Here is a 72,089-nt window from a genome sequence, read left to right as displayed (position 1 = left end):
AGTACCATGTGTTCTATACGTTTGTACCTGGCCTTGTGCAATGCACTTGTGCGATTTGGAATAAACCCAAAAGTACTCGGCTCAACATGTTGTGCGATCCACAACATGTTGTGCGGTCCAACATATCCCGGTCCAATTATCATAACAGAATACGGCCCAACAAATAACATATAAGTCTTGTGCGATCTGGACGGTTTGTGTGACGTGATTTGGGCTGTCCGGCCCAACAGCTTAACAACTTGTGTGATCCCATACACCTTGTGCGACTAGGAACACCTTGTGCGACCAGGTCTCCTTGTGCGTATGGATCATCTTGTGCGATCAGTTTAACATCCCGGATTTCATGCTTAAACGGTTACACATTTATCAGTTTCCTATTTTGTTATCAATTAACACATCAATCAAGATCAGTTAATCGGTTACCAATTTACAAATCAATTAACAGTTTACCAATCAATCCATATCCGATCAAGGCAAGATTTGTAACATCTAAATCATATGAACCGTAATCGAATCATAATCAAAACATGAACATCGACACAATCATTAACATACATCATGTCACAGCCGATTACTAGGGGTTCGGTTCTAACTCTAGGTCATGCAATCCAAATCGTAAACATCAACCTAATCCTCATGTAAATCAAACGAATCAACTGATCCTTCAATCTAGTAACCCGTGAACCAATTTCATAAACACTTCATCCTATTATTTACCATTATAATCAATCTCATGAATCCATATCATCAACGATTTCGTAAACAAAACCTTAGACTATTGTACAAGGTTATAGCATCACAACATCAATTATCATACAAATAAATAATTGACAATACACTAACCAGTTAGAATGTAGAACAAAGATCTGTGACATCTGTGCCTCCAAGACCATCGAACAAATACCAAAGCAATGAAATATTGTATTTCATACTTGGAATTTGTATAAATATGTGTATCGTTTGCACATATCAATTCTCGTTCGATTTCAAGCTCTAAATCACTTTCTGGAAAGTTATACGCAAACGGGTGCGTAAACGCAGTCGGTTTAACGCGACAAACACTCCGGGATAGTGAAATAGGCTTAACATACCTTAAATAACCTAAACATAACTTAGAAATAAGTTTTGGAAGGTTTGGTGTGTCGAAAGCAAGTTTGTTCAATCGTAGGGACTATTTGTGTCAAATTGTGAAACTATATCGATTCGTATGGTGTCGAACAGTTCAGAACTTGATCATAAGTTAAGCATACCATAAATAACCTAAACATACTTTAGAAATAAGCTTTGAGTGGTTCGGTGTGCGAAAACATGCTTATTTGATCTTTCAGGGACTAAAAGTGTCAAAAATGGCGTAAGATTGCATTTTCGCGCATATCTTACGTTCTGACCACACCTGGACATCCAAAATTTTTGTACACACTAAAATATTTTTATTTTATTGATCGGCATGCAAAAATTCCATTCGTCGCTTAATTTGGATCATTTTCGCGTCCGTTTGAGTTTCGTCGTAATTTAACGAACAACACGACCGTACGACCAAACGAGCCGACATCCGAAAGTGTTCCAAGCATATTTTGAGTCCTCTAAACTTTATTTACCTTGTAGAGCCTTGAAAATGGCTTAACGGGGGTCAAAAGGGGCTGAAATGGGCTTAAAACACATGCAGGGACCTGAACTGCAATTTTTTAAACTTTGGCTGATCTGGGAAGGTCAGGCGGCCCGCGTGAGCCCCCTCCCATATCCCAGGCGGGCCGCATCAGGGTGCCAGTAACCAGAAAGTGTGTTTTTGGCTGCTGTTTGCAAATTCAGGGGCTGTTTTGGTAAATTCTTTGTGTGGTGACCAAGTTAACACTTCTCCAAGGCATGCTAGCTGTCCCTAAACACATGTATGGTTGTGATTTAATGCTTTGTCACACCCCCAAAATCCACCCGCGGAGTACCACCGCTTGGGAGCGTGACTGACCAGGATCAAGCCATCAATCATATCAAACATAGCATTTAATAATAATAAAAGTAATTAACGTAAGTCACCATGACATGATTGATGTTTCAAAACCAAATACTGTTTTAAGTAGCGGAAGCATAGTAAAGTAAATTCAAAACGAGTTATGAGTTCGACATCATTAACGATCCATCTGCCCACAACGACCTGCTCCTTCCCTGTGCAAGCTCCCAAGTATACCTAAGGTCCTGCAAGGCATGCAGCAAATAATCAACAAACTAGTTGAGCGAGTTCACAGAAAGTAAGTTCATAACGTAATGCATAAGTATAGCTAGTGGGGGCTTCCCATACTAGTGTGTACTAAAGGTGGGGGCTTCCCATGTTCACCCTAGTTAATGAGGGCTTCTCATTAACGGTACTTACTAGACTAACTTCCGACCATGTGTTCTTCTTTACCGAGAACAGGAAAACGTACAGGGTCACGTAGGCTTTACGTGACGTGCCCTTCCCCGAGGACAGTGGTACGCGTGGGGGCTACGTAGGCTTTACGCAGCGTGGCCTTCCGACCTGGAAGCCAGTAGATGGTATTGGGTTACGTAGGCTTTACGTAACGTGTCCTCCCGACCCGGGAGACATAAGGCAAGTATACTGGGTTACGTAGGCTTTACGTAACGTGTCCTGACTAATCTGAGGACGATGGTCTATAGTCTGGTATATGCGTAAGTACGAGTAATCATTCCATATCCATCATATCCAACCCAATTCCCAACCCGGGAATCCCATGCCTTGGCTGTGTGAACTCACCTTGGTTTGCTCGGCAGATACACAAGGAATATAAGTAGCAAGTAAATGGTCACTCACGTCCTATCATGGTTATTATACGAGTCAGGTTCGAATATAGCACGTATATGGTAATCACGTATAGTCATGACAAACATGTACACACGTAAACAGATAAGACATAGCATGTGAGGATCCAATTGTTCTAAGTCCAATCATACCCGGCCCAATGACATAAGCAGCCCAATAACAAAGCAGTCCAGATTCTCAATCGGCCCAGATAGAAATCACATACAAGTCCATTAATAAACAGTCCACAATTCAAATCGTTGGGCTCAATAGATTGGGCCCGTGACAATGAAGGCCCAACAGTGTGCACGTAACGGTGGTCTCGAGTCGTAACAAGCGGTCTCGGCTCATCATGGTTTGGTTACGAGTGGTCATGTGCTGGTTGCGAGTCGCAACGGGACTCGCAACCGTGGTTGCGGTTCGTGCGGTTTGGTCTCGAGTGGGGTTCCGACTCGCAATCCGAGTCGCAACCGCGAGTGTAACGACTTCCCTGATTTCATGCAATTCATTTAGGCAATTCAATCATCGTTGACAGTTTCCAAAATCAATTATCAACTAACAGTTTGTCATTCAAGAATTCATCGATCAAACAGGGGAATAAATCATCAATTCTTATGAACCCTAATAATCCCACTTATGAACAATAACAATATTCATAACACTAAATCACATTATGATCCGATTTCATGAACGTTAACTCGAATTGCATAGCCAATCAACAAGACATTAACATTAACATCATCAACAATAAATCAGATTAACAAACATCACTATTATAAGTACTCGCATCCAACATCAACAACCAATCAATTTTACTAACATACACCCTAGTTACATCGCATAACCGAATGATAGCAATCATGGCATCACATATGATCTAACATGAATTCAAACAAACACACTAAATCATACAATCCGATTTATCATGGCATCACCTAAGCATAAAACACATAATCATAGATAATATACTAACCGATTACAAGTAACGAGATGTGATCCGAACAAGAGGGTGGTCGGATGGCCTTGTGCCGTCGGTTCCTCAACAAGCCGAGAGAGAGAGAGAGAGAGCAAAGCTTCTAGGGTTTGTGTGTGTTTGTGATTTGCAAAAGTGGTAAAACAAAACCCCTAACTCGGTTTTGTGTTGCGAGTGGGGAGTGGGCCGAGCCCACTTGGTTGTCTAATGGTCCGCGTGCACAAGGGGTGGCCCAAAGGGCTTTGTGTGGCCGGTTTGTGTAGTTTGGGCTCGTGCAACACATAACATTCATACATACACAACACACGTAAACAATTATTCATTTAAAATCATATAATTCAGTTCTCATGAGCACGTAACGTTACATCAAAGCATGTCTAAAGTTCGAGTTGTCACATTATCCCCAACTAATTGGAAATTTCGTCCCGAAATTTGGTATGCACTCACTGAGGAAGCTAGGTAAACTGTACTGTTCACTGATTTTCCTGGGGTGTCACATCCTCCCCCCGTTGATCTGGAATTTCGTCCCGAAATTCCGAAGTAGTAGCTTCAGCCTCAGTAGTGGTTGCCTTGTTCCCGAATAACTGGGGGTACTTTTCTGTCATCCTGTCTTCGCGTTCCCAGGTGTACTCTGGGCCACGTTTGGAGTTCCAACGAACTCGGACAAGAGGGATTCTCTTGTGTTTGAGGACCTTCACATCCCGGTCCGTGATTTCTACTGGTTCCTCAACGAACTGCAACCGCTCGTCGATAGTGAGTTCCTTGAAAGGAATGATAAGATTTTCATCTGATAGGCACTTCTTTAAGTTCGATACATGAAAGACATTGTGAACTGCCCCGAGTTCAGCTGGTAGGTTCAACTTGTAGGCTACCTTGCCAATCTTTTCTATGATTTCAAATGGTCCGACGTACCGCGGATTCAATTTACCCCGTTTGCCAAAACGAACCACACCCTTCCAGGGTGAAACTATCAATAAAACCCGGTCCCCGACCTCAAATTCCAATGGCTTTCTACGCTTATCCGCGTAGGCTTTCTGACGGTCTCGCGCTGCCGCCATGCGTTGTCGTATCTGTGCAATCTTTTCTGTGGCGTCCACTACAATCTCTGGACCCGTGATCTGACTATCCCCCACCTCTGCCCAACAGAGAGGTGACCGGCATTTACGCCCGTACAATGCCTCGAATGGAGCGGCTTGAATGCTGGTATGATAACTGTTATTGTACGAGAACTCCACCAGAGGGAGATGCTTTTCCCAGCCGTTGCCGAAATCGATAACGCATGCCCGAAGCATGTCTTCAAGTGTTTGGATCGTACGCTCAGACTGCCCATCCGTCTGAGGATGATATGCTGTGCTCATGTCTAATCGTGAGCCAAAGGATTTATGCATTGCTTGCCAAAGTTCTGACGTGAATCGTGCATCACGATCCGAAATGATGGACGTGGGCACCCCGTGCCTCGAGACAACTTCTTTGAGGTAAACGTCTGCGAGTGTGGAGAACTTGTCCGTTTCCTTAATCGGCAGGAAGTGTGCAGACTTAGTGAGTCGATCAACTATGACCCATATCGTATCGTTCCCACGCTGGGATCTAGGTAGGCCTGTAACGAAATCCATGGAAATTTCTTCCCATTTCCATTGAGGTATCTTAGGCTGCTGAAGTAGGCCAGCTGGTTTCTGATATTCGACCTTGACTCTCGCACAGGTCAAGCATTTTCCAACGTACGTAGCAATGTGGGCCTTCATACTAGGCCACCAATAAGTAGTGCTGATATCGTGGTACATTTTATCCGACCCTGGATGTACCGAGTAGCGAGACTTGTGAGCTTCATCCATTACAAGTTCGCGTAAACCGCCATAAAGAGGGACCCAAATCCGGCCCGTTACATAATAGGCGCCGTCTGCCTTCTGTTCCATCTGTTGTCGTGAGCCGCGTAAGGCTTCAGCCTTGACGTTTTCGGGCTTCAATGCTTCTACCTGAGCATTTCGTATCTGTGCTGGAAGGCTAGACTGAATCGTAAGCTGTAGCGCTCGCACGCGCCGTGGTAAAGTGTCTTTTCGACTAAGGGCATCAGCCACAACATTGGCTTTGCCTGGATGATGCTTGATAGCGCATTCGTAATCGTTCAGTAACTCGACCCATCGTCGTTGACGCATATTCAATTCCTTCTGCTTAAGGATATGCTCGAGACTCCTGTGATCGGTGTAAATCGTGCACCTGGTACCGTACAGGTAGTGTCGCCATATCTTAAGCGCAAAAACAACAGCTCCCAGCTCTAAATCGTGCGTCGTGTAGTTCCGTTCGTGAACCTTGAGTTGACGAGAGGCGTAAGCAATAACCTTGTCGCGCTGCATTAACACACATCCAAGCCCCCGAATGGATGCATCACAATAAACCACGAAGTCATCTGTGCCCTCTGGCAAAGAGAGGATAGGTGCACTGCAAAGTCTATCCTTTAGGTGCTGAAAAGCAGTCTCCTGGGGTTCTCCCCAGCGATAGGTAACACCCTTCTGTGTCAGTAACGTAAGCGGCTGAGCAATCTTCGAGAAATCCCTGATAAACCGTCTGTAGTAACCTGCCAGACCCAAGAATTGGCGTATTTCTGTCGGTGTACGCGGTGCAGGCCAGTTCCTGATCGAATCTACCTTGGATGGATCAACATGGATCCCATCCTTGTTCACTACGTGGCCTAAGAAGTGGACTTCACGAAGCCAGAAATCGCATTTAGAAAGCTTGGCGTACAACTGTTCCTTCCGAAGGAGTTCCAAAATAAGACGAAGGTGCTGCTCGTGTTCCCCCTGACTCTTGGAGTAAATCAGAATGTCGTCGATAAAAACAATGACGAACTTGTCGAGATAGGGTTTGCACACCCTGTTCATAAGATCCATAAATACAGCAGGCGCGTTCGTTAACCCGAATGGCATGACAAGAAACTCGTAGTGACCGTAACGAGTTCTGAAAGCTGTCTTGGAGATGTCCTCATCCCGGACACTCAGCTGATGATACCCAGACCTCAAGTCTATCTTCGAGTAGTAACACGACCCTTGCAATTGGTCGAATAAGTCGTCGATGCGCGGAAGAGGATAACGGTTCTTCACCGTCACCTTGTTGAGTTCACGGTAGTCTATACACATTCTGAACGTACCGTCTTTCTTCTTCACGAAAAGCACTGGAGCTCCCCAAGGCGAAGAGCTTGGTCGTATGAAACCCTTTTCCAAGAGTTCTTGCAGTTGCTTCGACAATTCCTCCAATTCCGATGGAGCTAGACGATATGGTGCGCGAGCTATGGGTGCTGCTCCTGGAGCGAGCTCGATCTGAAATTCGACCTGACGATGAGGCGGTAAGCCAGGTAAGTCTTCAGGAAACACCTGAGGGTAATCACGTACAATTGGGATATCCTCCAATTTCTTTTCCTTCGTCGATGCATCTGAAACTAGTGCCAGAATGGCAGTGTGCCCCTTACGTAAGCATTTCTGAGCCTTCAAGAAAGAGATGATGCCAACCACAGCACCACTCTTGTCGCCTTGAACTTCTAGAGGTTCCTGACCCGAACGAGGAATGCGAATAACCTTTTCGCTGCATAAGATTTCTGCCTGGTGTTGGGAAAGCCAATCCATCCCAATCACGACGTCGAAGCTACCCAAAACTATGGGAATGAGATCAATGGAGAAGGCTTGACCAGCTAGGATAAGATTACAACCCTGAACTACGTGCGTGGCTTCTAGACTTTTACCGTTAGCTAACTCTACTACATGTTTGGTGGGTAAAAGTGTTGGTGCACGGTTTAGCAGTTGACACATTTTCACAGACATATAGCTTGTATCCGCACCCGAATCAAATAAAACAGTAACGTAAATATTGTCGAGGAGAAACTTACCCATGACAACGTTGGGATCGTTCACTGCGTCGCCTCGACCTAGCACAAAAGCACGACCACGAGCTTCATTGCCGTTGTTGTTGTTTCCACCGTTGTTGTTCCCGTTGCCCTGGTTATTGTTGTTGCGATTCTGGTTCAACTGAGGGCAATCGCGTTTGAAGTGACCTTCAGCCCCACACTGGAAACATCCCCGGTTTCCACGCTGTGGCTGCTGCTGCTGCTGCTGGTTCTGTGGAGCTGGTTGCTGTGGCTGCTGATTCTGATTCGCAGGACGAGGGCTCCTGCAGTCTTTGGCCTCGTGACCCATCTTAAGACACCTTTGACAACGACCCTTGTTACACGGGCCGTGGTGATGCCTGTTGCAGTTGTGGCACCTGGGTTGACTACCCTGATATCTCCTCTGTCTGTGACCACTAGAGGATTGCTGACTGGGACTCTGATAGTGATCGATCTTCTGCTGCTGAGCTTGTGGCTGAACAGATGCTGAACCTTTGCTAGAATCTCCATCCCATTTTCTTTTACTGTCACCAGATGTAGCAGGAGTAACTGAGGTGGTGACGTTAGCAGTAGCATTAACACGCTTGGGCAGTCTATTCTGATCCACTGCCTGATCAGTGATGCGATGAGCTAGGCGTTGGATTTCCTGGATGTTTTCGAGATTAGCCGACGTCACGTGGCTCTGAATTTCTGGCGCCAATCCCTTGAGATACAACTCAATGCGCTTGTATGGAGGGTCCACCATAGTAGGACACAGAACGGCCATCTCGTTAGACCGTTTAGTATACGCCTCGATTTCCGATCCAACCATTTTCAGGTTATACAGTTCGTCTTCCAGCTTGTGAATATCTTCCCGCGTGCAATACTCACGCTTGATGAGTTCCTTGAAATCGTTCCATGGGGTGGCGTTAGCAGCTGCCAACCCTAAGATCTGAACTTGGGCGTTCCACCAAGTTAACGCTATTCCTTCCAAAGTGCCAGTAGCAAACTTGACCTTGCGAGCCTCAGGGCACTCGCACATTTCGAATACTGATTCTAGCTTCTCGAACCAGTGGAGGAGTCCAACCGCTCCTTCTGTGCCGCTGAAAGAGTTTGGACGACAGTCCATGAAATTCTTGAACGTGCAGACAGGCTGCTGCGCGTGTTGACCTATTGTGTACGAATAGGACGAGGTTAAATACGAGAGTTAATGTAGGATCTAGGGATCCTAGTGTGTGCCTATACTGCAGGATATACTACCTGCTTGAGCTGCTGCAACTGCCGCAGCAACTTGAGCTTGAACAAGAGCCTCTAGCTGGGCTTGTGTCATGTTGATTCGTCCAGACATGATCTTCATAGTAACAAGTAGCATACGTAAGAATGGTTCGCGAGTAGGGCGATGACAGAAAAGCGTAGGCATATAGGTGTTCTCATGTAATCAAAGCATGTGTATCTAAGCGTCATGCGAGCAAAGTTCTAAACAGTTCTAGCAAACAGGCAATAAACATAAGCCTTATTACCTAGGATGTCGAGTCTTGCACGTGGAGCGAAGCGTCGTTGTGGATCGTTGAGAGCACTGTTCTGGTTATAGTCCGGTTTTAATAAAAACGTTTTCCCATATTAAAACCAAGTTCTCTATAACCAATGGCTCTGATACCAATCTGTCACACCCCCAAAATCCACCCGCGGAGTACCACCGCTTGGGAGCGTGACTGACCAGGATCAAGCCATCAATCATATCAAACATAGCATTTAATAATAATAAAAGTAATTAACGTAAGTCACCATGACATGATTGATGTTTCAAAACCAAATACTGTTTTAAGTAGCGGAAGCATAGTAAAGTAAATTCAAAACGAGTTATGAGTTCGACATCATTAACGATCCATCTGCCCACAACGACCTGCTCCTTCCCTGTGCAAGCTCCCAAGTATACCTAAGGTCCTGCAAGGCATGCAGCAAATAATCAACAAACTAGTTGAGCGAGTTCACAGAAAGTAAGTTCATAACGTAATGCATAAGTATAGCTAGTGGGGGCTTCCCATACTAGTGTGTACTAAAGGTGGGGGCTTCCCATGTTCACCCTAGTTAATGAGGGCTTCTCATTAACGGTACTTACTAGACTAACTTCCGACCATGTGTTCTTCTTTACCGAGAACAGGAAAACGTACAGGGTCACGTAGGCTTTACGTGACGTGCCCTTCCCCGAGGACAGTGGTACGCGTGGGGGCTACGTAGGCTTTACGCAGCGTGGCCTTCCGACCTGGAAGCCAGTAGATGGTATTGGGTTACGTAGGCTTTACGTAACGTGTCCTCCCGACCCGGGAGACATAAGGCAAGTATACTGGGTTACGTAGGCTTTACGTAACGTGTCCTGACTAATCTGAGGACGATGGTCTATAGTCTGGTATATGCGTAAGTACGAGTAATCATTCCATATCCATCATATCCAACCCAATTCCCAACCCGGGAATCCCATGCCTTGGCTGTGTGAACTCACCTTGGTTTGCTCGGCAGATACACAAGGAATATAAGTAGCAAGTAAATGGTCACTCACGTCCTATCATGGTTATTATACGAGTCAGGTTCGAATATAGCACGTATATGGTAATCACGTATAGTCATGACAAACATGTACACACGTAAACAGATAAGACATAGCATGTGAGGATCCAATTGTTCTAAGTCCAATCATACCCGGCCCAATGACATAAGCAGCCCAATAACAAAGCAGTCCAGATTCTCAATCGGCCCAGATAGAAATCACATACAAGTCCATTAATAAACAGTCCACAATTCAAATCGTTGGGCTCAATAGATTGGGCCCGTGACAATGAAGGCCCAACAGTGTGCACGTAACGGTGGTCTCGAGTCGTAACAAGCGGTCTCGGCTCATCATGGTTTGGTTACGAGTGGTCATGTGCTGGTTGCGAGTCGCAACGGGACTCGCAACCGTGGTTGCGGTTCGTGCGGTTTGGTCTCGAGTGGGGTTCCGACTCGCAATCCGAGTCGCAACCGCGAGTGTAACGACTTCCCTGATTTCATGCAATTCATTTAGGCAATTCAATCATCGTTGACAGTTTCCAAAATCAATTATCAACTAACAGTTTGTCATTCAAGAATTCATCGATCAAACAGGGGAATAAATCATCAATTCTTATGAACCCTAATAATCCCACTTATGAACAATAACAATATTCATAACACTAAATCACATTATGATCCGATTTCATGAACGTTAACTCGAATTGCATAGCCAATCAACAAGACATTAACATTAACATCATCAACAATAAATCAGATTAACAAACATCACTATTATAAGTACTCGCATCCAACATCAACAACCAATCAATTTTACTAACATACACCCTAGTTACATCGCATAACCGAATGATAGCAATCATGGCATCACATATGATCTAACATGAATTCAAACAAACACACTAAATCATACAATCCGATTTATCATGGCATCACCTAAGCATAAAACACATAATCATAGATAATATACTAACCGATTACAAGTAACGAGATGTGATCCGAACAAGAGGGTGGTCGGATGGCCTTGTGCCGTCGGTTCCTCAACAAGCCGAGAGAGAGAGAGAGAGAGCAAAGCTTCTAGGGTTTGTGTGTGTTTGTGATTTGCAAAAGTGGTAAAACAAAACCCCTAACTCGGTTTTGTGTTGCGAGTGGGGAGTGGGCCGAGCCCACTTGGTTGTCTAATGGTCCGCGTGCACAAGGGGTGGCCCAAAGGGCTTTGTGTGGCCGGTTTGTGTAGTTTGGGCTCGTGCAACACATAACATTCATACATACACAACACACGTAAACAATTATTCATTTAAAATCATATAATTCAGTTCTCATGAGCACGTAACGTTACATCAAAGCATGTCTAAAGTTCGAGTTGTCACATGCTTAATGACCAAGAAAACCACTTGTAATGATCCTAGAGCATCACCACAACTATAAATAGCAAGGCCTTTCAGTCCATTCTTTGCTCATTCTCATTTCTTCTCCTCTACATCTGCTTGGAAGCTTTCTAAGCTGAATTGGGACTTTGTCTTCTTTGTAGAAAAGATAGCAAGGACCCTAAGTGAGCTTCTTTCATTCTTTTTATGGCTTTTTCCTTATGTAGTGCAGAAAGTCAAACGTTTGGCCAACAGTTTGACTTTCGGTTTTGACCATCAATTGGTCAAGTCAAAGTTCAATTGAACTTTGAAACGTGATTGTAATCACGATAGTTATAATCCTTCATGATTATAGCCGCTGATTACCACGTTAGCTAGTTATAGTGTCGAGTCAAAGTTTCGGTCAAAATGCGTTTTAGCACGCATTTTGCCTCGGAACTACTTTAGGGTATCAAAACACTTTGTTTTGATACCAAATCAGTAGGTTAGACATGTTTTGACATGTCTAACTCGACACTATTAGCTTAGTGCTTGTTTAGGGTCGTAAGTTAAGCGGTCTAAACAACCGCTTACACTTTCGAACCCGACCCATCTGGTCGATCTTTAGGATCCGACCAAGCATGTTTAGTGACCATAGTTGCATAGGGAATAACCTTCCGAGGTTATACCTTATGGTCACCGAGTTTAAGTAGTTGTATGATAGGCGAATTATGTGCCTTAGGTAAATTACCAAAATGCCCTTTTTATGCATAATTGGACTTTAAGCATATGTAACCTAACTTTTGTCACCTAAACTGATTATGCAACTTATTTAAACATGTTTAGGCATATAATACTTGTCATAGGACTAGTTAGACGTCTCGAACGCGCGTTTGCGCGCACGACGCGTTAAAATAGCGTAAGCTACCTTAATGGGTCGCGATGGGTCGAAAGCACTTAGGTTAGGTTCCGATTTAGAATGTGGGCTTTGTTAAACCATATCACGTGAGTTCCTACACTCATTTGGTTTACAAGACCTCATTCTTTCCGATCTTCCGATTTAGGCGTCTGTTGTTTGACTAGCGATCCGATACTAGGTACCACTTGATTCCTTGATTGCCCGAGCATTGATAGTTCACAAAATCAGGGATACCCTACAATCTCAAGTGAGTACATAATTCCCCTATTTTATTGTTTTCAAATGTTTTGGGGTGATTCATATGTACAAAACGAATTTCAAGGTTTAAACGAGGGTTTCAAAAACGATGGTTTATACTAAACTAATAACGATTTCAATAAAGTGAACAAGACTTGTTGGTTGTATTTACATAACAAATGACATTCATTAGTTCTGATCAAGCCGACCAGTATTAGGTTATGGTACCATAGGATCTGACAAATCCCGTTATCAGACTACACCCATTGTTATGTGTGGGGGTTATGTAGATAATGACCGAATCTGTTATTGTTAACTTACCCTATGGTGGTTTGTTAATGCGAGAAACGAGTTAGACGAGTCACAAAGGTTTGAATGTTGTTAGCAAGATGACCAAAAGTAGTTTCACTATTAAAACGAATACGATTTTGGGACGAGTTAAACAATTTGAAACGAGATACACGATTTGAAACGAGATAGACGAATTAAACGATTGGTTTTGGGTAGTGATTAGATAATGGGAAGGGTGTAGTATGATAGAATCATGGTAGATACGCCGCTGGTACATCTTATATATAAGTGCTTCTATCATATTACATTATGTGTCATTATTTAGTTCATTGGGGAAACGATTTTGAAACGATGTTACACAACGAGGTTTTTTTTTAAAACGATATAAACCATACGAGTTTTATTAACGAGTTTTTACGAGATGTTTACAAGTTGTTATACTAAAACAAATGTTTTTGAGTTACGAGTCATGGCTACGAGATTTTATAAACTATAACCAATTTGATTTGAGTTGGTTAAACTATGTTGCAATACACTTTTCTAAACGAGGTTTGTATTTCGACTCTTGTAGTCTAACGAGGTACTGCAACATATAAACAAGCCATGAATCCGATACTCCCACAAAACCTATGTACTCGCCAACATTTCTTTGCTGACTTTACTTTTTACATATGTTTCAGGTGGTATTGCTTGATGTTGCTTGCTAGGAAGCTTGTGTCACATAGGACCTGGACGAGGCCTTAGTTGTCACACCCCCAAAATCCCACACGCGGAGTACTACCGCTTGGAGGCGTGACGTGACCAGGATCAAGCCACCAATCATATTGAACAGGTAATTAAGTAATAATAAAATCCATCAATACGAAAGGTGTTCATCAAAAACCAATGTGAATAAGTGTGGCGGAAGCATTAAAGTAAAAACCCAATCACAAGTATAAATGTTTGTAACGTATTAAGTGTTTAACAATCCGTTGCCCACAACGACCTGCTCCTCCTTGTGCAAGCTCCATAATGTACCTAAGGTCCTGCAAGGCATGCAGCAGAGAGTCAACAACTAGTTGAGCGAGTTCACAGAAAGTAAGTTCAGTAATAGTATGGTATAGTAAGCATTGCGTCCGTTCATTAAATCATGTATCGTATTAGTTCGTATCGCAGCCCTCTAGGCATGTATGCGAAGATTAGGGAAAGTTCTCAAGTATTCTAGACTATGTATATTTGTATCGCTGGCCACCCTGGCATGTGTGCGAAGTTTAGTATGTATAGTTCGCAGCCTTCCTAAGGCATGTGTGCGAAGATCAGTCATAATATCGCAGCCAACCCTTGGCGTGTGTGCGAAGATCAGTTCAAGTAGGTATACTAGTCTAGCCGTATCTTATCATTTGCCATCCTCACCCTGAGGACCATATCATTAGGTTCAATTAACTATGTACGCACGAAATAATCATCCAATCCCATTCCCACCCTGGGAACCCCATGCCTTGGCTGTGTGAACTCACCTTGGGTTGCTCGGCAGATACACAAAGAAGAGGGTTCTTGAACTAACAGTGGTCAACCACGTCCTAACAGGGTTACCACACAAGTCAGGTTTGGTTTAAGTAATGCACGTATGAATCATAGCAAACACGTATAGCACGCAACAGTCAAAGTATAACATTAACCCCTTGTGCGATTCGGATGGTTGGGCCAATGAGCTTGTGCGAGCCCAACCATCTTGTGCGATATGAATGTCTAAGCCCAACGATACCCGGCCCACAAATAAGTAAACAGTCTAAACATATACGGCCCAAAACAATTAAACCAACATCTTGTGCGACCCGGTTAACCTTGTGCGACCCGGTTAACCTTGTGCGACTGAACTGGGTTGTGCGATCGGCCTTTGGGCTTGTCCGGCCCAATGGCATAAGTAGTCCAAAAACCTAACGGCCCAACTAAATAGTCCATAGCAGCTTGTGCGGTCAAGGCACATTGTGCGAGTGGACACTTGGGCTGTCCGGCCCAGCAGTTTGTGCGATTGTGCGTGTGTGTGGCCCAATGACTTGTGCGATCGGATCAGATTGTGTGACTGATCCATTTGTGCGATTGGACATCTTGTGCGACCAAGATGTCTTGTGCGGCCGGCTAACAACTTTCGTGAATTGAGCAAATCAGTTACCATTCCAATTAACTCCTTTGACCAATTTCAATAGTTTCCAACTTTAACAATTATCAATTAACACAATTTCCATAACCTTAAACAAATCATCACGATCAAAACATGGTTTTTATCTCAAGATCCTTATGAACTCTATCAAGATCAACATGAACATTATCTATCGATTCATATGAACATGTAGCCGAGAACACCCACTAACCCGATTCACTTAGCCTATTAACAAGCTACAATCCGACTCCCATAACGTAACAACGGATTAATATCTATCTTTAACCGATTCATATGAACATTAAATCAACATACACATATGGCCGAATAACAAGAACACTACCAATTAGTATCATAGTTTAACATGTTAACAAGAATACTATCGTTAAACATCAACAATCAGGCATCATCTAGGACATGTGTGATCACATAACATAAATCACAAATAGTAAAACACTAACCAATTGATAGTGGGTAATCCGATAGGAGGAACGATCTTGAAGAGAAGGAGAATGCTTGCCGTCGGGTTCCAAGCAAAACGAGAGAGAGAGAGAGGAAGTCTAGGGTTTGTGTAACTTGTGTTTTGTGACAAATGAGAGAACAACCCCCTAAGGGTGTTTGTTTGTTTACGTAGAAGAGAAGTGGGCCGGCCCATCACGGCTGCCCCTTCTGGTCCGATTTCATAAGATACGGCCCCAAGCAAGTGGGCTTGTGCGAGTGTGAGTGTTGTGCGGTTTGGGCTCAAATAACATAATCACATAATCATTCGCATAATCATTCACAAGCACGTGTTAACATAACATTCACATAACATTCATTTTCATAACAGTCACATATCGTACACATACGTTACATCAAAGTACAAAGGTCGGTTTGGAAATACGAATTGTCACATCATCCCAACTTAAAAGAAATTTCGTCCCGAAATTTGGTATGCACTCACTGAGGAAGCTAGGTAAGTTGTATTGTTCACTGGTTTTCCTGGGGTGTCACATCCTCCCCCCGTTGATCTGGAATTTCGTCCCGAAATTCCGCAGTAGTAGCTTCAGTCTCAGTAGTGGTTGCATTGGTTCCAAATAACTGGGGGTACTTTTCTGTCATCCTGTCTTCGCGTTCCCAGGTGTACTCTGGGCCACGTTTGGAGTTCCAACGAACTCGAACAAGAGGGATTCTCTTGTTTTTGAGGACCTTCACATCCCGGTCCGTGATTTCAACTGGTTCCTCGACGAACTGCAACCGCTCGTCGATAGTGAATTCTCTGAAAGGAATGATAAGGGTCTCATCTGACAGGCACTTCTTCAGATTCGACACGTGAAAGACATTGTGAACTGCTCCGAGTTCAGCTGGTAGGTTTAGCTTGTAGGCCACTTTGCCAAAACGAACCACACCCTTCCAGGGTGAAACTTTAAGTAAAACCCGGTCCCCGACCTGAAATTCCAATGGCTTTCTACGCTTGTCCGCGTAGGCTTTCTGACGGTCGCGTGCTGCCGCCATACGTTGTCGTATCTGTGCTATCTTTTCAGTGGCGTCCACTACAATCTCTGGACCCGTGATCTGGCTATCCCCCACCTCTGCCCAACAAAGAGGTGACCGGCATTTACGTCCGTACAATGCCTCGAATGGAGCGGCTTGTATGCTGGTGTGATAACTGTTATTGTATGAGAACTCCACCAAAGGGAGATGCTTTTCCCAGCCGTTGCCGAAAACGATAACACATGCCCGAAGCATGTCTTCAAGAGTTTGAATCGTTCGCTCAGACTGCCCATCCGTCTGAGGATGATATGCTGTGCTCATGTCTAATCGTGAGCCGAAAGATTTGTGCATCGCTTGCCATAGTTCTGATGTGAATCGTGCATCGCGATCCGAAATGATGGAGATGGGCACCCCGTGCCTCGAAACAACTTCTTTAAGATAGACGTCTGCGAGAGTGGAGAACTTATCTGTTTCCTTTATAGCCAGGAAGTGTGCAGACTTGGTGAGTCGATCCACGATCACCCATATGGTATCATTTCCCCGTTGGGATCTAGGTAGGCCTGTAACAAAATCCATGGAAATTTCTTCCCATTTCCATTGCGGTATTGTGGGTTGCTGAAGTAGGCCCGCTGGTTTCTGGTATTCCACCTTGACTCTCGCACAGGTTAAGCACTTGCTGACATAGGTAGCGATGTGGGCCTTCATGCTAGGCCACCAATAAGTAGTTCTGATGTCGTGGTACATTTTATCCGACCCTGGGTGTACCGAGTAGCGAGACTTGTGCGCTTCGTCCATCACAAGTTCGCGTAGACCGCCATAAAGTGGGACCCAAATACGCCCCGTTACATAGTAGGCACCGTCTGCCTTCTGTTCCATTCGTTGTCGTGAGCCGCGTAAGGCTTCAGCTTTGACATTTTCGGGCTTCAATGCTTCCACCTGAGCATTTCGTATCTGTGCTGGAAGGCTAGACTGAATCGAAAGCTGCAGCGCTCACACGCGCCGAGGTAAAGTGTCTTTCCGGCTGAGAGCGTAAGCCACAACATTGGCCTTGCTTGGATGGTACTTGATGGCGCATTCGTAATCGTTCAGAAGTTCAACCCATCTTCGTTGACGCATGTTCAAATCCTTCTGCTTAAGGATATGCTCGAGACTCCTGTGATCGGTGTAAATCGTGCACCTGGTACCGTACAGGTAGTGTCGCCATATCTTAAGCGCGAAAACAACAGCTCCCAGCTCTAAATCGTGTGTCGTGTAGTTCCGTTCATGAATCTTAAGTTGGCGTGAAGCGTAAGCAATAACCTTGTCGCGCTGCATTAACACACATCCAAGACCCTGGATGGATGCATCACAATAATCTACGAAGTCATCTGTGCCCTCTGGCAAGGAGAGGATAGGTGCACTGCAAAGTCTATCCTTTAGGTGCTGAAAAGCAGTTTCCTGAGTGTTGCCCCAACGGTAGGTGACACCTTTCTGTGTCAGTAGCATAAGCGGTTGAGCAATCCTTGAAAAGTCCTTAATAAACCGTCTGTAGGAACCCGCGAAACCCAAGAATTGGCATATTTCCGTTGGTGTACGTGGTGCAGGCCAGTTCCTGATCGAATCTACTTTGGATGGATCGACATGGATCCCATCCTTGTTCACTACGTGGCCTAGAAAGTTGACTTCCCGAAGCCAGAAGTCGCATTTCGAAAACTCAGCGTACAGCTGTTCCTTCCGTAGGAGTTCCAAAATAAGGCGTAGATGCTGCTCATGTTCCTCCTGACTCTTGGAGTAAATCAGAATGTCGTCGATGAATACTATGACGAGCTTGTCAAGATAGGGTTTGCACACGCTGTTCATAAGATCCATAAATACAGCAGGCGCGTTCGTTAACCCGAACGGCATGACAAGAAACTCGTAGTGGCCGTAGCGTGTTCTGAATGCTGTTTTGGAGACGTCCTCCTCCCGGACTCTCAACTGATGATAACCAGACCTCAAGTCTATCTTCGAATAGTAACACGACCCTTGCAACTGGTCGAATAAGTCGTCTATGCGTGGAAGAGGATAACGGTTCTTCACCGTCACCTTGTTGAGTTCCCTGTAGTCTATACACATCCTGAAGGTACCGTCCTTCTTTTTCACGAAAAGTACTGGAGCTCCCCATGGCGAAGAGCTTGGACGAATGAAGCCCTTTTCCAAGAGCTCTTGTAGTTGCTTTCACAATTCTTCCAATTCTGATGGAGCTAGATGATATGGTGCGCGAGCTATGGGTGCTGCTCCTGGAGCGAGCTCGATTTGAAATTCGACCTAACGGTGAGGCGGTAATCCAGGTAAATCTTCAGGAAACACCTGAGGGTAGTCGCGTACAACTGGAATATCCTCCAATTTCTTTTCCTTCATTGATGCATCCGAAACGAGTGCCAAGATTGCGGTGTGTCCCTTTCGCAGACACTTCTGAGCCTTCAAGAAAGAGATGATCTTCTCGCTGCACAAGATCTCTGCCTGATGTTGGGATAACCAATCCATCCCTATAACGATATCGAAACTTCCCAAGACTATGGGAATAAGGTCGATGGAGAAAACTTGACCGGCTAAGACAACACTACAACCCCTGACTATCTGCGTGGCTTCTAAATTCTTACCATTAGCTAGTTCTACGACGTGTTTGGTGGTTAGGGGTGTTGGTGCACGTTTTAACAATTTACTGGCTTTCACAGAAATATAACTTGTATCCGCACCCGAATCAAATAAAACAGTAACATAAATATCGTCGAGGAGAAACTTACCCATAACTACGTTGGGATCGTTCACTGCGTCACCTCAACCTAGCACAAAAGCGCGTCCCCTAGCTTCGTTGCCATTATTGTTGTTGTTCCCACCGTTGTTGTGCCCGTTGCCCTGGTTATTGTTGTTGTTGCGGTTCTGGTTCTGGTTCAACTGAGGACAATCGCGTTTGTAATGACCTTCTGCCCCACACTGGAAACATCCCCGGTTTCCACGCTGTGGTTGCTGCTGCTGTGGGTTTTGAGGAACCGGTGGCGGAAGTTGCTGATTCTGGTTCGCAGGTCGTGAGCTCCTGCAATCTTTGGCTTCGTGCCCTAGCTTGAGACATCTCTGACAACGTTCTTTGCGACACCTTCCACTGTGGTGCCTGTTACACTTGTTGCATAGTGGGTGAACTCCCCGGTATCCACCCTGCCCCTGACTGCCAGATGATTGCTGACTCGAATTCTGGTAGTCATTCGTTATGCGCTGCTGTGCTTGAGACTGAACGGAAACTGATCCCCTGCTGGAATCCCCATCCCATTTCCGTTTGTTGTCGTTGGGTGTAGCAGAAGTAGCAGCTGGAGTAGTAGTTGCACTGACGCATTTGGGCAGCTTGTTCTGTTCTACTGCCTGATCTGTGAGTCGATGAGCAAGACGCTGGATGTCTTGGATGTTGTCGAGATTTGCCGATGTAACATGGCTCTGGATCTCTGGCGCAAGTCCCTTGAGATACAACTCAATGCGCTTCACTGGAGGGTCCACCATAGTTGGACATAGAATGGCCAGTTCGTTTGACCACTTTGTATAGGCTTCAATCTCTGACCCCGTCATTTTCAAGTGATAAAGCTCGTTCTCCAACTTGTGGATCTCATCACGCATGCAGTATTCCCTCTTAATGAGTTCCTTGAAGTCGTTCCAGGGTGTGGCGTTAGCAGCTGCCAACCCTAAAATCTGAACTTGGGCGTTCCACCAAGTTAGTGCTATTCCTTCTAGCGTGCCAGTGGCGTATTTCACCCTGCGAGCCTCAGGGCATTTACACATCTCGAACACAGACTCGAGCTTCTCAAACCAGTGGAGGAGACCCACTGCCCCCTCTGTGCCGCTGAAAGTACTTGGACGACAGTCCATGAAGTTCTTAAAAGTGCAGACAGGCTGCTGCGCTGGTTGACCTATTGTGTATGAATAGGACGAAGTTAAATACGAGAGTTAATGCAGGATCTAAGGATCCTAGTACGAGTCTATACTGCAGGGTATACTACCTGCTTGAGCAGCTGCAAGTGCCGCAGCAACTTGAGCTTGAACGAGAGCCTCTAGCTGGGCTTGAGTCATGTTAATTCGTCCAGACATGATCTTCATTGCAAAAGTAGCGTAAGTGAGAATGGTTCGCGAGTAGGGCGATGACAGAAAAGTGTAAGCACGTAGGTAGTCTCATCTAATAAGTCATGTGTATCTAAGTGTAATACGAGCAAAGTTCTATACGATTCTAGCATGCATGTAATAAACATAAACCATATTACCTAGGATGTCGAGTCTTGCACGTGGAGCGAAGCGTCGTTGTGGATCGTTGAGAGCATTGTACTGGTTATAGTCTGGTTTTAATAAAACGTTTTCCCATATTAAAACCTAGTTCTCTATAACCAATGGCTCTGATACCAATCTGTCACACCCCCAAAATCCCACACGCGGAGTACTACCGCTTGGAGGCGTGACGTGACCAGGATCAAGCCACCAATCATATTGAACAGGTAATTAAGTAATAATAAAATCCATCAATACGAAAGGTGTTCATCAAAAACCAATGTGAATAAGTGTGGCGGAAGCATTAAAGTAAAAACCCAATCACAAGTATAAATGTTTGTAACGTATTAAGTGTTTAACAATCCGTTGCCCACAACGACCTGCTCCTCCTTGTGCAAGCTCCATAATGTACCTAAGGTCCTGCAAGGCATGCAGCAGAGAGTCAACAACTAGTTGAGCGAGTTCACAGAAAGTAAGTTCAGTAATAGTATGGTATAGTAAGCATTGCGTCCGTTCATTTAATCGTGTATCGTATTAGTTCGTATCGCAGCCCTCTAGGCATGTATGCGAAGATTAGGGAAAGTTCTCAAGTATTTTAGACTATGTATATTTGTATCGCTGGCCACCCTGGCATGTGTGCGAAGTTTAGTATGTATAGTTCGCAGCCTTCCTAAGGCATGTGTGCGAAGATCAGTAATAATATCGCAGCCAACCCTTGGCGTGTGTGCGAAGATCAGTTCAAGTAGGTATACTAGTCTAGCCGTATCTTATCATTTGCCATCCTCACCCTGAGGACCATATCATTAGGTTCAATTAACTATGTACGCACGAAATAATCATCCAATCCCATTCCCACCCTGGGAACCCCATGCCTTGGCTGTGTGAACTCACCTTGGGTTGCTCGGCAGATACACAAAGAAGAGGGTTCTTGAACTAACAGTGGTCAACCACGTCCTAACAGGGTTACCACACAAGTCAGGTTTGGTTCAAGTAATGCACGTATGAATCATAGCAAACACGTATAGCACGCAACAGTCAAAGTATAACATTCACCCCTTGTGCGATTCGGATGGTTGGGCCAATGAGCTTGTGCGAGCCCAACCATCTTGTGCGATATGAATGTCTAAGCCCAACGATACCCGGCCCACAAATAAGTAAACAGTCTAAACATATACGGCCCAAAACAATTAAACCAACATCTTGTGCGACCCGGTTAACCTTGTGCGACCCGGTTAACCTTGTGCGACTGAACTGGGTTGTGCGATCGGCCTTTGGGCTTGTCCAGCCCAATGGCATAAGTAGTCCAAAAACATAACGGCCCAACTAAATAGTCCATAGCAGCTTGTGCGGTCAAGGCACATTGTGCGAGTGGACACTTGGGCTGTCCGGCCCAGCAGTTTGTGCGATTGTGCGTGTGTGTGGCCCAATGACTTGTGCGATCGGATCAGATTGTGTGACTGATCCATTTGTGCGATTGGACATCTTGTGCGACCAAGATGTCTTGTGCGGCCGGCTAACAACTTTCGTGAATTGAGCAAATCAGTTACCATTCCAATTAACTCCTTTGACCAATTTCAATAGTTTCCAACTTTAACAATTATCAATTAACACAATTTCCATAACCTTAAACAAATCATAACAATCAAAACATGGTTTTTATCTCAAGATCCTTATGAACTCTATCAAGATCAACATGAACATTATCTATCAATTCATATGAACATGTAGCCGAGAACACCCACTAACCCGATTCACTTAGCCTATTAACAAGCTACAATCCGACTCCCATAACGTAACAACGGATTAATATCTATCTTTAACCGATTCATATGAACATTAAATCAACATACACATATGGCCGAATAACAAGAACACTACCAATTAGTATCATAGTTTAACATGTTAACAAGAATACTATCGTTAAACATCAACAATCAGGCATCATCTAGGACATGTGTGATCACATAACATAAATCACAAATAGTAAAACACTAACCAATTGATAGTGGGTAATCCGATAGGAGGAACGATCTTGAAGAGAAGGAGAATGCTTGCCGTCGGGTTCCAAGCAAAACGAGAGAGAGAGAGAGAGAGGAAGTCTAGGGTTTGTGTAACTTGTGTTTTGTGACAAATGAGAGAACAACCCCCTAAGGGTGTTTGTTTGTTTACGTAGAAGAGAAGTGGGCCGGCCCATCACGGCTGCCCCTTCTGGTCCGATTTCATAAGATACGGCCCCAAGCAAGTGGGCTTGTGCGAGTGTGAGTGTTGTGCGGTTTGGGCTCAAGTAACATAATCACATAATCATTCGCATAATCATTCACAAGCACGTGTTAACATAACATTCACATAACATTCATTTTCATAACAGTCACATATCGTACACATACGTTACATCAAAGTACAAAGGTCGGTTTGGAAATACGAGTTGTCACATTAGTGATTTAAAAACAGTTATAAACAATATGTAGTTTGTTTGTTTTGATTTAAAGACAATGTACATTACATAATAATTAAATAAAACAAAACATTTGGTTACCATGGTTGTGAAACAATAATTCTGTTACAACACTCCCTGACGTTTCCGCCACGGTTTGTTGTTTTAACGTGGTCGGGGTGTGACAAGATTGATTCGGATTAGAAGGGCTTCGAGGAGGAGAAGATGTTGCTGCCGTCGAGTTCGAGATTGTTACCAACATTCTAAGTGTTATGTGTGTAAGGTAGGTGGGCCGAACCCTACTTAGGCTGCCCTATAAGTTTCGGTTACAAGCACTACGGCCCAAAAGGCTTGTGCGGTTGTGTGAGAGTTGTGCGATCGGTTCGTGTAACATTCACATAACATACATACATGCACATAATGGCATTCAATAAATCAAAGTTCACATAATCGCAACACATTCAATAATCATTCGCTTAGTCAATCAAGTTCATATAGTCGTGTCATGTACATAAACGTTACACAAAGATAGGTTCAGAATTTCGAGTTGTCACATTTATACCCATGGATCAGCCTATGGAGGATCCGGTCGACCCAGTTGACCCAGTTGATCCCATCGACCCTGAGTTTGATTTTGATATGGCCTTTGATGATCCCGAGCCTGTCATGGCCCCTGAGCAGGTAGCCGCTCTAGACCCTGCATTTGAGCATGACCCAGTTCATGCTGGCGCACCCATTATTGAGCCTGTGATTGCCGACCCACCTATTGATGATCACCCTGTGGATGCTCCGTTGTTGGAGGGCGATCATGTCATTGCTGCTGATCACGTTGATCCCCCACTTATCGATGATGCACCTGTTGACCCTCTTGTTGCACCCCACCATGATCCTATGCCTGTTCAGTTTGACCGTGCACTTTTTGAGGCACAGATGGACCCACGAGATGAGCACGCACAGCACAGGTGGATTCCTGCTGATGACGAGGTTCCACCTATTCCCCCTCAGATCACTAATACTCGTCACATTGATACCTCTTTTACATTCCCTCAGTTTACACCTCGAGCTCGACCTGGAGAGGGTTCTTCGGCTCACCCTTTTGGACATGTACCGGTATCTATCCCTGCTATACCACCGTCTTTTACTACTTTTTCCCCGGTTCCACCATTTCCTGTATGAACTTTTGATCCAGCCAGTGAGCCATTCCTTTGGTCGTCACCACCTGTCATGCCACCGACCGACCCCTACCATCCTTTCCACATGGGGTACTCCATTGAGGACGTTTTGATGTCATTTGTTGCCCAGCACGAGGCTCACACACGGCGCATTCAGGAGCTTGAGAGAGCTCAGCCGGCGACATGTCAGTGCCAGGGTCAGACCCACCTACTTCTTCGCAGCACCCTCGACCTTTACCACCGGACTATGCTGCACGCCTTCTCGCATTAGAGCAGCAGGTTGCTTCTTTCTTGCATACCCAGAGAGCCATGGAGGAGGACTGGCTCAGTTGCGTCGCTTGTTTTACACCCACTTTCCCCCTCCTCCACCGCCATCAGTGTAGAGCTCTTCAGTACCGTATGGGTAGACGTTGGTGAGAAGACGGCGATTACTTTTGACTGCACAGCATTTTTGGAGACCACCTTCTGATTCTGACTTTTGTTAATCATGTATATGGGATGTATTGACACTGATTTGATATAGTTTTTGGACTGGGGTGATGTAGCCCTTAGTCGACTGATGTTGTATGACACTATGATGTACTTGTACACTTACTATGTGGTCTCGATATATGGCAATCGCAATATTCTCATCATATTTGATGCTTGATTTGGTTATTTATATTTTATAACATGGGATGTTGTGTGAATGATATAATTGAAACATGAGATGCTATGTGACTGGTCTATTTATAACATGAGATGTTATGTGCTATCACTATTATTATATACGTACGTTTTACTATGGCCTGACCTACGTGAACACATCTTTAGAAGATGCCGAGACGTCAAACGCCGATGCCTACTAATGAGGCAGAACTCCAGCAAATCATCGCTGCTGCCATCGCGCAATACGCCGCCTCTCAAGGAGGGACTAGTGGAAGCAACTCTGGCAATACTGGCAACAACAATCCACCTCACGGTAATACTAAGTCATTAAGACATACCGTGACCTAATTGGATATCTAAAGCAAAGATGCTAATGCCGTTCACATGTTATAATGTACATACAGGGTGCACCTACAAGTAGTTTCTAGACTGCAAGCCTGTCAACTTTGATGGCACTGGAGGTGCTGTCGCCTTTGTTCGTTGGGCTGAGAAAACTGAATCTGTTCTTCGCATGAGCAAATGTGCACCAGACCAGCAAGTCACCTATATTTCTGGGATATTCTTGGATGGATCCCTATCTTGGTGGAATTTGCAAGTGCAGACTCTTGGAGAAGCCGCTGCCTACGCACTAACCTGGACCGAACTGAAGGAACTTATGCGCAAAAAGTACTGTTCTCGCGCGGAAACCCAAAGATTGGAAACTGAGTTCTGGCATTTGAAAATGGAAGGTTCAAAGATCGCAGAATACGTTCAGAGGTTCCATGACTTATCGCACGTGGTACCCTATATGGTCACTCCAGAATTCAAGCGAATTGAACGCTTCATTTGGGGATTAGCTCCTCAAATCATAAGCATGGTGACCTACTCAAAGCCTGCGACTATTACTGAGGCGATTGATCTGAGCGTGTCTCTCACTGAGGAGGCTATTCTCCTAAACAAGTTCGATGAGATCGAGGCAAAGAAGAAAGAAACTCACGTCGAGTCATCAGGAGGTAACAAGCGGAAGTTCTCGAACTTCAAGAAAGGCACCAGCAGGGTGGTTAAGAAAGGAGAATCAAGCATGCCAGCTCAGGTTATAGCTGGTAGTGGAAAGAAAGGAAAAGGATATATGGGCACCCAACCCAAGTGTAATACCTGCCAACGACACCATTCTGGGCATTGTACTGTGAAAGTATGCGAAGCATGTGGAAAACCTGGCCACTTGAAGGATTCTTGTTGGGCCACTGTTGGCCAGGGAGGCCAGAGAGGATTCGGAAACAGAAATAATAACCGGGGCGGGAATGGAAATCGCCCACAAGGAAACAATGGAGGTAATGGGAATCGAAGCAACAATGCTAATCAAGCGGGCGCTGTGAATCATAACCAGAGGAATAATCAAGCTGGTGGGAATGGGCAAAGACCCGGATGCTTCAACTGTGGTGATCTTGGGCACTACAAGAGGAACTGCCCAGAGTTGAACCAAGCCGATGGAAGAGTGTTTAATATCGAAGCAAGGGAAGCGCACCAGGATCCCAATGTCGTTACTGGTACGTTCCCTGTAAACCAACGCTATGCATCCGTTTTATTTGATACTGGCGCCGATTATAGCTTCGTGTCGTTAGAGTTTAAGAATATGCTTGGTTTAGCCGGTAGTAAATTAGATATTCCATACTCCATCGAATTGGCTAATGGAAAGTTAGTAGAAGCCAATGAAGTTGTCAGAGGTTGTGTGATCGAATTGGGAGAGCGTGAGTTTGCTCTGGATCTACTACCAGTCCAGTTGGGAAGCTTCGACGTGGTGGTAGGAATGGATTGGTTATCAGGCAACAAGGCAGAAATAGTTTGTCACGAAAAAGTCGTTCGAATCCCAACCGAAGATGGCGAAACAATTGTGGTTCACGGAGAGAAGCGTGATACGCCGTTAAGAATTGTCAGCTGCCTCAAAGCGCGAAAGTGTTTGCAGAAGGGATGTGCTGCCTTCCTGGCACACATTGTAGATAAGAAAGCTGCAGAACCAAAGATCGAAGACATCCCTGTCGTGAGGGAATATCCAGAAGTCTTCCCAGAGGACTTGCCTGGACTGCCACCTCAGAGGCAAGTAGAGTTTCACATCGATTTAGTCCCAGGCGCCGCGCCTGTGGCTAAGGCACCCTATAGAATTGCTCCGTCTGAGATGTAAGAACTGTCGACACAACTTCAAGAGTTGTCAGACAAGGGATTTATCCGACCAAGCTTCTCGCCTTAGGGAGCTCCAGTTTTGTTTGTCAAGAAGAAGGACGGTAGCTTTCGAATGTGCATTGACTACCGGGAGTTGAACAAGCTGACGATCAAGAATAGATACCCTCTGCCAAGGATCGATGATCTATTCGACCAACTGCAAGGTTCAAGCTTTTACTCAAAGATCGACCTTCGATCTGGATACCATCAGTTAAGGATACAAGAGGAGAGTATCCCAAAGACAGCCTTCAGAACTCGATATGGACACTACGAGTTTCTAGTTATGCCGTTTGGGTTGACAAACGCACCTGCAGTGTTCATGGATTTGATGAATAGAGTTTGCAAGCCGTACTTGGATAAGTTCGTGATTGTGTTCATCGATGATATCCTGATTTATTCAAAGACAAAAGCTGAGCACGAACAACATTTAAGAGCCATTTTGGAATTGCTGAAAAAGGAACAGCTGTATGCCAAGTTCTCTAAGTGCGAGTTTTGGCTACGAGAAGTACAATTCCTTGGGCACGTGGTAAATGGAGATGGAATCTACGTGGATCCCACCAAGATCGAAGCGATTAAGAATTGGGAAACGCCAAAGACGCCAACCGAGATACGACAATTCTTGGGTTTGGCTGGCTATTATCGGAGGTTCATTGAGGATTTTTCAAAAATCGCTCAACCATTGACGCTCCTAACGCAGAAAGATAAGAAGTTTGATTGGGGAATCAAACAAGAAGAAGCATTCCAGATATTGAAAGGTAAGCTCTGGAATGCGCCAATCTTAGCACTACCAGAAGGTACAGATGATTTCGTGGTATACTGTGACGCCTCATGCCAAGGTTTGGGTTGCGTGTTGATGCAATGCCAAAAGGTTATTGCTTACGCATCGCGTCAATTGAAGGTGCACGAAAGGAACTATACCACTCACAATTTGGAACTTGGAGCAGTGGTTTTTGCATTAAAGATCTGGAGACACTACCTTTATGGTACGAAGTGTACAATTTTCACAAATCATAAGAGCCTACAACACATATTCAATCAGAAGGAGTTGAATATGAGACAAAGACGATGGGTTGAGTTGTTGAATGATTATGACTGCGAGATAAAGTATCATCCAGGGAAGGCGAATGTGGTCGCCGATGCCCTAAGTCGAAAGGAGAGGATCAAGCCCAAAAGGGTTAGGGCTTTAGAGATGATTATCCAAACCGATCTTTCCTTGCGCATTCGTGCCGCGCAAAAAGAAGCTCTTAAGGAAAGAAACCTTGAAGAGGAATATCTCCGTGGGATGGAGAAGCAATTGGTGCCAAACGAGGAAGGAACGTTATGTTTTGAGAAAAGGATTTGGGTTCCTTTGTTTCGAGGTTTAAGGAAGGTTCTTTTCGATGAAGCTCACAAATCGCGGTACTCTATCCACCCTGGAGCGGATAAGATGTACCAAGATCTTAAAGATTATTATTGGTGGCCTAGGATGAAAGGCGATGTTGTTGTTTATGTGAGTAAATGTTTAACGTGCGCTAAAGTGAAAGCGGAATACAAGAAGCCTTCAGGACTTCTGCAACAACCAGAGATTCCCAAGTGGAAATGGGAACAAATCTCCATGTATTTTATTACAAAGTTGCCAAGAATGCCAAGAGGCCATGACACTATTTGGGTAATAGTGGATCGATTAACGAAGTCAGCGCACTTCTTACCTATCAGAGAGAAGGATAATACGAGCAAGTTGGCTGAAATTTACATGAGAGAAATTGTTACACGCCATGGAGTACCTCTCTCGATCATCTCTGACAGAGATGGAAGGTTCGTATCAAGGATTTGGCAATCCTTCCAAGAAGCTTTTGGCTCGCAATTGAATATGAGCACCGCGTTTCACCCACAGACCGACGGGCAAAGCGAATGGACGATACAGACTTTGGAAGACATGCTGAGAGCGTGTGTTATGGATTTGGGCGGTAGCTGGGATAAACATTTGCCACTGGTCGAATTTTCATACAACAACAGCTACCACACCAGTATTGGTGCCGCGCCATTTGAAGCTTTATATGGACGCAAGTGCAGGTCACCGCTTTGTTGGTCTGACGCAGGTGATAGACAATTGGTTGGTCCTGATGTGGTCCAGTAAACCACAGATAAGATTGCGCAGATCCGAGATCGCATCAATGCGGCTCGTGACCGTCAGAAAGCCTACGCGGATCGAAAAAGGAAACCTCTAGAGTTTGAGGTAGGTGATTTGGTTTTGTTGAAAGTATCACCCTGGAAGGGTGTGGCACGCTTCGGGAAGCGTGGGAAGTTGAATCCGCGGTATATTGGTCCATCAGAATTTTGGAAAGAATTGGGCTAGTAGCATACAAGCTGGACTTACCTGCTGAACTGAATGGTGTTCACGATACATTCCACGTATCAAATTTGAGGAAGAGTCCAACTCAAGATACTGTTGTCATTCCTACCGACGAAATTCATGTTGACGACACGCTCCACTTCATTGAAGAACCCGTTGAGGTTACGGATTGGAAAGTGAACAAGACCCGCCGGAGCAGTGTCAAGCTTGTCAAGGTTCGTTGGAATGCCAGACATGGTCCTGAATATACCTGGGAGCGTGAGGATCGGATGAAAGAGAAATACCCCCACTTATTTCCCAAGAACCCTGCATCTAGAAGTAGAACTTAAAATTTCGGGACGAAATTTTTCTAACGGGGGGAGAATGTGACAACCCTCACTAAACCAGGTATCCGTACGACTTAATTAATAATTAATTACTGCTTAATTACTGTGCTTACCTGAAATTGTGGATAAACTGCTACTTGAATGTTGATACATGTACATACTTGCATCATACTCTATTTACTGTCACTGCATTATTTACACACTGAACCTTAGTGACAAACATGATGCACAAAAGCACAGTAGCACAATGAACGGATAACCTAATGAACGTGCTGTTATAACTAGCACCAGGCAGATACTGCCTCTAAGGCCTGTATGAGCCCGAGATAGTTTACTACACTAATAGTGAGTGTGGAGATACAAGGGTTGTAGAACTGCGTCTCTAGGAATAAGTTACAGTGACAGGATGTGCCTAAAACGTACTCTAAGTACAAAATTCAGCACTTTAATTAACAATTCAGCTTTTAGCTAACTAATAAAGTGCCAAAACATGAGAAAAATATTACTAGACACTTTCCAAAGTGTCGGGAATAAGTTGTGTCACTAAAAATCATAATAACGACACTTTAAAGCTTTGTTAAGCGCTTTAACGGATTACTATCCAACCGAACAACCGGACTATACCCGGGACATAAAAATATTGCCGTTAACCTTATTTATCCTTTTCTGAGCCAGTTAGGTCCCTGAATACCCTAACACCCACTGTAAAGCACAACACACTAGTAACCGGGTTAATCCCTAAACTAACTAGATTAACCTAACTAATATCAAATGTTTGGTTGAAATCTAACTAGGAACCCCCCCCCCCCCTTAACCGAACCGTCCCCTTGGGGGACTCCCTTGTACCTTTGTGATTAATTTAATCACCATTGCTTAATATCAAGAAGACATATGGACTCTTGGATAATAAACTCATGAAATGTCTATAAGTAGTAGACATAATCCATCATTCATTTTCACTCAAACATCACAACACAAAAACTCTCCCTCTCTCTCAAAGGCTCTCGGCCGAACACCCACACTTTCAACCATCCATCTTTCGATTTCCTTCATCCAATTCCAAGTTCATTCAAGTGCTAAGGATCGCATACGAGGAGGCTTGGTGCATTCGGAAGGCGAAGGACCTCATCTCATTGCTTTTATCCACTCATTTTGCTTCTAGATTCTTCCCTAGCCTCGAGCTAGTAGTAAGTTACTATAATCACACTCTCGAACTATTTTAAGGTGGTTAAAATGATATGTAACGGTTAAAAGTCATGAACATGCAAGATGATACATAAAAGTCTACTAAAAATGTTAGTAATGATGGTTAAAAGTTTGGATGTTGTGTAAATCTTGTAGTATTTGATTTGTGTAGTTATTTAGGCCCGATCTATGTTGTGGTTGCTCGGATCATCATTTAACCCGGATTGGTCATGATCATGGATCACGACATAAAGCTTGTTTAAGTGTAACAAGGGTTAAATGATGAAACTCTACCACACGCGAAACTTGAACTTGTGTAAAAATGATTTTACTTACGAAATGGTGTTTAAAACTAGTAGATCTACGGATCTACAAGCGGTATTTTCAAAGAACCAAATATCAAAGAAACCATATTTATTAAAGACGGATCTTACACTAACAAGGATGATTTTTAGAACAACGAGTGTGTAAACACATAAAGTTTCGACAAAATAACTATTTTTGTAAAAATTGACAAGAAGTTGTAAAGATGGAATTTCTTCAAAAGCGAGGTTTTTACGAAACCGGATTGATTTATATAAAGATCCACTAAAAGTAATGGGATTTACTTCATATTTTTGGTTAAACTACAAGTTCATGTAATCTTTTGCGATTTACGTATTTATTGACTAGTTTGTTGTTCTGAACATTGTCTGGTTGAATAAAGAAATTGTTGGGTTGATTTATAAAAGATAATGATACGCTTGAAAGCGTGGCCACCTCCCGTTACAGAGGAAACTCTGGCGAAATTCTTCCAAAAACCTAGCATTTAGAATTATTTTCACTACAAGTGTTAGAAATACTTGTCGACTTGTTTTCAAATTATAGATTTTGCCACGACTTTATTTACAAAATATCGGAGGTGGGATTTCACAAAATAAAACTTGGTAAATATATATTTAGTATATATTTTTCATAAAGTCACTTGATATGTGTTTATGATTATTTTGTGAAGTACACAAATATTATTTTTAGGGTAAAAATAATACTACCGAATGTTACCGAATCCAAAATAATACGAACGCCTCTACGATAAATATATAAGTTACACCGGTAATTATTATTACCACTCGATCATTAAAACGTAACTTACGCATTTTTAAGAAAATATGACTGAACGCGTATTTTGTCAAGGTATTATTTTGGGAAAATTTTATGTAATAGAAAATATAATATTTTTGAGAAGAATATTTATATTTTGGAGTTAGAAGTAAAATATATTTTAAGTGAGACTTAATAATATATTTCGAACACACATGTATTAAATCCCCCATCCTTGGGAAGGAAAATGATTACCAAGTATTTACTAAATGTAAACACGAAATAGTTGTCTAACTATTTCCCAAAAACTTTAAACCATAAAGCTAAGGCACGGCCGTCTGTCTAATAGAGTTAGTACGTGTAGGTCGTCGCACAGCTGCTTGATCAGGAGACATACTTGGTTACAAGTACTTTATACATGGTATGGTTAGCATAAGGAGGTTTACTACTTAGATCCTGTGAGTGGGTAGGCGCAACATGAGGCCATTAATCCTCATGGTAGGACCGAGGGACAGGAGCGGTAGATCTATCTAGGTGTAGCGAGCCCAGCCCCAGGCCAAACTAGAAACGGACCTCGGGGTGACTTTGTGCCAACGCATAAATCCGCTAGGTCTGAGTCTTCCTACTTGCACTTCACACATATCAATGGCCTTGCAAACCATTGGTGATCTCTTTTTCCTTATTTGCTACATACCAGGATTGTTTATACATACAAAGGTTTATTTACTCACTTACACATGAACTCGCTCAACATTATTGTTGATTTTTTCAACTTACATGTATTTCAGGGAATTAATGGATCTGGCGCGGTATGGCACGTTTTCCCGCTGCACTAGTTACGAGGTCATCCGGTTTAGGGGATGTGACTCTTTCCTGGACAAGTCACAGTCCTTAAACTATGTTTATGTCATGTTGATGATTGTGTTTGTTGAACAATGTTTATGTCGTTAGGATGTGTTTCCGTTGAGACAATGTTGTTGTATTTGGTTTTTAAAACTTAATTTAATGGATGATCTTGCATGGTTTTTATTTCATATAGCTTGTTATGGTTAAGCTATGGTATTAAGAAGTCACACCAAAATTAACCACGCTTCCGCAAAGCCAGGTTGTGAGAAATTCCAGGCGATGTGACCAACTTTTTTGCATCGGTAACAGGTTCTTGTTTCCTTTTTCTGATTAGCTTCATTCTTCTCATGTTTCTGTTTTTCTGCAAGAAACGCTTTGTTCGATTGCTTCCAGAATGAGCTCTTTTTCTCTTCTTCAGAACTTGCCCCTAAAACAAATACAGTTTTTGATTTGAAATCTTTAATATATTGATTATTTTCAACATCAAAACCCAACCCCTTCTTTTTGAAATTGCTTTTATGATTCGGTTTCTTTTGATGACCTGCACCGAAACCTTTCTTCTTGTTTAAACGTTGTTGAACTCTAGAAGTATATTTAGGTTTTGAAAATCCCGTTTTATCTTTTATTTCTGAAAACTTTATTTTTATCAATTTTAAAACTGTTTTAATATTTTCAATTTTCACATTTTTAATTGGAATTTCCTCATCAGAATATAATTTGTCTGAATCATTCAAAGTATATGCCACTTTGATTGGTTCATCATTCAAACTATTTTCTGTTTTCGGAATCTCTTTATTATGACTACTCTTGACCGATGAACTCGAATTGTTGACTGATGAACTCGAAGTTTCAGACTCAGACTTTGACTCTGACTCCTCATCGTTATCCAACACCTGATCTACCACTTTCTTAATCAACTCGGACTCATGATCCGTATCAGATGTTGTGAAAGTGACATCGATGTTATCTGGCAAGTCATCTGTTGTTTCTGACTTCAAATTTATATTGACTGCCTTTTTGACTTGTTCCAAGTTTGGATGTCTCGGTGAATACCCTTCCCAAACTGGAGGCAGACACTTTTTATAATTTGCACTTTGTTTCTTACCAGTATCCATATCTTCAGACTTCTTATCTTGAAAAGCTTTGAAAGCTCCCATTGTTGGATAGATTCTATCAATCAAGTAATCAGAACTTGAGTAACTCAGCAGCAATTGTCTGATTCTTTCATTCCCAATCTTTTCAGTCTCCAATTCATGCTTAAACTTTGCACACTCATCAATATAGTGATTGATGGCCTTCTGCTTAGACATCATCACTGCATTCATCATTGTCAAAGCATCTTCCCTTTCTGAGTTTGTCTTTTCCAACTGGTTGACTGTTCTGTTCAACACATCATAAGATTCTTTCACGTACTTAACATCGAACAACAATTTTTCTTTCAACTTGTCTAGCTCACTAAACTTCTTCTCTTTCTCTTCATAATGTTTGCATGGTTCCAAACATTTCAGACAAGGTTTTGTGACCTCTACAATCTTTTCAATCTCAACAATCTTCTCAACAACTTTAACTTATTCACTCTGTTCATACTTCTCTTCCTGAGCAACATTCTCACATTTTACCTCTTTCTTTTCTTTTGCTGCTCGTTTCTCCTTTAGTTTCTCCAATTTATCTGCAAAATAAAATTTGAAATTTTCAGGAGATAAATGAGTTTTACCAATGTTTATTTGATTAACTTCTTCATCATCATCACTGCTATCAATTGGTGATTGATCAAACACTGTATCTTTTCTGAACTATCTTCTGAAGAGACAGACTTTCCATCTTGACTTTTCTCATCATTTGCAAACACATCCATCCATTCTTTCATCAACTCTGGCTCTTAAATGATCTGTGCAACAAATGCTATAAACTTTGAGTTACTTTCAGCCGAAATATATTTATCCCAGCTAAATCCCTCTGGCAATCTTTCATCTTCTTGATCTAGAGGCATAGTAATACAAGCTTTCTTCTTTCCATCTTCAATCGAAATAGTACGGGATGATGATGGTTTTTTAGCTACTTGATGATATATTGCTTTCCGATAATATTCATTGTTCCCGAAAGGTTTCTGAGCTCCACCTGCTTCTCGGTTGGTACATTCCCTCTTGAAATGTCCTTTTTCCCTGCACCGAAAACAAGTAACTTTAGACTTATCAAAACCTAAAGTAGAAACATTAGCATCACGTAAGTCATCTCTTCCGGTAATCTGCTTAAATTTCTCAGCTCTCCTCAACACACTCGCTAAACACCACTTAATATCCATTAGCTCCATTTCCTCAGCATCAATCTGATCGTAATCCTCTTTTGTTAACATAGGATTTCTGATCCTTCCCACAACCAAACTCTCATATGATTCTAACACGGTAACTAGTAATGCCATATGACCTTTAGCGACTTCTTCAGAGAAATTCTAACTGTTCTGAAGATGCAACGTGATGTTGCATTATAGCACATGACCATTACCATTGTTTGAGCTTTGAGACTGATAATTTGAAGTTGAAACATTAGGATTAACACTCGGATATGAAGAAAATCCACTGTTGTTGATTGAACTTTGATTGAGTGATCCGGATGAGTTTTCTACACTGAAAGCGGTCTGGATCTTTGGACTAGCTTCAACATTTTGAACATTACCTTTGAAATACATCTTGATATCTTGTTGACCACTTGAATTGTTCATTCTAGCGATCTTTTGTTGTTCAAGATCTTGTCCTTCAAGTTTTTCAATGAATTGAGCAATCGACAATCTATCATACTCTCCAGTATTCTTCAAAATCATAAGATATGTACCCCATTCATTTTGAGGTAAAACATTGGCTAATTTTTCAACCCATTCCTCTCGATCTTTATTGATATCCAACCGGGTCATTGAACGCATTAAATGACAATATCTCTCAATAAGAGTCTTTATAGTTTCACCCGGCAAACTTGAAAACAATTCAAATTCTTTCTTTAATAATGATTTTTTATTCTTGATCATCTCCGTACTTCCTTCGAATTTTGTGAGGAGTGCTTCCCAAATCGAACGTGCACTACCATCATGTTGAAGTAATACGAAAATGTCTTCTTTCACAGCTTGTTGTAGTAAACTGAACATCATTTTTTCTGCCTTGTACATGTCTCTCTCTTTTTCCGAAAACTAAGAAATAATTTTTATATGAGGATAGAAAGATCCTATATGGATTTTGGAGAATTTAATTAAGGACTCCGATGAATATTACTCACCCACAAGGATCTAATTATGAGGATAGAAAGATCCTATATGGATTTTGGAGTTTGTGTAACGAGAGGTGTTCCGACACGCTGCACTAGGCGTGCTTACGTCGATACACAAGGTAGAAAGTTCATGAGGTTGAGGCGCTAGATATGCCAAGGCGACATATGAAGCAGAAATTGAAGGTTAAGCAGCAGCAAGATTGTAACAGCTTTGCTTTGGATTGCAAAGTGGCACATGTTAACCAAATGTCCCCATCGTCCACTGTGGGTACACTTAAAATAGGGTATTTGATTCGGATGATGACGGTGGCATTGATTGCACCAAGGAGCAGTTCCCTTATACAGCTTCATCCCTGAGGCGAGTCATGGTGGTAGCTAAATCAACGGTCCTCTTGAGTACGACGCCTATTCGCTGGGTAATTGCAGCACCAGGTTTAGACAGTTGAGTATTGTTGCGATGAAGAGGCATCTTGAAGACAATGGAAGGCATAGGAGGAAGCAAGCAAAAGATAGTCAAAAGAGAATGACAACGCATGAAGATTGTAACCATTTGTTTGTTACCAAAGGCAAACAAATGAGATAGTGACTAATCAAAGTAAGCGGGTCAATATAATGTATCGCGAAGACATGCTCGCCTATAAGTGGACACTCACCCCAAGAGTTCCTAAGTAAGAGTGACTGGTCTGATACTGCGGATTTGTATGAACACTCTAGCCTTAGACAGACTCAGGGTACAAGCACCCACTCTTCCAGTTTGCACGTGTTCACATTATTTAGACCCAAACTTTGACGAAATTTTGAAAACTTAAAGGGTTCGAAACCTTATAACAAAGGGTTCAAAACCTAGTAATCAATCATCTTAGAACAGTTGATTAGTTTTCAAAGCAGATCAAATTTATGTTCTTGTTGTGGTTGTCACCTAAGGATAAGTGATGGTGTGGTTTTATGACTAAACGCAAGTAAACTCGCGTTAGGGTCCTAGGAAGGTTATAGATGGTGGTAGCTAAATCAACGGTCCTCTTGAGTACGACGCCTATTCGCTGGGTAATTGCAGCACCAGGTTTAGACATTTGAGTATTGTTGTGATGAAGAGGCATCTTGAAGACAGTGGAAGGCATAGGAGGAAGCAAGCAAAAGATAGTCAAAAGAGAATGATAACGCATGAAGATTGTAACCATTTGTTTCTTACCAAAGGCAAACGAATGAGATAGTGACTAATCAAAGTAAGCGGGTCAATATAATGTATCGCGAAGACATGCTCGCCTATAAGTGGACACTCACCCCAAGAGTTCCCAGGTAAGAGTGACTGGTCTGATACTGTGGATTTGTACGAACACTCTAGCCTTAGACAGACTCAGGGTACAGGCACCCACTCTTCCAGTTTGCACGTGTTCACATTATTTAGACCCAAACTTTGACGAAATTTTGAAAATTTAAAGGGTTCGAAACCTTATAACAAAGGGTTCAAAACCTAGTAATCAATCATCCTAGAACAGATGATTAGTTTTCAAAGCAGATCAAATTTATGTTCTTGTTGTGGTTGTCACCTAAGGATAAGTGACGGTATTGTTTTATGACTAAACGCAAGTAAACTCGCGTTAGGGTCCTAGGAAGGTTATAGTCTAGGTCAAAGCATTACTAATAACCTAATTCTCTATAACCATTGGCTCTGATACCAACTTTTCTGTCACACCCCGACCACGTAAAACAACAAAACGTGGCGGAAAGTCGAGGAGTGTTGTAAACAGAATCATTGTTTCACAACCATGGATTAAACAAATTTCGTTTTATTGAATTAAATGAGTTACAATGTCTTAACAATAAAGAAACATAACAAAAATTAACTAGTCTTGCATCTTTTAATGTCACTAAGGTCTCGTCCAATCCTATGTGAGCATGCATCAATATCATCATCAAATATCATCAACTATTGTACCTGAAACACATGTGAAAATACGTCAGCATAAAAATGCCGGCGAGCACATAGGTTTTATGAAAAATAGGATCCATGACTTAGGTTTAAGAAAATGTTTAACCAAAAACTTGTCATGAATCCAGTTTAAGTGTTTGCTTTTATAAAACGTTTGAAAATCGATGATAGATGTGTATAGTTAAAAGAATGATGTAAGGTTAAATGAATAACCAAGTAAAAATGAGTTTGTATAAAACAAACTGTTTTGTAAAACAATGTCTTGTGAAAAATATGTTATTTGTGTAAAAATGTATAAATCCAAATGAATAATTCAAATAACGCTACGCCATGTAATATAATACAAGCACTTATATATAGGAAGTACCAGCGGCGTATCCACCATGCTTGTATCACATTACACACGTCTCGTTACTCAAATCACTTACCCACATAAACCACCAATGTAAAATTGCCCATGTCTAAACCGTTGTCAAATGTCAATCAAGTATTGTGTAAACAAAATGTCATGTATGGCAAGTGAAATATGTAACAACCAAACCATAGGTAAGAATGCACAAACAATGTACTAAGTATGCGACGGATGGACATACATAGCATGATACCAAGTATAAGATGTCTTGTAAAACGATGTACTAAGTATGATGAACATACATAGCATGAAATGTTATGTAAAACGATGTACTAAGTATGCACACAATGGGTTTATGCCTAACTAGTCCTATGACAAGCAAGATATGCCTTAACATGTTTAATATGGTTGTCAAAATGGTTTATCTGTCAAAAGTTACGTTACATAGGCTTAAAATGAATTTTAGCGCAAAAAGGGCATTTTGGTAATCTACCTAAGGCATAAGAACTACTTATCATACAACTACTTAAACGACGTGACCATAAGGTATAACCTCAAAAGGTTATTCCCTATACAACTATGGTCATCTAAAGAGTTTGGTTGGATCCTAATGATCGACCAAATGGGTCGGGTTCGAAAGTATAAGCGATTGATTAGATCGCTTACCTTTACGACCTTAAACAAGCACAAATCTAAAAGCGACGAGCTAAACATGCTAGAACATGTTTAGTAGAGTTAGAAAACAGGTTTGGTATTAAAACAAACGGTTTTAATACCCTAGAGTAGTTTGGTTACAAAATACGCGAGAAAACACATTTTGGCCGAAACTACGACTCGTCACTGAGCCTAGATAACGTGGTAATCAGTGGGTATAGTCACTAGCGACTATAACCATCGTGATTACGCTCACGTTATGAAGTTCAAACGAACTTCGCATTGACCATAATCTGGTTAATGCAGAAAGTCAAACGCAGTTTGACTTTAACGCTAAAACGAATGAAAAACGCGAAAGAATACTTACAGAAGGTCCCCGCAAGATTCGAACCCGATTCACTCTCAGGTAGGAAGCATATACTTCCACTTAGAGAGTGTAGAATCAGATTCAAATGTGAGGAAGAATGAAATGGGTGAGGGGTATTTATAGATTTCCTTGAACCGTTAAGATCGTTCGTCGAAAAACGTGATTTGATCTAGACCTTACATGTGGGCACATGGTTTTCAAAAACCATGGGAGCCCCTAATGTGGACTATGTTCATTGAATACCATCCCATGGTTTTGCAAAAGCATGGGTGAAAACCATTAACACTTCAAAATGGACTAGGTTCATTGAATCTGCCAGAAATTTCAAAAATGGTCCCTACACTTGTAAAACTTGATTTTTTTGGCACTTTTAAACCTCTTTAACCTCATTTCAAGGCTCTAAAATGATATTAAAGTATAGGGAACTTAAAATATGCTCAAAGACATCACGGATGTCGGTTCGTTTGGTCGTATGGTTGCGTTATTCGCTTAATTACGACGGGAGTCGTAACGAACGCAAAAACGATCCAAATTAAGCGACGAATGGAATTTATCATACCAAACACTAAAATAAAATATTTTAATGCTTACATAAATTTTTGGAAGTCCGGAAGTATTCAGAACGTAAAATATGCGCGAAAATGCAAACTTATGCACTTTTTGACGCTTTTAGTCCCTGAATGAGCATAAAGTATATTTTTGCGCACCAAACACCTCAAAGCCTATTTCTAAGCTATGTAAAGAATATTTAGGGCATACTTAAGTTATGATCAAGTTCTGGAAGGTCTGTTACAGTACAAATTGACATACTTTCGCAGTTTGTCGAATTTAGTCCTTGTAAGCGAATAAACTTGATTTCGGCATACCAAACCATCCAAAACTTATTTCTAAGTTATGTAATGTTATTTAAGGTATGTTAAGCGTATTTCACTGTTCCGGAGTGTTTGTTGCATTAAACTGGTTATATTTACGCATCAGATCGCGTATAACCTTCCAGAAAGCGATTTAAAGCCCGAAATCGAACAAGAATTGATACGTGCAAAAGATACACATATTTATACAGATCCCAAGTATGAAATACAATATTTCATTGGCTTGGTATTTGTTTGATGGTGGTGGTGACACAGGTGTCACAGTCTCCCCTACTTTAGGAAATTTCGTCCCGAAATTTATGCGTAGGAGTCTATCTGTGACTCTGTGTCAAAAAGCCACCAAAGATATGCAAGGCAATATCCTGTCATTTCCTTAACGGAGACTCTTCAGAAACGGAAATGAAGGAAAGATCAGGGATATTCATTTCCCTTCGAGAGAAAATTTTCAGAAACGAAAAATGCACAGAATAAGTCATTTTCCTTAATGGGTATCCTTTAGAAACGAAAATGCACGGAATGAGTCATTTTCCTTAATGGGTAACCTTTAGAAACGAAAATGCACGGAATGAGTCATTTTCCTTAATGGGTATCCTTTAGAAACGAAAATGCACGGAATGAGTCATTTTCCTTAATGGGTATCCTTTAGAAATGAAAATGCACGGAATGAGTTATTTTCCTTAATGGGTATTCTTCAGAAACGAAAATGAACGGAATGAGTCATTTTCCATAATTTCTTCAGAAACGAAAATGAACGGAATGAGTCATTTTCTACGATTTCTTTAGAAACGAAAATGAACGGAATGAGTCATTTTCCATAATTTCTTCAGAAACGAAAATGAACGGAATGAGTCATTTTATACAATTTCTTCAGATACGAAAATGAACGGAATGAGTCATTTTCCACAATTTCTTCAGATACGAAAATGAACGGAATGAGTCATTTTCCACAATTTCTTCAGATACGAAAATGAACAGGGTTAACTCTAGATACACGACAAAACTTGCTGTGGTTTCTGTGCACTAAATTCCATAATTATGTATGCATCGATAATTACGTAATTCCTTACACAGTCCACACAGTTTGTTTTGTAATGTTTTGGGGAAGAATATCAAACTTGTGATGAGGGTGACTAGACTACCATAGGGTCCTTTTAATTAGATCGACAGATGATCTTTTTAACTAGGCCACCAAGGAGTCCTTTCAGCTATATCATCACACGATATTCCTAACTAGATTTTAGGATCAATCTGTTTAACTAGACCACTCAAGGGGTCTAATTATGGAATAGTACAATATAATCCAAGGGTCTTTACTATTACGTAAAAGCCCATTGAGGATTTAATATAGTATCTTTGGATATCCTACTATGAATCCCTTATACGAATGATATGGATGATTCTACGAGGATTTGGATAACAAAAACTTGGATTACACCAAAAGCATAAAAGGGAACACATATGCACATAATCACATAGTTGCTTAACTCAGTTATTAATTTGTTATCTTTGGACGCGGATACTTAAAGTACACCAGTAATCCAATCCGTGGATTTCATTTGGCACTTTAATCATTTTCAAGAATCTATCTATGAAGATAGTAAAATCTTAATAGGAATTCGGCATTGTCCTTATTGAATTGTAATGTACGTATTGAATCATACAGAGAATTTAATTAAGGACTCCGATGAATGTTACTCACCCACAAGGATCTAATTATGAGGATAGAAAGATCCTATATGGATTTTGGAGTTTGTGTAACGAGAGGTGTTCCGACACCCTGCACTAGGCGTGCTTACGTCGATACACAAGGTAGAAAGTTCATGAGGTTGAGGCGCTAGATATGCCAAGGCGACATATGAAGCAGAAATTGAAGGTTAAGCAGCAGCAAGATTGTAACAGCTTTGCTTTGGATTGCAAAGCGGCACATGTTAACCAAATGTCCCCATCGTCCACTGTGGGTACACTTAAAACAGGGTATTTGATTCGGATGATGACGGTGGCATTGATTGCACCAAGGACCAGTTCCCTTATACAGCTTCATCCCTGAGGCGAGTCATGGTGGTAGCTAAATCAACGGTCCTCTTGAGTACGACGCCTATTCGCTGGGTAATTGCAGCACCAGGTTAAGACATTTGAGTATTGTTGCGATGAAGAGGCATCTTGAAGACAATGGAAGGCATAGGAGGAAGCAAGCAAAAGATAGTCAAAAGAGAATGACAACGCATGAAGATTGTAACCATTTGTTTGTTACCAAAGGCAAACAAATGAGATAGTGACTAATCAAAGTAAGCGGGTCAATATAATGTATCGCGAAGACATACTCGCCTATAAGTGGACACTCACCCCAAGAGTTCCCAGGTAAGAGTGACTGGTCTGATACTGCGGATTTGTACGAACACTCTAGCCTTAGACAGACTCAGGGTACAGGCACCCACTCTTCCAGTTTGCACGTGTTCACATTATTTAGACCCAAACTTTGACGAAATTTTGAAAACTTAAAGGGTTCGAAACCTTATAACAAAGGGTTCAAAACCTAGTAATCAATCATCTTAGAACAGTTGATTAGTTTTCAAAGCAGATCAAATTTATGTTCTTGTTGTGGTTGTCACCTAAGGATAAGTGATGGTGTTGTTTTATGACTAAACGCAAGTAAACTCGCGTTAGGGTCCTAGGAAGGTTATAGATGGTGGTAGCTAAATCAACGGTCCTCTTGAGTACGACGCCTATTCGCTGGGTAATTGCAGCACCAGGTTTAGACATTTGAGTATTGTTGTGATGAAGAGGCATCTTGAAGACAGTGGAAGGCATAGGAGGAAGCAAGCAAAAGATAGTCAAAAGAGAATGATAACGCATGAAGATTGTAACCATTTGTTTCTTACCAAAGGCAAACGAATGAGATAGTGACTAATCAAAGTAAGCGGGTCAATATAATGTATCGCGAAGACATGCTCGCCTATAAGTGGACACTCACCCCAAGAGTTCCCAGGTAAGAGTGACTGGTCTGATACTGTGGATTTGTACGAACACTCTAGCCTTAGACAGACTCAGGGTACAGGCACCCACTCTTCCAGTTTGCACGTGTTCACATTATTTAGACCCAAACTTTGACGAAATTTTGAAAATTTAAAGGGTTCGAAACCTTATAACAAAGGGTTCAAAACCTAGTAATCAATCATCCTAGAACAGATGATTAGTTTTCAAAGCAGATCAAATTTATGTTCTTGTTGTGGTTGTCACCTAAGGATAAGTGACGGTATTGTTTTATGACTAAACGCAAGTAAACTCGCGTTAGGGTCCTAGGAAGGTTATAGTCTAGGTCAAAGCATTACTAATAACCTAATTCTCTATAACCATTGGCTCTGATACCAACTTTTCTGTCACACCCCGACCACGTAAAACAACAAAATGTGGCGGAAACGTCGGGGAGTGTTGTAACAGAATCATTGTTTCACAACCATGGATTAAACAAATTTCGTTTTATTGAATTAAATGAGTTACAATGTCTTAACAATAAAGAAACATAACAAAAATTAACTAGTCTTGCATCTTTTAATGTCACTAAGGTCTCGTCCAATCCTATGTGAGCATGCATCAATATCATCATCAAATATCATCAACTATTGTACCTGAAACACATGTGAAAATACGTCAGCATAAAAATGCCGGCGAGCACATAGGTTTTATGAAAAATAGGATCCATGACTTAGGTTTAAGAAAATGTTTAACCAAAAACTTGTCATGAATCCAGTTTAAGTGTTTGCTTTTATAAAACGTTTGAAAATCGATGATAGATATGTATAGTTAAAAGAATGATGTAAGGTTAAACGAATAACCAAGTAAAACTGAGTTTGTATAAAACAAACTGTTTTGTAAAACAATGTCTTGTGAAAAATATGTTATTTGTGTAAAAATGTATAAATCCAAATGAATAATTCAAATAACGCTACGCCATGTAATATAATACAAGCACTTATATATAGGAAGTACCAGCGGCGTATCCACCATGCTTGTATCACATTACACACGTCTCGTTACTCAAATCACTTACCCACATAAACCACCAATGTAAAATTGCCCATGTCTAAACCGTTGTCAAATGTCAATCAAGTATTGTGTAAACAAAATGTCATGTATGGCAAGTGAAATATGTAACAACCAAACCATAGGTAAGAATGCACAAACAATGTACTAAGTATGCGACGGATGGACATACATAGCATGATACCAAGTATAAGATGTCTTGTAAAACGATGTACTAAGTATGATGAACATACATAGCATGAAATGTTATGTAAAACGATGTACTAAGTATGCACACAATGGGCATACATAGCATGTGATGTAAAATGTACTAAGTATGATGAACATACATAGCATGAAATGTTATGTAAAACGATGTACTAAGTATGCACACAATGGGCATACATAGCAAAAACATAATGAAATCATGTACTAATAGTGTACTAATGAAGATAGCAAGTATATGATATAAAAGCATGAAATCATGAAAGTAACAAGTAGGCATATGTGTTTCACCCCAAAATGTTTGAAAAACAGTAAAAGAGGGGTCTATGTGCTCACTAGAGGGTGCTTAGAAGTCTTGACTAACAACCAAACGGCACCTAATATAGGTAACTACATTAATAACCGGACCTAACTCGGAAGATCGGATAGTATGAGGTTTCGTAAACCAAATGAGTATTGGAACTCATATGATATGGTCTAACAAAGCCTACATACTAAAATGAAACCTAACCTAAGTGCTTACGACCCATTACGACCCGTTTAGGTAGCTTATGCTACTTTAACGCGTCGTTTGCGTAAAACGCGTTCAGAATGCCTAACTAGTCCTATGACAAGCAAGATATGCCTTAACATGTTTAATATGGTTGCCAAAACGGTTTATATGTCAAAAGTTACGTTACATAGGCTTAAAATTAATTTTAGCGCAAAAAGGGCATTTTGGTAATTTACCTAAGGCGTAAGAACTACTTATCATACAACTACTTAAACGACGTGACCATAAGGTATAACCTCAAAAGGTTATTCCCTATACAACTATGGTCATCTAAAGAGTTTGGTCGGATCCTAATGATCGACCAAATGGGTCGGGTTCGAAAGTATAAGCGATTGATTAGATCGCTTACCTTTACGACCTTAAACAAGCACAAATCTAAAAGCGACGAGCTAAACATGCTAGAACATGTTTAGTAGAGTTAGAAAACAGGTTTGGTATTAAAACAAACGGTTTTAATACCCTAGAGTAGTTTGGTTACAAAATACGCGAGAAAACGCATTTTGGCCGAAACTACGACTCGTCACTGAGCCTAGATAACGTGGTAATCAGTGGGTATAGTCACTAGTGACTATAACCATCGTGATTACGCTCACGTTATGAAGTTCAAACGAACTTCGCATTGACCATAAACTGGTTAATGCAGAAAGTCAAACGCAGTTTGACTTTAACGCTAAAACGAATGAAAAACGCGAAAGAATACTTACAGAAGGTCCCCGCAAGATTCGAACCCGATTCACTCTCAGGTAGGAAGCATATACTTCCACTTAGAGAGTGTAGAATCAGATTCAAATGTGAGGAAGAATGAAATGGGTGAGGGGTATTTATAGATTTCCTTGAACCGTTAAGATCGTTCGTCGAAAAACGTGATTTGATCTAGACCTTACATGTGGGCACATGGTTTTCAAAAACCATGGGAGCCCCTAATGTGGACTATGTTCATTGAATACCATCCCATGGTTTTGCAAAAGCATGGGTGAAAACCATTAACACTTCAAAATGGACTAGGTTCATTGAATCTGCCAGAAATTTCAAAAATGGTCCCTACACTTGTAAAACTTGATTTTTTTGGCACTTTTAAACCCCTTTAACCTCATTTCAAGGCTCTAAAATGATATTAAAGTATAGGGAACTTAAAATATGCTCAAAGACATCACGGATGTCGGTTCGTTTGGTCGTACGGTTGCGTTATTCGCTTAATTACGACGGGAGTCGTAACGAACGCAAAAACGATCCAAATTAAGCGACGAATGGAATTTATCATACCAAACACTAAAATAAAATATTTTAATGCTTACATAAATTTTTGGAAGTCCGGAAGTATTCAGAACGTAAAATATGCGCGAAAATGCAAACTTATGCACTTTTTGACGCTTTTAGTCCCTGAATGAGCATAAAGTTTATTTTTGCGCACCAAACACCTCAAAGCCTATTTCTAAGCTATGTAAAGAATATTTAGGGCATACTTAAGTTATGATCAAGTTCCAGAAGGTCTGTTACAGTACAAATTGACATACTTTCGCAGTTTGTCGAATTTAGTCCCTGTAAGCGAATGAACTTGATTTCGGCATACCGAACCATCCAAAACTTATTTCTAAGTTATGTAATGGTTATTTAAGGTATGTTAAGCCTATTTCACTGTTCCGGAGTGTTTGTTGCATTAAACTGGTTATATTTACGCATCAGATCACGTATAACCTTCCAGAAAGCGATTTAAAGCCCGAAATCGAACAAGAATTGATACGTGCAAAAGATACACATATTTATACAGATCCCAAGTATGAAATACAATATTTCATTGGCTTGGTATTTGTTTGATGGTGGTGGTGACACATGTGTCACAATTTAAGTTAAAACCGTGCAATCTGAATCAACCCGTGCGATCTGATCAAACCATGCGATCTGGTCTGAGTTTCAAACGACCTGGTAATTTATCAAACACCCTGTACGACCTGGTTCAAAATTACAAGCGATCTGAAAAAATTTCCACGCGACCTGATAAGCTTTACACGATCTGATGATTGTTTCACACGGTTTGGTCAAAGTTTTCAAATGACCTGACCAGCTCGTGCGAGGTGACAAAAGTTTATAATCAAAAACTTCAAACCATTTGAAAATCTCACACGATCTGATCTTTTCACACGATCTGACCACTCAAGTCGTGTGGTCTGGTCACACAGTTTGGAATTTTCAAATGATCTGGTCCAATCCGTGCGATCTGGACAAGAATTTCATATGGTTTGGGCAGTTTCACCTCGTTTGAAGACTTGGTCTATCAAAATTTCAAGTTTTTGACATTTTTGGATCAGTTTTAGTTTGATTTACGGTCTGCAACTTTGTACGATTGTTCAAAATGATGTTTTACACATAATATCCAGAATTCAGTCCATTTTATCCGTGAAATCCGTTGAAATTTTGAGAAAAATGTGTAGAAAAGAAGGTGTTTTTGAAGAAATCAAGTTGAAATGGTAAGAACTCTTCCTCCTGTGCTCTGATACCACTTGTAGGATCGGGATTCGATCAAACGAGTCGTTCAGAAGAGTTCTCGATCAATACGAAAGGCGGAATCAGACATATTGATGTTATAACAGCTAGATTTGCACATAGAATCACTTTAAATGTCGATTGTATTGATTTGACAAAGTTACACGAGCTGGCGACACTTCGGCAGAGCTTCGCTACCGGAATCCAAAAGTTCTAAATGAATACCCAAGACCACATATATATAGGAGAGCCAGACCCCATGAACCAGTCCACACGAGCTGGCCCAGGTCGCACGACTTGGCCAGACCGCACGAACTTGGTCACCTCGTGCAAGGTGGCCTAGCCACTTCGTGTGAGTTGGCTGGTTGAGGTCTGTTTCCCGTTTCTCTCGCACAACGTGTCCTGGTCTATCTATTCTAGTTACATGACTCGATACAAGACGAAGTCAACAGACATATGCACTAACAAGTTTGCACGTGTTCACATTATTTAGACCAAACTTTGACGAGATTTTGAAAATTTAGAGGGTTCAAAACCTTATAATAAATCATCCTAGAACAAATGATTAGTTTTCAAAGCGGATTCGAAATTTGTGTTCTGGTTGTGGTTGTCACCTAAGGATAAGTGACGGTATTGTTTTAAGATCTAAACACAAGGATCTTGTGTTAGGGTCCTAGGAAGGTTATAGACTAGGTCAAAGCATTACTAATAACCGAATTCCCTATAACCATTGGCTCTGATACCAACTTTTCTGTCACACCCCGACCACGTAAAACAACAAAACGTGGCGTAAACGTCGGGGAGTATTGTAACAGAATCACTGTTTCATAACCATGGATTAAATAATTTCGTTTTATTGAATTATTGAACTCATTGTTTTATTACAAATTAAACGAATACAAATATTGTCTTTCAATTTTTAAAGTCGCTAAGGCACGAGTCCATCCTATGTATAGCATGTATCAACAATCATCACATTGCAGCACCTGAAACATGTGTAAAAATAGGTACGTCAGCATAAAAATGTCTGCGAGTTACATAGGTTTTATTGAAAATAGGATTCATGACTTGTAAGTTTAAAAGAATGTTTTAACAAAATAGTCATGAATTTTAAAAATGTTTTCTTTTATAAATCATATAACAAGTGATAAGAAAACAAATGATATAAAAGAAAGATGTATAAATAAATAATTAAGTAAAATAAGTTTGTATAACAATATTTTACAAAAAAAGGTTTGTAGTATACATGAAAATATACTTTGGTTTTAAGAAAGTCGAATAAGTAATATATCAAAATATATTTTGGTTCCAAAATGTGACATCTGTGCTTGTAATCATTGTAAACAGTTCAGTTATCAATGAAATAAAGCTATTTAATCCCTATGTTTGTTTGTTTATGTTTGATGTTTTTCATGTTTTGACTTTTATTCGTTTTCAAACTCTATATCGCTTTCTGGAGAATTATACACAAACTTGTGCGTAAACGTAATCAGTTATATGCAACAAATACTCCGGAACATTAATTTATGCTTAACATACCTTAAAAAACCTTTACATAACTTAGAAATAAGTTTTGAAGGCTTTGGTATGGCAAAATCCAGTCAATTCGCTTACAGGGACTAAAATTGACAAACTGCGAAAGTATGCCGATTTGAACTGTAACGAACATTCCGGAACATGATCATAAGTTAAACACACCCTAAATATCCTTTACATAGCTTAGAAATAGGCTTTGAGGGGTTCGGTGTGCTAAAATAAACTTTATGCTCATTCAGGGACTAAAAGCGTCAAAAAGTGCATAAGTTTGCATTTTCGCGCATAACTTACGTTCTGAATACTTCCGGACATCCAAAAATTTATGTAAGCATTAAAATATTATGTTTTAGTGTTTGGCTTGTCAAAAATCCATTCGTCGCGCAATTTGGACCGTTTTGGATGTCCCATGGTTTTCTAAAACAATGGGCACACATGGAGGGTGGAGATCGAAGCTCGGATTTCAAGAAACGATCCTAACGGTTCTACGAAATCTATAAATACCCCCCATGAATTCACTTCCAACTCACTTGATTTTCTGAGATTTTCTCTAAGTTGGAGTGATTACCACTTCATACCTGAGAAATACTTGGAAATCAATCTTGCGGGGACCTTCTGTAAGTATTCTTTCGCGTTTTTCGTTCGTTTTAACATTTAAGTCAAACTGCGTTTGACTTTCTACATTGACCAGTTTATGGTCAACGCGAAGTTCGTTTGAACTTCATAACGTGAGCGTAATCACGATGGTTATAGTCCCTAGTGAATATACCTACTGATTACCACGTTATCTAGGCTCAGTGACGAGTCGTAGTTTCGGCCAAAATGCGTTTTCTCGCGTATTTTGTAACCAAACTACTCTAGGGTATTAAAACCGTTTGTTTTAATACCAAACCTGTTTTCTAACTTTACTAAACATGTTCTAGCATGTTTAGTTCGTCGCTTTTAGAATTGTGCTTGTTTAGGGTCATAAAGGTAAGCGATCTAATCAATCGCTTATGCTTACGAACCCGACCCATTTGGTCAATCATTAGGATCCGACCAAACATATTAGGTGACCATAGTTGTATAGGGAATAACCTTCCGAGGTTATACCTTATGGTCACATCGTTTAACTAGTTGTATGATAGGTAACGTATGTGCCTTAGGTAAATTACCAAAATACCCCTTTTTACGCCAAAATTCATTTAAGCCTATGTAACATAATTTTTGGTATCTAAACTGATTTAACAACAATATTGAACATGTTAAGGCATATCTTGTTTATCATAGGGCTAGTTAGGCATTCCGAACGCGTTTTACGCGAACGACGCGTTAAAGTAGCACAAGCTACCTAAGCGGGTCGTAACGGGTCAAGAGCACTTAGGATAGGTTTCGTTTTAGTACGTAGGCTTTGTCAGACCATATTACATAAGTTCCCACACTTATTTGGTTTACAAAACCTCGTACTACCCGATCCTCCGATAGGTCCGTTTATTAATGTAGATACCTATATAGGTGTCGTTTGATTCCGTGATCTTCTAGCATTGCTTGGTGGTTATCCTACGACTTCTAAGCAATCTCAAGTGAGTACATAGACCCCTCTTTTACTGTTTTCTAAACATTTTGGGGTGAAACACATGTGCCTACTTGTTACTTTCATGCTTTCATGTTTTCGCATTATATACTTGCTAAGTTCATTAGTACATTGTTTTACATGACATTTTCATGCTATGTATGTTCATCATACTTAGTACACTTGTTTTACATGACATTTTCATGCTATGTATGTTCATCATACCTAGTACATTGTTTTACATTACCTTTTCATGCTATGTATGTTCATCATACTTAGTACATTTGATTTACCATTTTCATGCTATGTATGTTCATCATACTTAGTACATTTGTTTTACATGATATTTCACGCTATGTGTGTACATTTGATTACATACTTAGTGCATTGTTTTCACATGTTTATATTTTGGGTATGACACTTGGTTTGTTTAAGTGGGACAATATACATTCATTAATTTTGATCACGCCGCTCGTTAGTAGGTAGTGGTACCATAGGAATTGACAACTCCCGTTCCTGACATCCTGGGTATGTTTGGATGAAAGGAATGACCGAATTCGATTTAAACATAAAAACCGATAGACCTTTAATTTGTTTAAAGGTTTATCACCACAGTCACAAGGCTTGAATGTATGCATTTTCACAATACCGCATAAATGTTTGTATTCAGTATAGCATGCATCTCCACAAAACATAACGTTGATTTAAACTGAGTTTTACTTCAATACTTTGTTTTGTGCATTTTCACCTATGGTTTAGTTGATACATATTTCACTTACCATACATGACATTTTGTTTACACATGACATGATTGACATTGACATAGACATTTTGACATTGTTACACACATTACATGATTTACACTTGACGTTAGATATGGTTTTTCGCATAAACATTTTGACATTTGGTTAAACATAAACATGTTTACATTGGTGGTTTGTTTGGGTAAGTGATTTAAGTAACGAGGCGTGTGTAATATGATACAAACATGGTGGATACGCCGCTGGTACTTCCTATATATAAGTGTTTGTATGATATTACGCATCGCAGCGTTGTTTAAATCATTTCAGTTTAGCTATATAACATATATTTTTCACAATACATTGTTCTACAGACAACTTGTTTTATACAACTTATTTTACTTGGTTATTCATTTAACCATACATTATTCTTTCAAAAATACATATCTACCATCGTTTTTCAAATGATTTACAAACAATACAATCAACAAGGTTCATGACTACATTTCATTAAACTTTTTTTTTCTAAAACCTAAGTCATGGATCCTATTTTCACAAAACCTATGTATCTCACAGGCATTTTTATGCTGACGTACCTATTTTCACATGTGTTTCAGGAGCAAATGCATAGGATGATCGTGATACACTAGGGTGGACTTGGGCCTTAGTGACGATAAAAATGGATCTAGACTAGTTAAAACTTGTTATGTACTTTGTTTCTTTTTTATTTTAAGACAATGTAACTTGTGGGTTCTCGTTTGAAACAATGTATTCCACCCTTGGGTGATCAATAAAATACTATTTAAATTACCTTGGTTGTGGAACAATAATTCTGTTACAACACCCCCGACGTTTCCGCCACGATTTGATGTTTTAAGTGGTCGGGGTGTGACAGAAGAGTTGGTATCAGAGCCAAAGGTTATAGGGAATTAGGTTATTAGTAATGCTTTGACCTAGACTATAACCTTTCTAGGACCCCAACACAAGTTGTCTTGTGTTTAGATTTTAAAACATGCACTTCACCTATCCTTAGGTGATCACCAAAACAAGAACCCAGTTTTCTAAAACGATTTTTGAAAAACAATCTTCTGTTTTCAAATGATTTATTATATGGTTTTGAACCCTTTTTGGTTTTTCAATTTGATTTTGAAACTTTATCATTTGTTTTTTAATGATTCTTTTGGCCTTGTGCCTTCCAAGTTTTCAAAATCTCGTCAAAGTTTTGGGTTCTAAATAGTGTGAACACGTGCAAACTGGAAGGGTGAATGCCTGTACCCTGGGTTTTCTGTCTAAGGCTAGAGTGTTCGTACAAATCCACATAATCGGACCAGTCACTCTTACCTGGGAACTCCTGGGGTGAGTGTTCACTTATAGGCGAGCATGTCTTTGCTAAGCATTATTTATGAGCCTAGTTACTTTGATTAATCACTGTGTGTCGTTTGTTTGCTTTGTGATACGGACAAATGACCACCATCCTTGCTTTGTTGATTTTATTTCGTCTCGTTCTTTTCATCTAATCATCTCACTCGTTTCCTCTCATATTTTCCTCTTTTTAGCATGCCTCCTCGACGCGAAAATCAGCTACCCAATGCCGAACTGGCAGAAATCATCGCACAGCATATGGCTGCTGCGTTCCCGAATCTTATTGCTCAGTTTAACCAAGCCAACATCAATCACTCAAGTTCAGTGGTACTGAGGGGGCAAATGGGCTCCTTCAATGGTTTGAGAGCATTGAGAATACTTTCCGTCATGTTCAGTGTCCTGATAATCGCAAAGTTGAGTTTGCTTCAAGTGTTTTTCAGAAGAGGGCGTTAACATGGTGGAACGGGGTTATGAGAGATCGAGGTGCTGAAGTCGCTTTAGCGCAAACATGGGCTGAATTGAGGACTCTGATGATGAGTGAGTTTTGTCCTCGTCATGAGCTACGAAAGTTGGAAAGGGAGTTTGACGATCTGAAACAGGTTAGTGGTGAGCACCGGGCATATACTGATAGATATAAAGAGTTGAGTTTGTTATGCCCAACAATGGTCACCCCACTTGACAAGGCTATCGAAAGATACATCGATGGTCTACCTGACTCTGTGCAAGACATCGTTACTGGTAGTAAACCTACCACTGTTCGTCAGGCAATCGAACTATCTGCAACGTTCACAGAATCGCAGATCAGAAAGGGTAAATTGCATAGGAAGGGTGACAAGGGCAAGAATCAGGCGTCTGACAAAGGGGATAGCAAGAAAGGTAAGAAGGGGAAGGATTCTGGCTCATCAAAGGGCTCCAGGAAGCGAAAGGCTTCCCAAAATTTTGCCATCACTGCCCAACAGAACCAAGCGGCTCCCAATCAGCCAGCGCAGCCTCCCGCAAAGAAGCGGTATGAAGGGAATGCACCTTGGTGCAATAGGTGCAATAGTCACCATCAACAGCAACTCCCGTGTCGTTTCTGTACCAACTGTGGAAAATCGGGTCATCTTGTAGAGGTTTGTCGTTCTGCTAGAAATCCAGCCCAACAGGGAGCTCAACTACCTGTTCAACAGCAAGCACAAGCTGCACGACCTCACTATCCTCCTGGCTCGTGCTTTAATTGCGGAGACCTGACCCATTATCGAAACCAGTGTCCAAGGCTGGTTAATGCAAATCCAGTTCAGGCTCAGGCTCGTGGATGAGCTTTTAATATGAATGCTGTTGAGGCGCAAGCAGACAACGAGGTGATGAACAGTACGTTCTTAGTTAATAATCAACCTGCATCTGTTCTTTTTGATTCAGGGGCCGATAAGAGTTTTGTGTCCTTATCTTTTGAGCCTTTGCTTCGCGTATCTAGAACGAAACTAGGAAAGCCTTTGACAGAAGAAGTTGCGAATGGTGAACCCATTGTTCTTGATTCTGTTCTTCGCAACTGCCAGTTGAACCTCAACGACCATCTTTTCCTATTGACCTCACGCCTATGCAACTTGGGAGCTTTGACATTATTGTTGGTATGGATTGGTTAGCCAAGCATCACGCAGAGGTAGTTTGTTTTGAGAAGATCGTTCGTGTGCCGCTTTCGTCAGGTGAGATACTACAGGTTCGTGGTGAAAAACCTGCTAGTAGCCTCAAGCTTATGTCTTGTTTTCAAGCTCGGAAGTATCTGCGAAAGAACTATGTGGCCTTCCTGGCACATGTCACGGCAGATAAAGACCAAGGTAAGTCTATTCAAGATATCCCTGTTGTTCGGGATTATCCGGAGCTGTTTCCTGAAGAGTTACCTGGTCTACCCCCAGCACGCCAAATCGAGTTGCGTATTGATCTTGTACCTGGTGCAAATCCTATTGCCAGAACTCTATATCGTCTTGCACCATCTGAGATGCAAGAACTGTCTAAGCAGCTTCAGGAGCTTTCTGACAAAGGTTTTATTCGTCCTAGCTTTTCACCTTGGGGTGCTCCCGTTCTTTTTGTCAAGAAAAAGGATGGATCCTTCAGAATGTGTATCGATTATCGTGAGCTGAATAAGCTTACTATCAAGAATCGATATCCCCTACCTCGCATTGATGATCTCTTTGGCCAATTACAAGGTGCTACTTGCTTTTCGAAGATCGACCTTCGTTCTGGGTATCATCAACTTCGTGTGCATGAAGAGGATATTCCCAAAACAGCTTTCCGCACTCGATATGGGCATTATGAGTTCACAGTCATGCCATTCGGGTTGACCAATGCTCCTGCTGTTTTCATGGACTTAATGAATAGGGTTTGTAAGCCTTATTTGGATAAGTTCATCACTGTTTTTATTGATGACATCTTGATTTATTCTAAGACGCGAGCTGATCACGAGCGCCATCTTCGTCTTACTCTGGAACTCCTAAAGAAAGAGCAACTTTTTGCCAAGTTCTCCAAGTGTGAATTTTGGCTTAAGGAAGTTCAATTTTTAGGACATATTATCAACGAACAAGGTATACATGTAGATCCCTCCAAGATCAGTGCGATTAAGGATTGGGATACGCCTACTACTCCTACTGAGGTTCGTTCTTTTCTTGGTCTTGCGGGTTATTACCGCTGCTTCATCAAGAACTTCTCAAAGATTGCAGTTCCTCTAACTGCTCTAACTCAGAAGAACAAACCCTTTGAATGGGGTTGTAAGCAAGAAGAAGCATTTCAGACCTTGAAGCAGAAGCTTTGTGATGCACCTATTCTAACTTTGCCTGAGGGCAATGATGATTTTGTTGTTTACTGTGATGCATCGAAATTGGGTCTTGGCTGTGTTTTGATGCAAAGGAATAAAGTCATAGCCTACGCATCAAGATAATTGAAGGTACATGAGAGAAACTACACCACTCATGATCTTGAGTTGGGTGCAGTTGTCTTCGCTCTCAAAATCTGGAGACACTATTTGTACGGTACAAAATGCGTGGTTTTCACTGACCACAAAAGTCTTCAGCATATCTTCAATCAGAAAGAACTCAACATGAGGCAAAGACGTTGGGTCGAACTCCTAAACGACTATGATTGCGAAATTCGCTACCATCCTGGTAAAGCGAATGTTGTGGCTGACGCCTTAAGTCGTAAGGAACGTACTATGCTTCATTGTGTTCGTGTTCAATCTGCTGTTCAAGCTCGATCTGATATCCAAGCACGCATTACTCAGGCTCAACAGGCTTGTGTTTCACAAGACTTGATGGGTAAGGAATTACCCTATCACATTAAGCCTGATCTTGTGCTGAAGGAAGATGGATCATATTATTTCATGGACCGTTTGTGGGTCCCAAGCCAAGATGATCTTCGCACTTTGCTTATGGATGAAGCCCATAAATCTCGTTATTCTATTCATCCTGGCTCAGATAAAATGTATAAGGATCTTCGTACTCAGTATTGGTGGCCTGGTATGAAGAAAGACATTGCCTTGTACGTTTCCAAATGCCTTACGTGTCTCAAGGTTAAGGCTGAACACCAACATCCTTATGGTCTTTTGGAGCAACCTGAGATCCCAGTTTGGAAATGGGAAAACATTGCTATGGATCTCATTACCAAACTCCGCGCACTAAGAAAGGTCATGATGCCATCTGGGTAGTTGTTGATCGTCTTACAAAGTCAGCGCATTTCCTGCCGATCCGTGAGAATCTATCTGCTGAAGATCTGGCTAAAATCTATGTGGACGAAATCTTATCTCGACATGGTGTTCCCCTGAACATTATTTCTGACAGAGATGCTCGTTTCTCTTCTCGTTTTTGGAGAACCATGCAATCTGCTATGGGAATCCAACTCAATCTGAGCACAGCATATCATCCACAAACAGATGGCCAAACTGAAAGAACAATCCAGACTCTGGAGGATATGCTTAGAGCTTGTGTGATCGATTTTGGTGGTAGTTGGGATTCACATCTTCCATTGATTGAATTCTCCTACAACAATAGTTATCACTCCAGCATCAACATGGCTCCTTTCGAGGCTCTCTATGGTCGAAAATGTCGTTCACCAGTCTGCTGGAATGAAATAGGTGAGGCTCAGCTTACTGGACCTGACCTCATTCTAAGGACAACTGACAAGGTTAAGAAAGTTCGTGATAACTTACAGGCAGCTCGAAGCCGTCAAAAGAGTTACGCGGACCAACGACGCAAGCCCTTAGAATTCTAAGTAGGTGATCGTGTATTACTTAAGGTCTCACCTTGGAAAGGTGTGATCAGATTTGGAAAGAAAGGAAAACTTGCACCTAGATACGTTGGACCATTCAAGATCGTCGAAAGAATCGGTAAGGTAGCCTACAGACTTGCATTACCTCCCGAACTTGGAAATGTTCATCCAACCATCCACGTATCCAATCTCAAAAAGTGTTTAGCTGATGAGAACCTCCACATACCACTTGACGAAATCCGTGTTGTTAAAACACTACATTTTGTTGAGAAACCTGTGGAAATTATGGATCGTGAAGTCAAATGGCTTAAACGCAAGCGCATTCCGTTGGTTAAAGTTCGCTGGGAATCTAAACGTGGACCTGAGTTTACTTGGGAACGTGAAGATCAAATGAAGGCGAAGTATCCACATCTTTTTCCACGAGTTTCCTCTAAACGAATTTCGGGCGAAATTCCCACAAGTAGGGGAGACTGTGACATCTGTGCTTGTAATCATTGTAAACAGTTCAGTTATCAATGAAATAAAGCTATTTGATCCCTATGTTTGTTTGTTTATGTTTGATGTTTTTCATGTTTTGACTTTTATTCGTTTTCAAACTCTATATCGCCTTCTGGAGAATTATACACAAACTGGTGCGTAAACGTAATCAGTTATATGCAACAAATACTCCGGAACATTAATTTATGCTTAACATACCTTAAAAAACCTTTACATAACTTAGAAATAAGTTTTGAAGGCTTTGGTATGGCAAAATTGACAAACTACGAAAGTATGCCGATTTGAACTGTAACGAACATTCCGGAACATGATCATAAGTTAAACACACCCTAAATATCCTTTACATAGCTTAGAAATAGGCTTTGAGGGGTTCTGTGTGCTAAAATAAACTTTATGCTCATTCAGGGACTAAAAGCGTTAAAAAGTGTATAAGTTTGCATTTTCGCGCATAACTTACGTTCTGAATACTTCCGGACATCCAAAAATTTATGTAAGCATTAAAATATTATGTTTTAGTGTTTGGCTTGTCAAAAATCCATTCGTCGCGCAATTTGGACCGTTTTTGCGTCCGTTACGACTTCCGTCGTAATTAACCGAACAACGCAATCGTACGACCAAACGAACCGACATCCGACATATTTTTGAGCACATTTTAAGTTCCCTATACTTTAACTTCATATTTGAGCCTTAAAATGAGGTTAACGGGGCTTACACGTGTCAAATCGCATCAAAAATCAAGTTCGGAGTCACAGGGGCCTGTTCTGCCATTTTGTGAAAATTTCTGCCAGCACCAGAGGTCCTTACGGACCGTAAGGGACCTCATACGGTCCTTAAAGCCTCCCTAGATCAGCAGAATTTGCTTTCCAGCCATTTCCAGCTGTTACACACCTTTACCCATGGTTTCTTGCATCTTGTGGGCTGGTTTTGGATGTCCCATGGTTTTCTAAAACAATGGGCACACATGGAGGGTGGAGATCGAAGCTCGGATTTCAAGAAACGATCCTAACGGTTCTACGAAATCTATAAATACCCCCCATGAATTCACTTCCAACTCACTTGATTTTCTGAGATTTTCTCTAAATTGGAGTGATTACCACTTCATACCTGAGAAATACTTGGAAATCAATCTTGCGGGGACCTTCTGTAAGTATTCTTTCGCGTTTTTCGTTCGTTATAGCGTTTAAGTCAAACTGTCAGACCCCGACCGCGTATAACATGCAACCGCGGCGGAAAACGTCGGGGAGTGTTGTGGACAGAATTAATTGTTATACAACCATGGAAATTAAAGTTACATTTTATTTATCAACATGGGTAGTACATTGTCTCAAACAGGAAAACAAAGAGTTTATAACATAGTTAACTAAGTCTATCTTCAGTTTTAGTCTCTAAGGCACAGGTCCGCCCTAGTATCGTGATCAACATCCTATGGAACAGCTCCTGAAAACACATGTGATAGTAGGTACGTCAGCATAAAAATGCCTGTGAGATACATAGGTTTTGTGAAAATGGGATTCATGACTTGAGTTTAAAGAATGTTTAATAACAGTCAGTCATGAACCTTGTAATTCGTCTTGCTTTGTAAACCATTTGAAAAATGATAACATCAATTGATACGTATAGATAAGTGCAAGGTTAAACGAGTAACCAGGTAAAATGAGTTGAATGTAATAAGTTGTTTTGTAAGACAATGTTTTATGAAAAGTATGTTATTTGTTTAAAATGTTATATGTCTAAACTGAAATGATTTAGATAACGCTAAGATATGTAATATTATACAAACATTTATATATAGGAAGTACCAGTGGCGTATCCACCATGTTTGCATCATATTACATACTCCACGTTACTCAAACCATTTACCCAAACCAATCCACCATGTAAATTGTTCATGTATAAACCAAATGTCAAGTGTTATTGAGTAAACCATGTTAAATGTTTATGTGCAATGAAAACCACCAAATGTGTATGTCAATGTCAACGTGTTTATGTTCAATGTAGATCATGTGATGTGTATCCCAAAATGTATCATGTATGGTAAGCGAAATGTATCAACTTAAACCATATGTAAAATGCACAAAACAAGTCGTTGAAGTAACACGTGGTTTAAATCAACATTTTGTTCTGTGGAAAAATGCATGCTCTATTGATATTAACATCTATGCGGTATTGTAAACTATGCATACATCCAAGCCTTGAGACTGCGGCGATAAACCCTTAAACAAATTAAAGGTTTATCTAAGTTATGTATATCGAATTCGGTCATTCCTTCCAGTCCTATCAAACCCAGAACTTCAGGAATGGGAGTTGTCAATTCCTATGGTACCACTACCTACTAACGAACGGCGTAGCTAATGTTAATGAATGTATTGTCCCATGTTAAACAAACCAAATGTCATAACAAAATGAAGGCATGTGATGTAAACAATTGTACTAAGTATGCTAAGTAAACATACGAAGCAGAAATGTTCATGTAAATCAATGTGTCCATATGCTGAGTAAACATATGCAACAGAAATGTTCATGTAAATCAATGTGTCCATATGCTGAGTAAACATATGCAACAGAAATGTTCATGTAAATCAAATGTACTAAGTACGCACACAATGGGCATACATAGCATGAAATGTAATGAAATCGTGTACTATAATGTACTAACAACATAGCAGGCATATGATGTGAAAACATGGAAAGCATGAAAGTAACAGATAGGCACATGTGTTTCACCCCAAAACAGTTTGGAAAACAGTAAAAGAGGGGTTCAATGTACTCACCTGAGATTGCTTTGTAGTTCTTGTATAATAACCAAATAATGCTAAGGATCACGGGATATCAAATGGCACCTAACAGGTAGCTATGTCAATATACCGGACCAAATCGGAAGGATCGGATAGTATGCGGGTTCGTAAACCAAACGAGTATAGAGACTCGTGTAATATGGTTTAACAAAGCCTACATACTAAAATGAAACCTAACCTAAGTGCTTGCGACCCATCACGACCCGTTTAGGTAGCTTATGCTACCTCACGCGTCGTTCGCGTAGAACGCGTCTGGAACGCCTAACATCGTGACCACAAGGCATAACCTCGGAAGGTTATAGCTATGGTCACCTAATGTGTTTGGTCGGATCCTAATGATCGACCAAATGGGTCGGGTTCGAAAGTATAAGCGATGGCTTAGATCGCTTACCTTATGACCTTATATAAGCACTAAACTAAAAGTGACGAGCTAAGCATGTTAGAACATGCTTACCTAAGTTTGAAAACAGGTTTGACATCAAAACAAACGGCTTTTATGCCCATGAGTAGCTTGGTTACAAAATATGCAAGAAATGCACATTTTGGCCGAAACTACGACTCGTCACTGAGCCTAGATAACGTGGTGATCAGTAGGTATAGTCACTACGGACTATAACCATCGTGATCACGCTCACGTTATGAAGTTCTAATGAACTTCGCATCGACCATAAACTGGTCAATGCAGAAAGTCAACAAAACGTCGACTTTCGGACTCGAAAAGCGAATAAAAGAACGAAAGAAGACTTACGGAGGGTCCCCGAGTGCTAATCTAGATCAAATAGCTCAGGTATGAAACAATGGTTCCAACTTAGAGCCTTAAGATCTGATTTTGTGGGTTTTTGGAACAAAGGGGGGGGGTATTTATAGGAAAAGTGGAACCGTTAGGATCGTTTTATCGAATATCGTGCCACGATCTTGTGCGTACATGTGTTACCTAACTAGATTCACTGAATATGGCCCTTGGCCTTTCATTAGGTGAAAAGGCAATCGGACCTTTCGCGATCTGAAGAGCCAATCAGCATTAAATGTGGGTTCTGCTGTACCGGGGACCCCTTACGGACCGTATGGGCTTTGGCTTACGGTCCGTAAGCCCCTAGTTTGGCAGATTTACCATTTTAGTCCCTGCAGCACCAAAACTTGGTTTTTGATGCGTTTTTGGTACTTTTAAGCCCCGTTAACCCCATTTCAAAGCTCTAAAATGAAGTTAAAGTATAGGGAACTGAAAATGTGCTCAAAAATATGTCGGATGTCGGTTCGTTTGGCCGTACGGTCGTGATGTTCGGTTAATTACGACGGAATGCGCATAAGCGCGAAAGACGATCCAAATTGCGCGACGAATGGATTTTTCTCATTCCAAACACTAAGGCATAATACTAGGATGCTTACATAAATTTTTGGATGTCCGGATGTATTCAGAACGTAAGTTATGCGCGAAAGTGCAAACTTGTGCACTTTTTGACACTTTTAGCCCCTGAGTGATCCAAAAGTTTGTTTTAGCATACCAAACCCCTCAAAGCCTATTTCTAAGCTATGTAAAGGATATTTATGGTATGTTTAACTTATGGACATGTTCCGGAATGTTCGTTACAGTTTAAATTGGCATACTTTCGCAGTTTGTCAAGTTTAGTCCATGTAAGCGAATTAACTTGTTTTTGCCATACCAAAGCCTTCAAAACTTATTTCTAAGTTATGTAAAGGTTATTTAAGGTATGTTGAGTATATGTTGATGTTCCGGAGTATTTGTCGCTTTAAACTGAGTACGTTTACGTACTAGTTTGCGTATAATTCTCCAGAAGGCGATGTAGAGTTTGAAATTGAACAAAAGTTAAAATATGAAAAATGTAAAACAAAATCAAACAATCATTGGGATAAAATAACATTGTTTTATTGAAAATTGAACTGTTCATAATGATTACAAGCACAAATGTTACAGTCTCCCCTACTTGTGGAAATTTCGTCCCGAAATTTATTTAGAGGAAACTCGTGGAAAAAGATGCGGATATTTTGCCTTCATTTGATCTTCTCGTTCCCAAGTAAACTCGGGTCTACGCTTAGATTCCCAACGAACCTTGACCAAAGGAATGCGCTTGCGTTTAAGCCACTTGACTTCACGTTCCATGATTTCCACCGGTTTCTCAACAAATTTTAGTGTTTTATCAACACGAATTTCGTCAAGCGGTATGTGGAGGTTCTCATCAGCTAAACACCTCTTGAGATTGGACACGTGAAAAGTTGGATGAACATTTCCAAGTTCAGGAGGTAACTCAAGTCTGTAGGCAACCTTACCGATTCTTTCGACGATCTTGAATGGTCCAACGTATCTAGGTGCAAGTTTTCCTTTCTTTCCAAATCTGATCACACCTTTCCAAGGTGACACCTTAAGTAATACACGATCACCGACTTGAAAATCCAAGGGCTTGCGTTTTAGGTCCGCGTAACTCTTTTGACGGCTTCTAGCTATCTGAAGGTTATCACGAACTTTCTTAACCTTTTCTGTTGTCTCTAAAATGAGGGCAGGTCCAGTAAGTTGAGCCTCGCCAATCTCATTCCAGCAGACTGGTGAACGACATTTTCGACCATAGAGAGCCTCGAAAGGAGCCATGTTGATGCTGGAGTGATAACTGTTGTTGTAGGAGAATTCAATTAATGGAAGATGCGAATCCCAACTACCACCAAAATCGATCACACAAGCTCTAAGCATATCCTCCAGTGTCTGGATTGTTCTTTCTGATTGACCATCCGTTTGCGGATGATAAGCTGTGCTCAAATTGAGTTGAGACCCCATAGCAGATTGCATGGTTCTCCAAAAATGAGAAGTGAAACGAGCATCTCTGTCAGAAATGATGTTCAAAGGAACACCATGTCGTGCTACAATTTCATCCACGTAGATTTGAGCAAGTTTGTCAGCCGAAAAATCCTCACGGATTGGCAAGAAATGCGCTGACTTTGTAAGACGATCAACGACTACCCAGATGGCATCGTGACCTTTCTTTGTGCGCGGGAGTTTAGTAATGAGATCCATAGTAATGTTTTCCCATTTCCAAACTGGGATCTCTGGTTGCTCCAATAATCCGGAAGGACGCTGATGTTCAGCCTTAACCTTAAGACAAGTAAGGCATTTGGATACGTACAAGGCAATGTCTTTCTTCATACCAGGCCACCAATACTGTATACGAAGATCCTTATACATCTTATCTGAGCCAGGATGAATAGAATAACGAGACTTATGGGCTTCATCCATAAGCACGGTACGAAGATTATCTTGGCTCGGGACCCACAAACGGTCCATGAAGTAATACGATCCATTGTCCTTCAGTTCAAGAGCAGGTGTTATGTGATAAGGAAATTCCTTATCCATCAAACCTTGTGAAACACAAGCTTGTTGAGCCTGAGAAATACGAGCTTGGATATCGGTTTGAATAACAGATTGGACACGTACACAATGAAGCTTAGTACATTCCTTGCGACTCAATGCATCGGCTACGACATTCGCCTTACCGGGGTGGTAGCGAATTTCGCAGTCATAGTCGTTTAGAAGTTCAACCCAACGTCTTTGCCTCATGTTGAGTTCCTTTTGATTGAAGATATGTTGAAGACTTTTGTGGTCAGTGAAAACCACACATTTTGTACCGTACAAATAGTGTCTCCAGATCTTAAGAGCGAAGACAACTGCACCCAACTCAAGATCATGAGTGGTGTAGTTTTTCTCATGTATCTTCAACTGCCTTGATGCGTATGCTATGACTTTGTTTCTTTGCATCAGGACGCAGCCAAGACCTAATTTAGATGCGTCGCAATAAACGACGAAATCATCATTGCCCTCAGGCAATGTTAGGACAGGCGCGTCGCAAAGCTTTTGTTTCAAAGTCAGAAATGCTTCCTCTTGTTTGACTCCCCAATCAAATGGCTTGTTCTTCTGAGTTAGAGCAGTTAGAGGAACTGCAATCTTTGAGAAGTTCTCAATGAAGCGGCGGTAATAACCCGCTAGACCAAGAAAAGAACGAACTTCAGTAGGAGTAGTTGGTGTATCCCAATCCTTAATCGCACTGATCTTGGAGGGATCTACATGAATACCTTGTTCGTTGACAATGTGTCCTAAGAATTGAACTTCTTTAAGCCAGAATTCACACTTGGAGAATTTGGCGAAAAGCTGCTCTTTCTTTAGGAGTTCCAAAGTAAGACGTAGATGTTGCTCATGATCAGCTCGCGTCTTAGAATATATCAAAATGTCATCAATGAAAACGATGATGAACTTATCCAAATAAGGTTTGCAGACCCTATTCATCAAGTCCATGAAAACTGCAGGAGCATTAGTCAAACCGAACGGCATGACTGTGAACTCATAATGTCCATAGCGAGTATGGAACGCTGTCTTGGGAATATCTTCTTCATGCACACGGAGTTGATGATATCCAGATCGCAGATCAATCTTTGAAAAGTAAGAAGCGCCTTGCAATTGATCAAAGAGATCATCAATGCGAGGTAGGGGATATCGATTCTTGATGGTGAGCTTGTTAAGCTCCCGATAATCGATACACATCCTGAAAGATCCATCCTTCTTCTTGACAAAAAGAATGGGAGCACCCCAAGGTGAAAAGCTAGGACGGATAAAACCTTTGTCAGAGAGCTCCTGAAGCTGCTTAGATAACTCTTGCATCTCAGACGGTGCAAGACGGTATGGAGCTCTGGCTATGGGATTTGCACCAGGTACGAGATCAATACGGAACTCGACTTGGCGTGCTGGAGGTAGACCGGGCAACCCTTCAGGGAAAACTTCAGAATAATCCCGAACGACAGGAATATCTGAAATAGTCTTACCCTTGCCTTTATCTGCTGTAACATGTGCTAAGAAAGCCACATAGTGCTTTCGCAGATATTTCCGAGCTTTAAAACAAGACATGAGTTTGAGACCACCGGCAAGCTTCTCACCACGAACCTGTAGGATCTCGCCTGTCGACAGCGGCACACGAACAATCTTCTCAGAACAAACTATCTCTGCACGATGCTTAGATAACCAATCCATCCCCACGATAACGTCGAAGCTTCCAAGTTGCATTGGCGTGAGGTCAATAGGAAAAATATGGTCGTTAAGGTTCAACTGGCAGTCGCGTAGAACAAAATTAAGAACAATGGGTTCTCCACTGGCAACCTCTACTGTCAAAGGTTTACCTAGTTTCGTTCTAGACACGCGAAGCATTGTCTCAAAAGACAATGACACAAAACTCTTGTCGGCACCCGAATCAAAAAGAACAGATGCTGGCTGATTATTAATAAAGAACGTACCGTTCACCACTTCGTTGTCTGCTTGTGCTTCTTGTGCATTCATGTTGAAGACTCGACCTCGAGCCTGTGCCTGATTCTGGTTTGCATTCTGGTTCTGGTTGACTAGTCTTGGACACCGATTTCTGTAGTGGGTCAGATCCCCACAGTTATAACAAGCACCTGGTGGGTAGTTTGGTCGTGCAGCCTGACCCTGTTGCTGAGCAACTTGTTGAGCAGGGTTCTGAACTGTGCGATTCTGAGCAAACCGACAAACATCGGCAAGATGACCCGACTTCCCACAGTTTGTACAGAAACGGCACTGATGTTGTGGCTGATGGTGACTGTTGCATTGATTGCACAGAGGTGCACTCCCTGAATAGGGCTTCTTTGCTGGAGGCTGGTTGGGAGCTGCCTGGTTAGCTTGGGCAGTGACAACATAGTTTTGGGAAGCCTTACGCTTCCTTAACCCCCTTGAGGAACCAGAATCCTTTCCCTTCTTGTTTTGACCTTTCTTGCTATCTTCCTTGTCAGCTGACTGTTTCTTGCCCTTGTCGCCCTTCCTGTGTAGCTTATTCTTTCGAATCTGCGACTCAGTCAGTGTCGCTGATAACTCGATTGCCTGACGGAGTGTGGTAGGGTTGCTACCAGTAAGGATGTCTTGTACTGAGTCAGGTAGGCCGTCGATGTACCTTTCGATGGCCTTATCGAGTGGGGTAACCATAGTCGGGCAAAGCAGACTCAACTCTTCAAACCTATCCGTATAAGCCCTGTGCTCGCCACTATCTTGCTTCAAAACATCAAATTCTTTCTCCAACGCCCGTTGTTCATGACGAGGACAAAACTACCTCATCATAAGAGCTCTCAGTTCAGCCCATGTCTGAGCTAGAGCAATTTCTGCACCTTGATCTCTCATAACCCCATTCCACCATGTAAGATCCCTCTTCTGAAACACGCTTGAAGAAAACTCGACCTTGCGATTATCCGGACACTGCACGTGGCGAAAAGTGTTCTCGATGCTCTCGAACCACTGAAGAAGCCCTGTTGCTCCCTCAGAACCACTAAACTTGAGTGGCTTAGCCGAATTAAAATCCTTGTATTTGCATGTACCATTGTTGTTGTTGTTGGCTTGGTTCCATTGAGCGAAGAGGTTTGGGAATTGAGCAGCCATCTGCTGCGCAATAATCTCCGCCAGCTCGGCAGTAGCTATCTGGTTGTCGCGCCGAGGAGGCATTCTAGAAGAGAAAAACATGTAATGAAACGAGTGAGATGATTGGATGAAGAGAATGAGATGAAGCAATATTATCAAAAGCAAAGATGGTGGTTATGCATCGCAAAGCAAACAAGCGACATGAAATGTCTAGTCAAAGTGAATGGGTCAGAATTAGTGTATCACGAAGACATGCTCGCCTATAAGTGAACACTCACCCCAAGAGTTCCCAGGTAAGAGTGACTGGTCCGATTATGTGGATTTGTACGAACACTCTAGCCTTAGACAGAAAACCCAGGGTACAGGCATTCACCCTTCCAGTTCGCACGTGTTCACACTATTAACCCAAAACCTTGATGGGATTTTTGAAATCCAAAGAGGTTCAAAACCATATAATAGAGGGTTCAAAACCTTATAACAGAGGGTTCAAAACCTTATAATAGAGGGTTCAAAACCTTGTAATCAATCATCCTAGAATAGATGATTAATTTTCAAAGCAGATTCGGAACCGAAGTTCCCGTTGTGGTTATCACCTAAGGATAGGTGATGTGCATGTTTTAAACTCTTAACACAAGATAACTTGTGTTAGGGTCCTAGAAAGTTATAGTCTAGGTCAAAGCATTACTAATAACCTAATTCTCTATAACCAATGGCTCTGATACCAACTCTTCTGTCACACCCCGACCGCGTATAACATGCAACCGCGGCGGAAAACGTCGGGGAGTGTTGTGGACAGAATTAATTGTTATACAACCATGGAAATTAAAGTTACATTTTATTTATCAACACGGGTAGTACATTGTCTCAAACAGGAAAACAAAGAGTTTATAACATAGTTAACTAAGTCTATCTTCAGTTTTAGTCTCTAAGGCACAGGTCCCCCCTAGTATCGTGATCAACATCCTATGGAACAGCTCCTGAAAACACATGTGAAAGTAGGTACGTCAGCATAAAAATGCCTGTGAGATACATAGGTTTTGTGAAAATGGGATTCATGACTTGAGTTTAAAGAATGTTTAATAACAGTCAGTCATGAACCTTGTAATTCGTCTTGCTTTGTAAACCATTTGAAAAATGATAACATCAATTGATACGCATAGATAAGTGCAAGGTTAAACGAGTAACCAGGTAAAATGAGTTGAATGTAATAAGTTGTTTTGTAAGACAATGTTTTATGAAAAGTATGTTATTTGTATAAAATGTTATATGTCTAAACTGAAATGATTTAGATAACGCTAAGATATGTAATATTATACAAACATTTATATATAGGAAGTACCAGCGGCGTATCCACCATGTTTGCGTCATATTACATACTCCACGTTACTCAAACCATTTACCCAAACCAATCCACCATGTAAATTGTTCATGTATAAACCAAATGTCAAGTGTTATTGAGTAAACCATGTTAAATGTTTATGTGCAATGAAAACCACCAAATGTGTATGTCAATGTCAACGTGTTTATGTTCAATGTAGATCATGTGATGTGTATCCCAAAATGTATCATGTATGGTAAGCGAAATGTATCAACTTAAACCATATGTAAAATGCACAAAACAAGTCGTTGAAGTAACACGTGGTTTAAATCAACATTTTGTTCTGTGGAAAAATGCATGCTCTATTGATATTAACATCTATGCGGTATTGTAAACTATGCATACATCCAAGCCTTGAGACTGCGGCGATAAACCCTTAAACAAATTAAAGGTTTATCTAAGTTATGTATATCGAATTCGGTCATTCCTTCCAGTCCTATCAAACCCAGAACTTCAGGAATGGGAGTTGTCAATTCCTATGGTACCACTACCTACTAACGAACGGCGTAGCTAATGTTAATGAATGTATTGTCCCATGTTAAACAAACCAAATGTCATAACAAAATGAAGGCATGTGATGTAAACAATTGTACTAAGTATGCTAAGTAAACATACGAAGCAGAAATGTTCATGTAAATCAATGTGTCCATATGCTGAGTAAACATATGCAACAGAAATGTTCATGTAAATCAATGTGTCCATATGCTGAGTAAACATATGCAACAGAAATGTTCATGTAAATCAAATGTACTAAGTACGCACACAATGGGCATACATAGCATGAAATGTAATGAAATCGTGTACTATAATGTACTAACAACATAGCAGGCATATGATGTGAAAACATGGAAAGCATGAAAGTAACAGATAGGCACATGTGTTTCACCGCAAAACAGTTTGGAAAACAGTAAAAGAGGGGTTCAATGTATTCACCTGAGATTGCTTTGTAGTTCTTGTATAATAACCAAATAATGCTAAGGATCACGGGATATCAAATGGCACCTAACAGGTAGCTATGTCAATATACCGGACCAAATCGGAAGGATCAGATAGTATGCGGGTTCGTAAACCAAACGAGTATAGAGACTCGTGTAATATGGTTTAACAAAGCCTACATACTAAAATGAAACCTAACCTAAGTGCTTGCGACCCATCACGACCCGTTTAGGTAGCTTATGCTACCTCACGCGTCGTTCGCGTAGAACGCGTCTGGAATGCCTAACATCGTGACCACAAGGCATAACCTCGGAAGGTTATAGCTATGGTCACCTAATGTGTTTGGTCGGATCCTAATGATCGACCAAATGGGTCGGGTTCGAAAGTATAAGCGATGGCTTAGATCGCTTACCTTATGACCTTATATAAGCACTAAACTAAAAGTGACGAGCTAAGCATGTTAGAACATGCTTAACTAAGTTTGAAAACAGGTTTGACATCAAAACAAACAGCTTTGATGCCCACGAGTAGCTTGGTTACAAAATATGCAAGAAATGCACATTTTGGCTGAAACTACGACTCGTCACTGAGCCTAGATAACGTGGTGATCAGTAGGTATAGTCACTACGGACTATAACCATCGTGATCACGCTCACGTTATGAAGTTCTAATGAACTTCGCATCGACCATAAACTGGTCAATGCAGAAAGTCAACAAAACGTCAACTTTCGGACTCGAAAAGCGAATAAAAGAACGAAAGAAGACTTACGGAGGGTCCCCGAGTGCTAATCTAGATCAAATAGCTCAGGTATGAAACAATGGTTCCAACTTAGAGCCTTAAGATCTGATTTTGTGGGTTTTTGGAACAAAGGGGGGGGGGTATTTATAGGAAAAGTGGAACCGTTAGGATCGATTTATTGGATATCGTGCCACGATCTTGTGCGTACATGTGTTACCTAACTAGATTCACTGAATATGGCCCTTGGCCTTTCATTGGGTGAAAAGGCAATCGGACCTTTCGCGATCTGAAGAGCCAATCAGCATTAAATGTGGGTTCTACTGTACTGGGGACCCCTTACGGACCGTATGGGCTTTGGCTTACGGTCCGTAAGCCCCTAGTTTGGCAGATTTACCATTTTAGTCCCTGCACCACCAAAACTTGGTTTTTGATGCGTTTTTGGTACTTTTAAGCCCCGTTAACCCCATTTCAAAGCTCTAAAATGAAGTTAAAGTATAGGGAACAGAAAATGTGCTCAAAAATATGTCGGATGTCGGTTCGTTTGGCCGTACGGTTGTGATGTTCGGTTAATTACGACGGAATGCGCATAAGCGCGAAAGACGATCCAAATTGCGCGACGAATGGATTTTTCTCATTCCAAACACTAAGGCATAATACTAGGATGCTTACATAAATTTTTGGATGTCCGGATGTATTCAGAACGTAAGTTATGCGCGAAAGTGCAAACTTGGGCACTTTTTGACACTTTTAGCCCCTGAGTGATCCAAAAGTTTGTTTTAGCATACCAAACCCCTCAAAGCCTATTTCTAAGCTATGTAAAGGATACTTATGGTATGTTTAACTTATGGACATGTTCCGGAATGTTCGTTACAGTTTAAATTGGCATACTTTCGCAGTTTGTCAAGTTTAGTCCATGTAAGCGAATTAACTTGTTTTTGCCATACCAAAGCCTTCAAAACTTATTTCTAAGTTATGTAAAGGTTATTTAAGGTATGTTGAGTATATGTTGATGTTCCGGAGTATTTTTCGCTTTAAACTGAGTACGTTTACGTACTAGTTTGCGTATAATTCTCCAGAAGGCGATGTAGAGTTTGAAATTGAACAAAAGTTAAAATATGAAAAATGTAAAACAAAATCAAACAATCATTGGGATAAAATAACATTGTTTTATTGAAAATTGAACTGTTCATAATGATTACAAGCACAAATGTTACACAAACTGCGTTTGACTTTCTGCATTGACCAGTTTATGGTCAACGCGAAGTTCGTTTGAACTTCATAATGTGAGCGTAATCATGATGGTTATAGTCCCTAGTGACTATACCTGCTGATTACCACGTTATCTAGGCTCAGTGACGAGTCATAGTTTCGGCCAAAATGCGTTTTCTCGCGTATTTTGTAACCAAACTACTCTAGGGTATTAAAACCGTTTATTTTAATACCAAACCTGTTTTCTAACTTTACTAAACATGTTCTAGCATGTTTAGCTCGTCGCTTTTAGAATTGTGCTTGTTTAGGGTCATAAAGGTAAGCGATCTACTCAATCGCTTATGCTTACGAACCCGACCCATTTGGTCAATCATTAGGATCCGACCAAACATATTAGGTGACCATAGTTGTATAGGGGGGGATATTCCAACCATAGTTGTATAAGGAATAACCTTCCGAGGTTATACCTTATGGTCACATCGTTTAACTAGTTGTATGATAGGTAACGTATGTGCCTTAGGTAAATTACCAAAATACCCCTTTTTACGCCAAAATTCATTTTAAGCCTATGTAACATAATTTTTGGTATCAAAACTGATTTAACAACAATATTGAACATGTTAAGGCATATCTTGTTTATCATAGGACTACTTAGGCATTCCAAACGCGTTTTACACGAACGACGCTTTAAAGTAGCACAAGCTACCTAAGCGGGTCGCAACGGGTGAAGAGCACTTAGGATAGGTTTCGTTTTAGTACGTAGGCTTTGTCAGACCATATTACATAAGTTCCCACACTTATTTGGTTTACAAAACCTCGTACTACCCGATCCTCCGATAGGTCTGTTTATTATTGTAGATACCTATATAGGTGCCGTTTGATTCCGTGATCTTCTAGCATTGCTTGGTGGTTATCCTACGACTTCTAAGCAATCTCAAGTGAGTACATAG

This window comes from Helianthus annuus, chromosome 16 (genome assembly GCF_002127325.2).
Source record: "Helianthus annuus cultivar XRQ/B chromosome 16, HanXRQr2.0-SUNRISE, whole genome shotgun sequence".
Classification (NCBI taxonomy): Eukaryota; Viridiplantae; Streptophyta; class Magnoliopsida; order Asterales; family Asteraceae; genus Helianthus; species Helianthus annuus.
This window is presented reverse-complemented; position numbering follows the sequence as displayed.